The 68,196-nt window shown below is 37.4% G+C and overlaps 6 protein-coding genes across 10 annotated transcripts in view; 5 read left to right on the top strand and 1 right to left on the bottom strand.

Annotated features, from left to right (window-relative positions):
• Positions 1–1,542, top strand: part of tlr1 (toll-like receptor 1) — a 3,467-nt gene extending 1,925 nt beyond the window's left edge. The window contains exon 2 of the mRNA XM_046866061.1: positions 1–1,542. This exon is cut by the window's left edge and continues 1,101 nt beyond it. Coding sequence (XP_046722017.1) covers positions 1–1,329 — 1,329 coding nt within the window. The 3' untranslated portion in view covers positions 1,330–1,542.
• A 283-nt stretch (positions 1,543–1,825) lies between these two features.
• On the bottom strand, positions 1,826–10,399 carry ints10 (integrator complex subunit 10). 2 transcript variants are annotated; one of them, XM_046866062.1, is made up of 18 exons: positions 10,129–10,399; positions 9,550–9,617; positions 9,261–9,364; positions 9,037–9,176; positions 8,799–8,880; positions 7,976–8,116; positions 7,299–7,470; positions 6,969–7,138; positions 6,689–6,828; positions 6,393–6,540; positions 6,202–6,284; positions 5,745–5,897; positions 5,525–5,633; positions 4,708–4,787; positions 4,429–4,594; positions 4,141–4,234; positions 3,011–3,079; positions 1,826–2,476 (listed from the first exon to the last, which is right to left on the bottom strand). In XM_046866062.1, the coding sequence occupies exons 1-18, from the start codon at positions 10,255–10,257 to the stop codon at positions 2,320–2,322; spliced, it is 2,205 nt and encodes a 734-aa protein (XP_046722018.1). In that variant the 5' UTR covers positions 10,258–10,399; the 3' UTR covers positions 1,826–2,319. The 2 variants fall into 2 exon arrangements, with proteins under 2 accessions (XP_046722018.1, XP_046722019.1); XM_046866063.1 differs by lacking the exon at positions 3,011–3,079.
• Positions 10,400–10,589: 190 nt separating this feature from the next.
• On the top strand, positions 10,590–18,534 carry LOC124396774 (interferon-induced protein 44-like). Of its 3 annotated transcripts, none has more exons than XM_046866065.1 (10): positions 10,590–12,500; positions 13,252–13,332; positions 14,474–14,509; positions 15,298–15,318; positions 15,750–15,783; positions 16,035–16,230; positions 16,742–16,891; positions 17,563–17,734; positions 17,854–17,954; positions 18,113–18,534. In XM_046866065.1, exons 2-10 carry the CDS (start codon positions 13,314–13,316, stop codon positions 18,272–18,274), a joined length of 891 nt encoding a protein of 296 aa, XP_046722021.1. In that variant the 5' UTR covers positions 10,590–12,500; positions 13,252–13,313; the 3' UTR covers positions 18,275–18,534. The 3 variants fall into 3 exon arrangements, with proteins under 3 accessions (XP_046722021.1, XP_046722020.1, XP_046722022.1); XM_046866064.1 differs by having other exon boundaries at positions 13,278–13,332; XM_046866066.1 differs by lacking the exon at positions 10,590–12,500 and having other exon boundaries at positions 12,521–13,332.
• A 3,160-nt stretch (positions 18,535–21,694) lies between these two features.
• LOC124396423 (interferon-induced protein 44-like) lies at positions 21,695–34,241 on the top strand. Of its 2 annotated transcripts, none has more exons than XM_046865565.1 (11): positions 21,695–21,869; positions 21,976–22,011; positions 23,371–23,427; positions 26,655–26,690; positions 27,296–27,313; positions 27,796–27,829; positions 28,522–28,717; positions 30,238–30,387; positions 31,229–31,400; positions 33,111–33,211; positions 33,334–34,241. In XM_046865565.1, exons 3-11 carry the CDS (start codon positions 23,409–23,411, stop codon positions 33,493–33,495), a joined length of 888 nt encoding a protein of 295 aa, XP_046721521.1. In that variant the 5' UTR covers positions 21,695–21,869; positions 21,976–22,011; positions 23,371–23,408; the 3' UTR covers positions 33,496–34,241. The 2 variants fall into 2 exon arrangements, with proteins under 2 accessions (XP_046721521.1, XP_046721520.1); XM_046865564.1 differs by having other exon boundaries at positions 21,697–21,869; positions 27,293–27,313; positions 33,334–34,240.
• A 91-nt stretch (positions 34,242–34,332) lies between these two features.
• LOC124396424 (interferon-induced protein 44-like) lies at positions 34,333–41,344 on the top strand. The gene is made up of 9 exons (XM_046865566.1): positions 34,333–34,486; positions 36,232–36,292; positions 36,459–36,497; positions 36,634–36,667; positions 36,866–37,064; positions 37,600–37,746; positions 38,924–39,095; positions 39,403–39,503; positions 39,883–41,344. Exons 2-9 carry the CDS (start codon positions 36,274–36,276, stop codon positions 40,048–40,050), a joined length of 879 nt encoding a protein of 292 aa, XP_046721522.1. The 5' UTR covers positions 34,333–34,486; positions 36,232–36,273; the 3' UTR covers positions 40,051–41,344.
• Positions 41,345–42,130: 786 nt separating this feature from the next.
• Positions 42,131–57,752, top strand: f8 (coagulation factor VIII, procoagulant component). The gene is made up of 25 exons (XM_046866682.1): positions 42,131–42,381; positions 43,130–43,221; positions 43,732–43,854; positions 46,078–46,290; positions 46,426–46,599; positions 47,084–47,308; positions 47,403–47,655; positions 47,985–48,150; positions 48,266–48,347; positions 49,257–49,474; positions 49,714–49,864; positions 49,961–50,170; positions 50,295–51,387; positions 51,735–51,900; positions 52,018–52,254; positions 52,413–52,641; positions 52,857–53,039; positions 53,185–53,301; positions 53,434–53,505; positions 53,612–53,697; positions 53,882–54,043; positions 54,410–54,554; positions 54,889–55,037; positions 55,726–55,908; positions 56,534–57,752. The coding sequence occupies exons 1-25, from the start codon at positions 42,233–42,235 to the stop codon at positions 56,687–56,689; spliced, it is 5,034 nt and encodes a 1,677-aa protein (XP_046722638.1). The 5' UTR covers positions 42,131–42,232; the 3' UTR covers positions 56,690–57,752.
• The last annotated feature ends 10,444 nt before the right edge of the window (positions 57,753–68,196 follow it).

Raw genomic sequence — 68,196 nt, forward strand, 5'->3', positions numbered from 1 at the left:
AAAAGTCGCTTTGGGGAATGTAATACATTGATCAATCTAGAAATATTGGTCTTGAAAAGAAATAATCTTAGAAAGTTGATGCCACTGGCTTTAAGAATTAAAAAAATGAGTTCGTTAAGATGTGTGGACTTCAGCCAGAATTCGCTGACTTATGAGGAAACTCAAGGTGAATGCACTTGGCCCTCGAAAATCACCCATTTGGATTTATCTTTTAATGAGTTTGAACAGATTGTGTTTAAGTGCTTGCCAAACACACTTATTAATCTCAACCTCCAGAACAACCACATCAGTGCGATTCCAGCAAATATTTCTCGTTTGGACTCTCTCAAAGTTCTTGATCTCACAACGAATCGTCTGCTTGACCTCCCAGACTGCTTGGGGTATCCAAATTTGCAACAACTTGTACTACGTGGGAACTTCATCCACGCACCATCTACAGATTCTCTCAAAAACTGTTCACACTTAAACTTGATAGATATCAGTTTGAATCCCTACATCTGTACCTGTCCTTTGAGAGAATTCACTAAACTTATTGATGACAAGGGTACACTGGGTGGCTCAAGTTCTTGGAACAAACAAAGGATCGCAATGGCCCATTGGCCAGATGGATATCAATGTAGTTACCCAGAACACTGGAGAAAAGCAGTGCTTCAAAAGCTCCGCCTACCCGAGGTCACCTGCAATGCTAGACTACTGGCAGTAACCATTTTGGTCCCGGTCATAAGCTTGATCATTGCTCTAAAAATTGTAGTCAAAAAACTCGATGTTCTTTGGTATATGGGCATGATTTGGAAATGGACTCAGCACCGTGCCAGAAGATCCCAACAACAAGCAGAAGATCTTGAAGGAATACGCTTCCATGCTTTTATCTCCTATAGCCAAAGAAATGCCAACTGGGTTATAGAACAACTCGTGCCCAAACTTGAAGGTGAGGACCCTACGACCCAAAATAGATTGAGACTGTGTCTCCAAGACAGAGACACAACCCCAGGAACTTTTATCCATGAAAACATCCAACATTGCATAGAACAATGTAAATACTGCATCTTTGTGCTGTCCCCTCACTTTGTGAAGAACGTGTGGTGTAACTATGAGCTGTATTTAGCAAGCCACAAGCAGATAGAACAAGGTAAGGACAAGATCATCCTTATTCTGCTAGAGCCATTGCCAACATATCTTATCTCCTCAGATTATCCGAATTTAAAGAAACTAATGGCTAGACGCACTTACTTAGAGTGGCCCCAAGACAAAGCTAAGCAGAGACTGTTTTGGGCGAACCTGCGAGTGGCCCTTCAAGCTGATCTACCAGATTCTGCTGAAGGAGAATAGAAAGGAGAAATGGAACTGGATGGATAAACCGCTCATTTAGACCCAAAAGGACCCAAACAAAGTCAATAACTGTACTGTTCACTGGTTCAGTACAAAACAGGTTTTTGCCAAGATTTGTATTTAATTAAAAGTTCATGGTGTACAACAATTATATAAGAATAACAGTTCAAAAAGTTGTTCCTTGTTTCAAATTAAAGGCATTTATACAATACATCTGAATGCAAGATTATTTAAGTTGTACGTCATATAAAATGAACAAACCGATGCTGTGATTTCCATCGTAAATCAAATAACATTTTCTAGTCTATCAGATAACCAACGACTGAAATGACCAAGTGATGCAGTCACCTGCCAAGGTAAGTACGTAGACATGAAAACCTTAAGAGTTCTGAGGGGTTCTTCATAGGAAAGGATGCAACCAGTGCAACCAATTAGCCAGAGGTTTCGCAATAGAGCAAAGAGCTTTAACAGACAATCGGCAGGTTAAACGAACCTGTTAAAAGTAAAACACTCCTGTTTTAATGTGTGTGTACTTATCCAAAATAGGCAACTATAAACCTTTCAGGGAGGTAACAAATGAAGGTTACAAAAGTCAATATTACATTTCAGGAAGGTTACAAAAGTCAATATTAAACAATCGGCTTTTTTTTTTTCGCACAAACTTTGCAAATTCAAGGAAGTGCAGAAGTCAAAGGAATCCAATGTAGATGTAGTGGAGATGGCAAATGTTCCAGAGTGCAATCCCTCCGTTGAGCCGAGTGACGGCGGAGACTTTGCTTGGTTAGTTAGCGATCTACGTGGTGACGAGTGGACATTAAAGATGAAGCTGACAGTTTATCGATGAGGAGAACCGGACAGGTGAAAGCACTTTCGCTTCACTCTCTATAGGTAGAGATGGACAATCTAGAACTTTCCTCCAAAATACATCTCGTGTTAATTCTAAACATTGCTATGGAAGTTATTTAGGGGGATATTTTCCATTGTCCCGACTCAGGGTAAAGACTGAATGAGGATGATTTTCTCATTAATGCAAAACCGATGTAGAACGGCGAGAAGGTTTTCTCCGCAGCGTGACACCTGGCGCTCCATGGCCAGCCGGAAATCTTCTTTCACACCCTTGGTAATGCCGCGAGTCACAGTGTGATGTCTGGAGGGAAAAAAACAGACAAAAACAAAAAGTAGGCAAGGGTGGAGTTTGTACTTTGCCTGCAATCAGATGTTATAAACGTTTACAATGGAGAACTGTTTTTAAACCTTGACTGAGATCATGTGATTCATCAGGTCATGACCTGAAACAGCTCAAGTCACATGTAAAGGCACACCCATATCCTCTCTCTCTATCTCTCACACACACACACACACACACACACACACAATTGTGTAATCTTTAGTTATCAACACACACACACAGCAGATAATTTGTGACAGGCTCAACACATCAATTGTAAAATACACAGATGCATAAAACACACTGAATTCATTCAACACCACCACCAACAAAAATGAACAAACTGCAACAGAATGCCATGGATCGAAACAAAAAAAAATTGTGAAATGAAAATCCTGTGAATTAAAAAACAAACAAACAAAAATAAAAACGGGAAATACAGCGACGTGTTGCGGCGTATGAGCAGGCTGGGAGTTTGGGAATGGGCAAGGTTTAATGACGAGGGTGGGGTACCTGTCAGCCTTCTGAGCCCCAGGAAGCAGCAGGGTATTTAACTCCACCCCCAGGGCGGGGTTGGGGTTCCTATGGACATCAAACACCAATTCATCAACAGCCCAAAAACAGGGTTGCATTCAAGACCGGTGAATGTTACCCCTGATTATCTCTGACAAATATAAACTGTGGCTCCAAAGTGGCATGGTAACAAAACCGTTTGCTAGCTACCATGCTAACTAGCAGACATATTAGCGATCAAGCCGATGAGCTAGCAAATTTTTTTTTTCCATTGAAACAGTTGGAAAACTTTTGTAATAGCTATTATATTAATAATATTACTTTGTTAGCTAGCGTCACAACAATGCTATGAATATTTCAGATATAACTAGCTTTAGAAGAGGAGCTCACGACAGCTAGCTAAACATAAACAACTAGCCAGCTAACATCGACATAAAATAGTATGTAGGACCCCTGGAATGACAAACTAATGCCGCCTCCTATTACATATAACGATGAAAAACTCTGTATCTTTCATGATATTTCTTCTATACCCTGAACCGTGTTGTTCCTACATGGTTTTTGGTCTTGAATGCACGCCGTGTGTATAGGTCAAAGGTCATTTGAAGCAAAATCAGCCACCACACAGTGCATATTAGAGGTTGCTAGAAGCTAAGCCAGCTCGGTAAGGTAGGGTAAGGAAAAAAAAAAAAAGTGGGAAACAATGTCAGATTATTTATTCTCCCCATTAGATGCGTTAGATTCAAATCCAAAATTATTGGCACCCTTCACAAAGCTTACGCAAAATCGAATGTGCGCAACTGGATTGTTAGATCCCAAAAAAGAGAATGACTTTTTTTTTTATTATAGAAATTAATTATTTATATGGTGAAATTCGTACATAATTCAATTCTTAAAGATGCTTCTACATTCAAGAAACTATTCCAACATACATGTCAAATTGTTCACGATGAGAATACAAGACTTTTGTTATTCCGTATAATATAGAGATTTTTGCTCGTTTTCAGGCAGGGTGCCCGTAATTTAGGAGCCAACCAAAAGAGGCTTCGTCCAAACGAAATGAAAAACAACAGCTTCTTCATTAGTTGCTTGCTATTACGTTATATTTTAAAGAAGATGAATAAACTTACTTAATGAGCATCCCCTGATTGGGCAATAACTCCAGTTGGACCCGCCCACCCTCTGTCGTCCGGAGGTATGCGAATTCTTCCAACATGTCGATATCTGGGTTGGTAGTCAAGGGAGCCAACAAGAGAACCAGCACTAATCCAACACAGTTTAACATATTGTCAAGTTCTTCCAATGTCCTTACCAGGTCTAGCTACTAACAGCTAACTAGTCTAGCTTTCTAACTACATTCGATTTTTGCAATCAACATTTCTTGTTTTTTTATACAATAAGGTCACGGTGAAGGATACTGGTGACGTAGTTAAAGAAGTTCTCGTACTGAAAACTTCCCTGGTCGCAAATTTTGTCCACTGCCTTCAGAAACAGAGTCTCTCCCTGGGGCCAATCGTACTGCAACAGAACGATCACATGACCTAAAGACAGGTCATCTCTGCTGCTGTCGGCAAACGCTCGCAACTAAAAATGGACAGAGAGGAGATTTAACCGGTATTCATTCCTCCATCATTTCTAATCCTGTAAAGAAGTGGTAGGAAAATAGTGAGTGAATAATGGTGGATGTGAGGGTTTACTTTGAAGCAGGCCAGCATCAGTTGCAGGCAGAAGGGCAGAATGTCTTTGCTAGTGCAGGGGATGAGCCTCAAGTCGTTGCCTACAAACAGAAAACCATTCGAGTTGACTTAAGTACCCGTTGTGAGCATTTAATCCCGAAATGGCACATTTAGACCCTATACGTTTTTATATAGGATCAAAAGTTTTTGGACACCCCACCATAAGATTTACACATGTTTTATAGACATTCCATTTCACATTTAGTCTCTATTTGATGTTAATATAACATTCCACTAGATTGTGTGGAGATTTGTGTTAATAAAGTCAGGTACTGATCAAGGTGAGGTGAGGAGGCCTGGGGTGCAGTCAACGTTCCAATTAATTTGTTCAATGGGGTTGAGGTCAGATCTTTATAGCAGGAGATCTTCCACTCCAACCCATGTAAAGCAGATCTTCATGGAGCTGGCTTTGTGCACAGAGGTATTGTCATGCTGGAACAGGTTTGGTTCTTCTAGTTCAACTGAAGGCAAATTGTGAGGCTACCACATCCTATACAAATTGTGCACCTCCTATTTTGTGGTAACTTTTTGAGGAACAGTCAGGTGTCCCAACATTTTTTTGTCCATATACTGTAAACAATGCAAAATAAGAGGCAGTAGTCAACATTATGCATAAAGTGAATCTGAATATGCATAACTTTTCTTGCATCCATACTGCCAGGCCTATTTAAATATAACATAAAAATAAGTTTGAAAAAAAAAAAAATACATTAAGATTCCGGGTGCTGAACCCGTGAAAGATTAACTCTTTTTGTTCAGAACTCAGGAATGGACGCACTTTTCTTAACTTTGTTCCTTCCTCGGTTCTGCTCCTCGCTGGACTTGGTTGCCTCCTGGTTTTGAGGCATGAGACCACCTACAACCTCCAAGAGCTTCTCACAGGCCAGCTGGGGAATAGAACACAACCCACGCACACAAAATCAAGCCTGGAAATGACATATGACAATCATGATAAATGTGTGTGTGTGTGTGTGTGTGTGTGTGTGTGTGTGTATTACCCGGTACTCCCCGAGTGCATAGTGACAGGACGCTTGCTGGATCAAGGCTCTGTGTGTCTCCAGGCTTGAGGTTGATGTGTGTGTGCTCTGGTTCTGTTGGGGCTGAAGAGACGACAATTGCACCAGGCTTGACAGGGCTTTCCTGTAATGACCCTGAAACACACACACAATTAAATAAAAAAATACATATAACAAATATGGTATAATGACATCTTGTATTACTGTATAGTTGTAATATAGATGTAATGAAAAAAAGAGACATGGGAGTTTATGGTATTCCAAAAATAAATAAATAAATGAATATATTTGCCAGATTCTAGTTCAAATCCATAACACTATTCTTCTTCCTTCGTGTATAAGGTAGTGGGGTCAAAACTTAAATGCTTCCACCCCTTTAATGAAGTGCACTAGCTCAGCTTGGTACTCATCCAGCAATCCGATAACCCTTAGCTCCTACCTGATATATGATCATATCGGTGAGAAATATCCGGAACCAAAGCCAGCTTTCGGTCTTCCATGCTGCGCAGATTTTGTTGAAGTCTGCAAAAAATAAATAAATCAATTTCTTCTGATATACAGGAGTTCACCAGTAGAGGGCGTACACAAAAGGATCAATCGCATGCGTATGCGTAAAAACGCACGCTGTACCCGATTCCAAGGTCTCGTGCGAATGCAGGAGGTCCCAGCTCTCCCTGGCCGTTCTGAAATGCTCTAAAGTCTCGGCCCATGCCGGCATTTCGGTCTGATTCACCAAAACGTGTCTTCCTCGTCCCAGAATGTCCTCGTCATCAGAACTCTACACACAAGTATATACAAAAAGAACTTGCTCATCTTAGAGATCTAATAGTGATACCTGGATACATTTTCACGTTTCCCGTTATAATGGTAGCCCTCATGCCTCCATTTGTCTCATGGTCTCTCTTTCAAGTCTCCGTGATTCTCACCATGGTTTTCTCACGCCCGTCTGCAAGCTTGCGTTTTTTGTGCGCGTGTTTTCCGCTCGGCCTCTCTGGCTCGATGTTGTTAAACACGCTCGAGAGATCCTCCACCAGAACCCATGGAGACGAGCCCAGAGAATTATGACCTGACACACACACACACACAATACAATCTTATCTACAATCTAAAAAATTACATTTTATAGCCATTTCATACAACTCTTTGAATCATTGCTTTAACCTAACACACACACACACACACACACACACACACACACACACACACCTTGAAAGAGAGAGGGCTGCACTGTGGAGATGTAAAAGTGTGCACTACGGAAGAGCACTAGTGTGGAACAGGTGACGATTTGGGCGCAGCAGCGAGAGAAAGTCTCGCCCTCCAGACCGGGCAAATATCGGCACAACTCCCTCACCCGCTGCAGTAGCTCTGAGTATGTCCTGCACACACACACACACACACACACACACACACACACACACAAAGATTAGTCGATGGGGATGGATAGATGGTCTATTGATTTTTTTCTACAAGTTGCAACCACACACACACACACACACACACACACACACACACACACACACACACACACACACTTACCTGGTGACCTTCTCTCCCTGCCACTCACACCTCAGCCCCACCGACCCGACAATCTCCAGCAGCCTCTCCCACGGCTCCGCCACCAACGACGACTTCTCCGATAAGCCGTCAATCACCCCGCGCTGGCCCCGCCCCTTTCCAGGAGACTTTAGCCCGCCCCCTTCCTGAGGTCCTAATTAAAATTTGACAGTCCAAAGAAAATAGAAAAACCCAGTCATTGTTTAACAAAAAAAACCCCAACCAAATGAAAATAACGACTTTAGAATTGAATATAAAAATTGTAGAAAGCAGTGTGTGCATCTACACTATACGGACAAAAGTTTGTGGACACCCGACTGTGTGCTTTTTGAGCATCTTGTTCGATATTCGCTCTTAATAATCGCCACTCTTCTGGTAAGACGTTCCGGTAGAGTTTGCGGAGATTCATTCAGCCACAAAGGTGCCTGGGGTGGGGTCAGTGTTCCAATTCATCCCCAATGCAGACCTTAATGGACAGAGGATGGGGTTTCCTAATTCCGATCCAGAGGCATCCCGAACAATTTGCCTCCGACGTTGTGGTAATGGTATGGAAATGAAAAACATCTGGCGGGAAAACCTCAGGTGTCCCAATTCTTTTGTTCATATAGTTTAGAGTGCAGTCCTGTATATTATTCTGTAAGCGTGGAACTGTTACCAACCCTGTAGCTGCGAATCTGCGCCGGGACCCCGTGTCACATATCCGATGTAAAACTCGGCCGCTTTGTGCATGTACTTGTGCAGGAGACTGGCAGGAAGCCGCATCTCCACGTTATTGATGATCAGCGGCAGGACGTCGCATACTGCATGGGGAAACCGATATCGTTATCGATAAACTAATACAAAAATCGAAACGTAGAGACTTTATTGTCATTGTAGTGATGCGATGAAAATAGTTTGGCAGCCCTCAGAGACCAGCAGCAATAAGACAATGTAAGAATAAACAATAGGAATAAATTGCACTAAAATATAATAATATTTTACTATGTACAATGAAATTTATGTGCAGAGGACAAACACTGGAGTGCAAACAGGATTATTCGAAATAATGACATTTGGCACAAGTTGAACTAATGACTGCTAGGGAGATCCGGGACCCCCCCAAGATTATTTTGGTAAAAAATATATGAAATACACAACAACTGGTGACCCCCATAAGACTTGACTCAATTCGAGCACTGGTTAAGGCGTTGGACTTTGGATTCGAATGCCATGAAGGTCAAATCCCAGCCACCCCAACCTGCCACTCCTGTGCCCCTTAGTAAGCCCCTTAACCCCATAGCTGCCCAGTTGTATGGAGGGGATAAGTTTAAGTCGCACTGGAAAAGCGCGTTTGCCAAATGCCGTAAAAATGTAAAAAAGTCAAATAGTTGTACTGGAATTTGAACTCACAACCTTCTCCTCTAAAGTCAACATCTTAACCAATGCGCTCCCACGTCCCCAATCTAGAACACCGGTTCTTGTAGATGGAACGAAATGACGTACCAAACAGTTTCCTGTAACAGTTGACAGGCGTGTCCAAGTCCTGCATGTTCTCCGCCTCCAGCAGGGACTCTCCCAAACTCACCTAAAGCCAAGGAGAAGTTTGTGGATGCTTTCTGAACATTCCCAATCCGCATTTAGTCCCCATTCCACAGTGGGAATAAAAGCAATAAGAGCAGTTCTTCTAAGTAAACATTAAAACCGTATCACACTGACTGGAATGGATGTGTGTTTCGCTCACCCCGTGCTGTACCACAGACTCTGGGAATCTCTTCAGCAGCAGCAGGTGCATCTCGGCTTTCTCCAGCGTGTTGAAACACTGTTCCGTAGCCTTTAGAAGCATCTGACACTGCACAGGGCCTGGCAGGGTCTCAAACACACCTACACAGAGTGCACAAAATCTTTCGGTTAGCAGTGTCGGACATGGTCCACACCCCCCCTACACATGTATACACACTAACACACTTTTGAGAAACTGAGCATGCTTGTCTTGGGTGTCGTTCCTCAACGCTGCGGTGATTACGCTGATCTCGCGCCACACCACTGGCTGCTCGGGGAAATTGATGAATCTGGAAAAGGCAAAAATCAAACCGCTGGAGTCCAAACGAAGTGTGACGTTGAAATGTACGATTAGTGGAAGTTTAATATAGACACAATTGGTGTTAAGCATTGGCAGCTCAGCATTTTTATTATTAGGGTACCGGAGACATTACTGTTTTATTTATTTATTTTTTTTTATTTCTTCGACACTCACATGTCGTAGAGGAGTCTGCCGGCCGACGAGGTCCTCTCAGCATTGCGCTCGATCATATACATCTCATACTGCAAAAGACAGGAAGAAAAGAAAATAATGGAGTTTTGCAACGCAGCTTGAAAAAAATCTAATTGCATGCCACCCAGATGAGGACGGGGTTCCCTTTTGAGTCTCTCAATTGTTCTTCCTCGTGAAGTTTTTGGTTTGTTTATTAGGGAACTTAGAAGGAACAAACTCTAGGAATTACAATCAGCATTACTGTATGAGCTTCTGACCAATCAGATTAAACCAGTCAATGTATGGCGTTCAGACTAGGTGGCCAGTTTATTAGGTACATGGAGTGACATCATCATCATCATCAGTGATTTTGGACCATTCTCAGGGCAGCATGGACACTGACGTCCATGCACAAGGCTTATTGTGTGTGTGTGTGTCCCGGAAGTCATGCATGTTCTCAACAAAGCATGCTGGGTTATACCGATCTGCAGCAGGAAAGCCATTAATGAAGTGAAGATTCGATTAAGTGCACGTTTGAAATGCGTGTGTGTGTGTGTGTGTGTGTGTGTTTGCAGTCCGCACCTGTATGTTAAAGTCGGCCGGATAGAGCGTGCGCGCGGTGATGAGCCAGGCTTTGGCAGCCCACGGGTCGACGGGCACGAGCTCGCGCGCGCGTTTCACCAGGAAATCGCAGTCGCCCTGCGCGGACATGGTCCCTGCTTCAGCTCCAGGGCTGCGCGTGCAACCGAGGATACTCGAGACCCTTTATTTACAAACACCCAAAACACACCGTAGAATGGAGCAGACCGGATAGCGGCAGAGTCTACTGCGCATGCGCGTTAACGCTGGTTTCACTTCTGGGGCACGAGGATGTGATAGAATAAGAGTCGGTCTCAATGCAACTAAAGATTAACGCACGCCATCAGTACAATTTTAAATAAATGTAAAAAAAACAAAAAACAAAATGATCTGCTGATTTGTGCCTATGTCCAAAATAAAAATATTAAGTTTTACAACTAACCGGTGCTATTCTGACCAAGCGTGTTACCACGTCTGCAATTTCTTCAGACAGCAAGTTATAACAAAAGCAAACGTGAAAGTCTGTGTGAAACTGGGTAAATCTGGCACAGAGATGTTTGACAAGAGGAAGAACATCACCGGAAACGGCGAGAGATCAGGAAGAACTTCACTGAGCTCCACCCCCGAAAATGTCGAAACCTTTCAGCAACTTGCGTATAATGATTGTCGGCGACGATCCACGTGATCTCACTTCCTCACCCACCCTCCTCGCCAGATTTGGCTCCTATGGATGTCTTCCTCTTCCCGAAGATGAAGACAACTCGTATACTGAGATCCACTCTTCCAGGAAGGATTTCTACTAGATTTTGGAACATGGCCATGTGGATTTCTGATTATTCAGCCATAAGTATCAGGCATTGGTGTTGTATAAGGAGGTCTGGAGATTCCAGTTTATCCCAAAGGTGTTCAGTGGGGTCGAGGAGGTCAGGGCTCTGTGCTGGACACTCAAAGTCCGCCAGCCCAAGCCTAAGACAAGTGTTTATGTACCTCACTTATTTATTAGAGGTGCAACGGATCGCAATTGATTCATGATCCGTATGGACAATCGCAGAATCTTTCGATGTTGTTTTTTAAGTCATTTTGTAAATACACAGAGTATTCGTGTTCACGTGAATGGGACATGTTAATCGGTCAACAACAATGGCTAACGTAGGAGCAGAAGAACTTGAAAAGCATCATTCCAATGGCATGCATGGGAGCATTTCCTTGCTGTAACTGCCACAAAGTGGTGTGCTTTCTCCAGCATGCACCTCTAGACTTGGAGAGGATGCTCGATTTCTAAATAATGTCAATAAATCAAAATTCACCATATTTGCCCGCTTAAAGAAAAGATAGCATATGAACCTGTACTGCATTCTATAAGTTGAGCACAGCAGAGTTTTTTTTTCTAATTTCATAAATAAGACTTTTTTTTCTCCTAAACTGAAGTTCTTATATAATTTTGCACAATGTTTGAAGGTCCCCAAAGTTCATGAGTTTTGCAGTACATGCGGTGTACAAATTGGATGCGAACCCAATATCCAGTCTCTGGACTCATATCCCAAGAAAAAATACATTTTTCTACTTCTCTTTTAATTCACCAATTTGTTACCCATTTACATTTCCAAAATTCAGCAGACCATTTTAGGAATTAAATAAATCTGCTCTAAATCTGGTTTATTTGAACCTGGAAGAAAAACACCATTAGTTTAATGTTGAGAGAAAATATAGTTAAAAAAGGGCAATGTTTTTAAAGTACTTCAGAAAGAAGTAGGTCTTTAGATCTATAGATACTAGAACAGAGTAGAGTCTCAGAGTATTCCTTTCTTGATGCACCTTGCTGGCCAGTGGCATTTACATCAGATCGTTCCTGTAAATTTTAATAGGTGAGGCCTTACAGCAGAGCCAAAGAAATGTGCAATTATCCAGGCTTTCACTTGGGCAATGGAGCTGTTTGTGTTTTCATGAAAAGAGAGTGCTAGATACTGTCTAGATAAAAAAAAGTTTCTATGTGGGGGCCTGCATCTGCATTCTCATGATTTTTCTCTTTCTTTTGTTCTAAACACTAAAACTTTAGACAAAGACAAAGCATCATCTGTGAGCTTGTGATGATTCTCACCTGAGACTTGGTTTATTTTTGGGCGGTATCTATGCAAAATGTGTGTTGAGCAATGAAAAAACAAACCAAAACAACAACACAAAGCACTAAAAAAAGTTACCCATCCACCCGAGTCTTTATCATATTATTATCTGAGCTTTAACAAGTTTCATCAAGTTTTTTGTGACAAGAATAGTTTCACTTTTGTTTTTTTCACATACACATAACTGTGCATACAGGTGAATAGAATCTAAATCAAGAAGGACTCCAGCAGGCAAAGTGACATCTTTGTTTAAAGGTATGTTTTACGTGTTTTATATTTTAACTGTCCTCGAAAAAGCGTCGGAAACCAGAATAAAAGCCGGATTTCCCGTGGTACAGTATCTCATTAAATTGATATGAATCATGAACTGCAAATACAACCATTTTATTTGAACTTGTTTATTGAAGTATTTGGCGCTTTTTAGTTTTTTTTCTTTTTAAGCGTACATGCTTGTTATTGCTTTATAACATATATAGGTTTGGTTAGGATTAAAACCAAACGGCAACATAAAATAATCATAGAACAATCAAGTGTTTATTTGCACGGTCACACCCAGGAAAGTCACAAGACAGACTTAAGTTGGATAATGTGGTGATTTTAATTGCATTAGATATCAAAGTTTCTATTAAAAAAATCTTTAAAACTGGATTGCATTCATATTCTATTACATTAGATTTATATCCACCTGTGCTCTTATATATAAAGGTATTTAGTTCAGTGCTTAGGGGAATTGAACAAACATTCATGAGTTCTAACTTATATTGCTAGACCTTTGAACAAGGTCCTAAACCTTTACTGTCTCTGGTGTAGCCTCATTTCTTTAAGTCATCATCAAGAGCTCTCTCAACAATCATTATCTCTGTTTCAACCCTTAGTACAAAATGAATTGTTTGCATTTTTTGAAATGTAGCACAACTTATCCAAGTTGCCCCCTCAAAATTACCCCCTTACCCCCAAAAGTTATGCCGATTGTGTATCGTATCTCGTAACACCAATTTTTTTCCAGCTTTGGTAATTAGTGAAAAATTTTAGATTCTGCAGATTCAGAGACAGCCAACTGAAAGCAAGATGGCCTTCTGGAAATCCTGTGAGTTTTAATTATTTTTGTTATGGTCCAGTTTCCTGTTGAGTTAGTGGAATTTTCTAAGGTGGCTGAAAGTCTATGTCAGGATCATTCTTTTCATGTGTGAGAAAAGTTGTGTGTAGTGTTCTATCCTGATGTTTTTTGCCTCGAAACCTACATTTGTTATTGTTACATAGAGTATGCAGAAACAACGAGTCCTTATAAACTGGGTTATAATATGTTGACTATTGTTAAATCATCTTTTCACATTTAAATACAGAAAAGTTAGTATTCCCAAGAGTTGTTTTCATGATATAATTCACAATGAGTGGAGTAAAACCAAAAAAACAGTCAAAGGTTATACCCAAAAATCAGGAAAATCTCGATGTTTGACAAACTCCACACCTGGCCTACAGTCCATTCCATTTATATACTCTAAAATATATATACATATATAATGAAAATAAAAAAAATGTGGAAACACCTAGTCTTTTATGGTTTTTGAGGCAGCCATGCATGTTCCTTTTGTTTCTACAGAACAAACTAGGTAATGTAATGGTATGCAGATTTACTTTGACCCAGCAAATATAGAAATGTACAGATGTTTCACTTTATTTTAATTGTAAAATAGTCCATAGTGTAAATTTACACAATCTTAGCAACTGAATAGTTTCTCAAAACATCCAGCTGAAATTCTTTGCCATGCATCTTGTAAAACTTGCCAAATGTGTTGTTCTTTCTAAACTTGTGATCCAGTTCATCCCAGAGCAGTTTAATAGGATTTAGGTGTGGTGACTGGGCAGGTCATTCTATGATAATTAACACTTTTCAGAGCATGGACGTATGCTTCGGGTGTTTGTCTTGTTGTATGGTAAAGTTGGTCTCAATTAGTCGCAGTCCAGACAGAATTGCATGGTACATGGTATCCATAAAGATATAGAATGGTAGCCATGTTGGTTCCCTTCACCCTGAATAAGTCTCCAACCCATGTTTTTTTTCCTCTTACCTAGTTTATTTCATAGAAACAAAAGGAGCATGAAGTTGTCTCAAAACCCATTATGGACTAGATGATTACAAACTTTGAAAGACAATGTATATATTCAGTTACATGCTTCTTCAATGTACGGAAATTTTCTCAAACTGTAACATGGATTCTTTCTTTTAGTTCAGAAATTTCCACAGGACAAACCCAATTCTAAAGGTAAGAATTTCAGAAGACTTTAAGATAGAAAAATAGAAACGAGTTCATAAGAATCTTAATCCTAAAAATGAATTTTAGGGCTTTATTGCATATGTTTCTGGCCCAAATTTTCCCTAATTATTATAAGATTTTATGTACTAGTCTAATGTTATCTAAGTAAAACATACACTATGTGGACAAAAAGTATTGGGACATCTGCCATTTACAGCAATATGTAGCTCTTCCCCGAACTGTTAACGCAAAGTTGAAGACACAAACTTGTATTGGATGTCTTATTCTTAATTTATTTGAGGAGAAAGTCGGCCTTTCTGGTGCCCAAAAGTGGCAACTGAAACAGCTATATGTTAGCTAGATACATTTTTGATGGGTTAAGTTAGCATACATTTGAATTTCACATTAATAAATTCAATATATTTTACATTTGGCCGTCGGTACATCTTTCAAATAAAAAAAGACTTGGACTATGGAACTTGCTCACCCTTGCACTGAGGAAAACACCTCTTATTTATTAAATTCATTTTCAACTGAAAACCCATTTATTCTTTCAGATACTATATAATTTTTTTTCAGAATTTAATATAACTGCTACATGCAACTGCATTGGCTTTTGTTTTGGTCTGGGCTAATGTACATGTCTATATTGTCATTTTGATTGTTATGTATTGTTCTTGATTGTAGTTTCCTTGAGCTCAGGAAAGCTGCTATATAAATGAAACTTTATTATTAATAGTATTATCATTATTTATTAATGATTTAAATTTTTTCTTTCATTAATCAATTTTGTTTAGACGACCAAGCAGATGGTGTCAGTAAGTTTTCTCCTCTGTTCATTCCCACTTGACTCAAACATTAAATTCATAAATGTGGGGGGAGTCACTGTCCTATAAGTAGCGTATATATTAAAATGAAAGTGGATGTTGGGACATGTTACATTCAAAAGCATTAAAATTAGTTTTACATTTTGAAATATATTTAGTTAATCACAGATTCAGTTTGTAATTTGATTGAATTACAATCAATGTATGTAATTAAAACCGTAATGAATACATTAACATTCATTTATTTATATATATCAAATAATTTAAGTTCATTTATTTCATAAGAACTGTTTTATAGAGCTGGTGATTGTGTTAATCTTTACACATGATGTTTTTGCTTTTAAACTTGTTTCTGTTCACAAATAGGACTATTTTATTATATAATATCTACTCCATTACTCATTCATTTCTATTTTTCATAGTGTTTGACCAACCGTGGAGAAACATAAATTGGATGTAAGCATACATTCATGCATTCGATTGCAATTCAAATCAGGGGTTAAATACATACACATTTTTTGAAACAAAAATGATGTAGTTAAATATTACTGGATCAGGAAGTTAAATGTTGCATTGTGAGTGTAGTATTTTCTTGCTAATTGTGCTGGATAAATTTGGCACGACCCCGATTGTTATTGCTCTTATCATCAAGTCACAAGCCTATTTTATTTTCCATTTATTATCATGTAAATTTATTTCTACAACAGAAAAAGTGAGATAGTGGAAGAGCTAAAAGAGTTTGCACTCTGCAATCCCGAAGTCAAACAACTCAGATTTCTGATGGCCGGACCCATTGGGGGTGGAAAATCCAGCTTTGTGAATTCCGTGAATAGCGCATTTCAAAACAGAGTTACGAACATAGCAATCATGTCGACAACAACTAACACCAGCTGCACCACAGTAGTGAGTATCATCTATTATATTATCATTATATCATGTATATGCAGATTTGACTTGAAGTGCAAATTTTTAAGTCAAAAAAAAGAAAAACTAACAAAATGAAAAGAAATAAATGAATCACTAAGCACATGAAAAGTACAAAAAACCTTTACTTGAGCATGAATGTAAACTGACAACAACCAGAGAGTGCAGTAAATGGTGAGGTATATACAGTAGAACCTCCATACTCGTGACCTTGACACTTGCGACCTCTGCAGTTCGTGACTTTTCATTTGGAACCGGACCAAGTTATCTGATTGGCTCCAAAGTTCGGAGTAACATATTAAAACAGAGTTTGTACTAATAAATTTCATCAAAATGATTCAAATACTATTTTATTGTATTATTCACTTAAAGTAGTAAATAAAACATTTACTACACTATAAAACATGCATCTATAAGTTTTCCAGATTTGTAAATAGTAAAAAAAAACAACCTGATGATTTCTACATGTTTCATGTGTTTTTCACTGTAGTACAAAAATTACAAAATCAAAAATGGAACCGGTGGAACTTTATCATTTATATTCACTGACACTATGGGCCTGGAAGACGGCCAGGAACATGGAGCTCATCCGGGTGATTTGAATAACGCATTACATGGCAACTTGCCAGAATGCTATAAGGTAAAAACACAATATATATTTAAATATATTCAAATGTTCTAAAGTGATCATCAAGTAGGCTTTTGTTGTTATTCAATCCATATATAGTAAAACAAAACATTTTCCCATGACCAAGGTGCTACATAAAAGACTAAATTAAATATTAACACAAAACTGATTAACACACCACATAAAGTGCACAATGTGATGCAGATTTGATGCAAAACAACACATGGCAGTGAGATGGGAAACATAGTGAAGTTGCAGCATTGACCTGTACAGTACATGTGTAATAGTGCAAATGATTTGTCCATGTAATGATAAATACTATACATGTAAACCCTGGATGTTTAGCAGCTATTTTGTGTAAACAGCGATTTTGTGTAAAATCGCTCCTATTCTCTTTCTTAGTAAACTGCATAACAAAACTTTAGTTGTACAACATATATAGATAGTAAGGCAGTGTTATAGCGACTATGTCCAATTGGATCCATACCAAAAATACTGAATGTTAGATTTTAAGGATTTAACTGTATACACTAAAAAAAACTAGATTATATCTATATATAAATATACTCAATGAATTACAAAATATGTATATCTTATTATCTCTAAAACAGTACAGATATCACTGCATAATGCTAAAATTCATCAATAATGACCATAGTATTTAACTTATGCTCTGTTTACAGTTTAATCCTCTCAGATGTTTGACATCTCAGGATATAGGCTACATTAGCAAACCCTCATTGGAAGAGAAGACACACTGCCTGATCTGTGTTGTGTCAGGGAACAGCATTTCTCAAATGTCCAATGAGGTCATTAGCAAGCTAAAGCAAGTCTTTAAAGAAGCTACTGAGATTGGTAAGTAAATCTGTAAAGAAAACTGCACAATTGTCGTTTTATTGTCATCTGTCCATCAAACAAAGTTATTGGACAACAGATCTTATATAAAACTCTTAATAACTTTTTTTTTATTTCAGGAATCCCTCAGGTTGTTATCATGACCACAATTGATCAAGTTTGTCCTCTGGTCAAGAAGGATCTGCAAAACGTCTACAAAAGCAAGAAAATAAGGGAGAAGGTCAGTCATTCAGAATATTATTTCTGAAAGTGTACCACAAGGAACCAGAAGTAAATGAATGCATATAATGTGACTGTCACTTCTTTCTGTTAGCTGGTATTAAAATGATTAATGGGTGGTTAGGGCTGAATTTTTACCTTTTTTTTCTTTACGTGCAGATGGCGGTATGCAGTGACACCCTGTCAATTCCTATGACCTGCATCTTTCCTGTAAAGAACTACCATGAGGAGACAGAAACAAACGATGACATTGATGTCCTCCTCCTGTCTGCACTGAAACAAATCATACATTTTGCCAATGATTTCACCGAAGAGCTCTAAACTCTTCCTAATATAAAAAAAGTACTCCTTTAAAGTGTTGATTCTGATAAATCAGTCAAAAAAAATCTACTGTATAAGTAATAAATCAGAGAAGAGGCATTTAAAAGACATAAATATGTACTATTCGACCATGTAATAGTATAATATTGAACACCCTGCTATTTTGCAAGTTCTCCCACTTAGAAATCATGGAGGGGTCTGAAATTGTCATTGTAGGTGCATGTCCACTGTGAGAGACATAATCAAAAAAAAAAAAAAATCCAGAAATCACAATATATGATTTTTAAACTATTTATTTGTATGATACAGCTGCAAATAAGTATTTGAACACCTGTCTATCAGCTAGAATTCTGACCCTCAAAGACCTGTTAGTCTGCCTTTAAAATGTCCACCTCCACTACATTTATTATCCTAAATTAGATGCACCTGTTTGAGGTCGTTAGCTGCATAAAGACACCTGTCCACCCCATACAATCAGTAAGAATCCAACTACTAACATGGCCAAGACCAAAGAGCTGTCCAAAGACACTAGAGACAAAATTGTACACCTCCACAAGGCTGGAAAGGACTACGGGGAAATTGCCAAGCAGCTTGGTGAAAAAGGTCCACTGTTGGAGCAATCATTAGAAAATGGAAGAAGCTAAACATGACTGTCAATCTCCTCGGACTGGGGCTCCATGCAAGATCTCACCGTGGGGTCTCAATGATCCTAAGGAAGGTGAGAAATCAGCCCAGAACTACACGGGAGGAGCTGGTCAATGACCTGAAAAGAGCTGGGACCACTGTTTCCATGGTTACTGTTGGTAATACACTAAGACGTCATGGTTTGAAATCATGCATGGCACGGAAGGTTCCCCTGCTTAAACCAGCACATGTCCAGGCACGTCTTAAGTTTGCCAATGACCATTTGGATGATCCAGAGGAGTCATGGGAGAAAGTCATGTGGTCAGATGAGACCAAAATAGAACTTTTGGGTCATAATTCCACTAAAGGTGTTTGGAGGAAGAAGAATGATGAGTACCATCCCAAGAACACCATCCCTACTGCGAAGCATGGGGGTGGTAGCATCATGCTTTGGGGGTGTTTTTCTGCACATGGGACAGGGCGACTGCACTGTATTAAGGAGAGGATGACTGGGGCCATGTATTGCGAGATTTTGGGGAACAACCTCCTTCCCTCAGTTAGAGCATTGAAGATGGGTCGAGGCTGGGTCTTCCAACATGACAATGACCCGAAGCACACAGCCAGGATAACCAAGGAGTGGCTCTGTAAGAAGCATATCAAGGTTCTGGCATGGCGTGGCCTAACCAGTCTCCAGACCTAAACCCAATAGACAATCTTTGGAGGGAGCTCAAACTCTGTGTTTCGCAGTGACAGACCAGAAACCTGACTGATCTAGAGAAGATCTGTGTGGAGGAGTGGGCCAAAATCCCTCCTGCAGTGTGTGCAAACCTGGTGAAAAACTACAGGAAACATTTGACCTCTGTAATTGCAAACAAAGGCTACTGTACCAAATATTAACATTGACTTTCTCAAGTGTTCAAATACTTATTTGCAGCTGTATCATACAAATAAATAGTTTAAAAATCATACATTGTGATTTCTGGATTTTTTTTTTTAGATTATGTCTCTCACAGTGGACATGCACCTACAATGACAATTTCAGACCCCTCCATGATTTCTAAGTGGGAGAACTTGCAAAATAGCAGGGTGTTCAAATACTTATTTTTATTTATTTGATAATTATATGAATATTATAACATGGTCTCTCATTAGGAAGCCCAGCTATCTCTATGCTTTCTCATTCTTTTGTTAGATAATCTACAAGCTAATGTTCGTTGATTTGTTTGAATGTCTAATGATGTATTAAACATTCTGTTTACTCTTTTACCATATTTTTCTATTACTTATAGGTTGTTATATATGGACTAATTAGGAGGGAAAAGTGTATAAAATGAGTTAAACATAAAGCTCAGTTTGTAATTTTTTTATTGGCTTTTATTGGCATTTTATCCATATACAGTTGATACAGTACACAATGAAACAAAAAACCATGAACCAAGAACCATGATGCAACATAAAACAACAAAACTGAATAACCACAAAACTAACCAGAACATACAGACACACTGGACTAAATCAAGTACAAACAACCTTGGTACAAGCAAAACCAAAATGCTAAGCAGCAACAAAACAAGGACAAAAATAACATGAGAAAAAAGCCAAAAACAGAGAAAACCAATCAAATTCAATTGTGAGCAAAAGAATGCTGTGAAATGTGAGACTTAGATACAAGTGCTAATTAGCAGGCAATAATTCAGGTGTAAGAGATCAGAGATGTGTGACCAACAATGCAGCGGCTGATAGGAATTGTTGTCCGGGGTCATAAATTTCCCAACAAGTCCGTTCCAGAGGATCGTGGGCAGCCAAAGATGGTTCATGCTATCTGTAGTTCCGTTTTTATGCTTCAAAGCTTGCAAGGAGAACAACATTTTAGATGAAACTTGAGGTGGAAGCAATGTTCCATGTGTAGTACACGGGAGGCGCAATGTCCTTATTTGAGCAAGCAGGCAGAGCGGCATCCTTATTTGAGCAAGAAGGAGGATGAAAAAAATCTGCAGGACAGGCAGGGATGGAAACATCCTCAGCAGGACATAGAAGAAGAACAACATCCTCAGCTGGACATAGAGGTAGAGCATCATCTGCAGCAAGGCAAGCAGGAAAGCTGACATACTCAGCAGTGCAAAGAGGCAGAGCAACGTCCTCCACAGAATGTACACACCAATAGAGAACAAGCAAGAAATGAGCAATGTGATCTTTCAGTGATGCTCTAAACCAGAAACGGGCAACTTTCACTACACACTCAGCTTGAAGTTTGTACTTGAACTGACTTTGTCTTGGAATATTTTGTTGCAATAAACAGTGTGTTACGCGAGACACGACACTGGAGGCGAAAGCCGAAGTGAAAGCAAACGAGGAGTTTATTTGGGTCACAGGGCAAATCAGAACACAACAATAGTCGTGTGATGTGAGTAATCCGGTGGGGTGCAGCGGAAGCGCGGACCATGGTGAAAAGAGCAAACCAAAACACAAAGAAAGGTAGTCGGTGTAGAATCCAAGGTGCGCTTGGGTAGAAGCCCGTACTGAACAGTCCACGGGAAAACACGTGTGATGAGCAGCATAAACTTAGACAATAACTGACGACGTGAATGTGCAGGTGAGGGGTTTATATGGGTGTGATGATTAGTGCAAAACGAGTCTCAGGTGTGTGTGACTAGTATGCTGGCGAGGAGCTTCGAGCGGGCGTGGCACGCACAGGAGAAGGATCAGGGAGCTCCCTGACACAGCGCTTGAATAGAAAAAAATAAATAGATAAAATGAAAACAGCACAAAGCATTTTTACAAAGTTTTCTAGAGTTCTACAGAGGTCTTAAACAAGAGTAGTCTTATTATAGGATGCCAAAGGTTTTTCATAGTCATACAATAAAACAGTTCCTGTTTTACATATTCTACTAGTTTCACTTTTGCTTTTATCACATATATCTGTGGAAAGCACTACAGAAGTTAATACAGATGGTGACATCTTCATTTAAAGGTAGGATCAGGATAATTTGGTATTTTTCAGTGCTATTTTTTTTTTTTTCCAAAAGTGATATGTGGCAACATATCTCATTATTTTGCTTTAAATTCTATCTCTGCAGATCCATAAATTTTTTATTCCACCAATAGCAAAGCAGGTAAGAAAATTCATTTTACTCATTCTACATACATTTCATGTAAGTAGACACACACCTTAGTTAGATAGTATGACGAAAAATGGAAACATCAATTAGATAAAGGAACAAAAGAGGTCGGGGGAAAAAGTTTAGGAAAAATTCAGGATTTGGTAAAAAAAATTAAAATCCAAATATTCTGACCTTTAAATATCACATGGTGCACCAATTAAAAATACAATAAAAAAAAAGTGAACAGAGCACAACTATGATTTGCTCCCTAAAAAGATTGTCCAACAAAATTCATGCTGCAGGTAGAGGATGATATATTAATAATTTTTAGGGGCTCTAAATTCATATTATGCAGGTGGCCAGCTTTTTTTTAACTTTATAGATGGAAACTGCTTTTTTATAACAACATCTACACCAGCTTCCTTTAAAGTTCCCAATTATGTTTTTTCTTCTTTATTGCCAAATGTAATACAGTATCATAGAAGCAAGAGAATATAAATATATAATAAAATGTTAATGAAAAAACTGTAAGCTTTTAAATAAACAAAAAGTATGTAGTCCAGGATATTGTTAAAATTATAGTTATTTAATATAAGCAGCAATGTCACTATTTGTTTGTTTTTTTCTGGTTTTAACCACTAATTCAACAAATTAATCTATCAGTCCGTTTAAATATATTTTTTTTTATTTTTTATTTGGCCTTAAATGATATCCATATCAGATCAGAGGTAGAAAAATGATATTTACTCAGCAAAGACAGAAAGACACAACAATGAAATGTATAATGTATTAAAATGACTTGTTTTTCAAAATTGTTGTGCAAATGTATGCAAATTAGTTTTCATCTCATTAATACATTATTACTTTTATTGGAATTTTCCAAATTCAATTATTTAATCTTTTCATTAAAAGTGACTGAGACCAGGGAGTTAAATAATAGGAAGTTTAAAACAAACAAACAAACAAACAAACAAACAAACAAACAAACAAACAAATAAATAAAAATATAAATTAGAAGAAATTCCATCATTGCTAATAAATTATTTTTATTCCAAAAATTACTTCTGCTAACTCTGTCTCTAGTGCTGATTCACTTTCAACTCTCAGTCCAACACTCACTGTTAACATTTTTAGAAAGTAGCATAAATATGTAAAAAAATAAATAAATAAAAAAAAATAAAGCATAATGTTTATTTTCATGGATGGTGCTTTGTTATTTATTATAAATACAATATATAATAGCCTCCCCCAGTCATGTTGATTGTATGTTTCTAAATGATGTAACACCAATTTTCGCTAGAAGATCCATTGTTTTGGCATAATCAGATTCTTTTTTTTTAAATTTGGTAATTACTGAAAAATTCATTTTAGATTCTGCAGACTACTGGAGACAACTAACAGAAAGCAAGATGGCCTTCTGGAAATTCTGTAAGATTTATTTCTTTTGTTGCTTTATTTCTGAGCTAGAAGAATATTATTAGGTACCATACCAATAACGAATGTCAGCACCATTCTTTTCCTGTTCTGATCTTTTAAATGAGTCGAGTAACATCGTGATTGTCATTGAGTTGCTGTATGTACTGATCTAACTTTGTTTTTTGCTTATAAGCCTAAATCTCTTTGTTATATTTGCACAATCAAATGATAATCAAATCCGATACCCAAAATGTGTCATTGTAAATCCAGTATTTGGTGTATTGTTCTTCATTCAATGTTTGACTGTTGGACAGGAATGTTGTCTAATAGCAGCATGGACATTACGCAATAACGTTCACGATTTCTGAAGATTTTGAAGATAGGAATGTAGTGCAGGTGTACAGCACAGCAGCAGCAGCAGTAAATATGCTGTGCCTGGTGTTAACAGATTATTGAATGCATCCATTAGATGTATCACTCATTATGTCTGTGCTGACTAACTGATTAACTTAAAGTGTTGTCACCATTTCTTGTTTATTTTCCCACACTTTTTGTTTGCTGATTTGACTTCTGCTTTCTTTTCTTCATTTATGGTTTGAAGTTAAATGCCATTGTTTCTGATCGGCGTTGGTTCTCAAGAAAATTGGGAAGCATTGTGGTTCTAGAGAGTTCCAATAGTAATCATGTGATTGTAAAAAGGTCACAATAAATACATTTAAGGAATAGCTTAAGCCTTAGTAACACACAACCAGTACCAATCTACTGTAAAGTAAGTACCATTTTCCCCAAAGGTGACCATAATTAATTCAATTTCTTTTCCACAGATACAGTTAACCTGAGATGCATTTCAGTCTGCTTAACACTATAAAGATATTTTATCCTATAGAGACATACTAGTTGTGTGAATGACATGGGGTACATAGCAGGGAAGTTGTCACAGGTAGAACAAGCACTGTAATCAGCGGGACCTTGTTTAGACATGTTGAAATGATCGTTAAGAGTATCTGATTGTGCCTGATTTTGATCTAAGGGAAATCCCTGAAAGAAGATTCTTCTTTTTTCTTTACTTCAGTGTCTTAGACTGTAGACTACCACAGTAAACCGAATGATAGTAAGGACAATCCATTCATTTTAGCCACATGTACAGCCATTGGAGTCAGCAAAACATACCAGGGCCATCCCACTGAAATTGGTCCAAGGCAATGACTTTTGACAAGCATCTAATCTTTCAGTTAAATGGTATGCAACATGTGTAAGTGTGAAGGGGACAGAGCTACTTTTACCTGTGAATGAATAGACTGCATTCCAGCATTAACCTGCTGTAACTTTTTTCTTTTTCAATTTTTTCACCTAAAAAGAAGTAGTTGTCAGTCTCATAGGAAGACCTGTCAGCACTTTAGTTAGGCTTAATCCTGTCATGACCCCTAATACAGGTATACATTAATACTTAATAATTAAAAGGGAGAGCTTGCAACTTATTTAGGCCTGTACCAGCCATTACCTTCTCCATCTTTTGTTTTACTGTCCGATTTAGTCTTTTTACAGTCCTATGTGACCGAGTGTCATCAAAACAGTGCTGTAAACAGTCAGCGTAATTAAGGAATGATTTCATTTAACAAATGTATATCCACTGTGTGTAAATCTTGTCACCTGCATGGATAACTTGCTGGGCACAAGCAGTAATTTGATTCCCTTAACCTATAACAGGTGCATACCAATATTTATTATGTTTATCATGCTTCCTAATTTAGGAAAGGTTTTTCTTTGCCAATCGAAACATTGGTAATAGGATTTTTTCATCGTTTCACACGTTGCTGAATATGAAGGTCCTGTGCAGAAGTGAAAGAAAAATAAGCTGTAATTAAATTAATTTGTTAAGTCAGCAAAAAAGTATCCGGAAATATGAAATCAGAACTTTAAGTGTGAGCATGACACTTGCAAAAAATATATTATTGATGATAAAAGTTAAGCTTACGAAATTCTAACTGTAGTAGATTGGGGAAAATTGCCTTGTATGGCAATCTAGACAGAAAAGGAAGTGACCTGTCTGTATTTGTGTTTGAGGAAGTGAGTTTGAAATATCAGCTTGGCAAGCCAGGCAAGCAAAAACAACAGAAAAAAAAAATTGGAATTATGTTATGACACAATACATATTTGCAAAATGTGCAAGCATTTTGGGACCCCTCAAAAACAGTCAACTTTTCGTCTATTGGTCAGGCAGCCAGGCAGCTAATTTTCCCAGTCTAGACCATGATAGGAAAACAGGTGTAGTCCAAAAGCTTAAGTAATTCCCAATTTTGAATCTTTAAGAAATAATAAACACTTTCTGTCAGATTGGAAAAAACATGGTTTGACTAAAGCCGGATAAAGATTTGATTAACTAGACACGTGGACCACTTTTTGTTCACAGAACAACGATTAGATTTGAGTACACAATGTTGCAACACGTTCTAATGTTGTGCTTACTGGCTCACTGAAATTATTTATTACAAGAAGCTTTCATGGTGATAAAAGTATTCTATACTTAATAATAAGATAAATCTTTTAATTTTATTACTTAACAACTGCGTCTTGCGTCATTCGGCTTCAACTGTCCTCCGGTGTGCATGGCATATGTTCCATCCCACTCATGCAAATTAAACATATTTCTTTCTCTAACCATTTCATCTTGTTCAGCTGAATTCTCCTGGTCTCCTAGGACAAAGAAATAAATACAGCCTTAAAGTTAATATTTAGAAAGACTCATTAGCCTGTTGATTGCATGAATTTACTTTCTTCCAGTTTAAGAATGGTCTTTGCGGACTCATTGCATCAGACTTTATCATCCGTACCACTGTTGAGTGTTGGGTTCTCCTCTGTGTCATAGTTTTACATCTCTACATAAAAGGGTCACTGTCTGCTACAATGAAACTCATGTCCCAGACATCAGTACCTTTAGATTCTATATCTTAAGCTTAAAGTATATCTCAAGCACATAATTTTTGCTTGAGGACTAAGCTATCAAGGCCCACTCATGGAGGTCAAGAAATGTAATGGCCATCCATCTAAAAGCATCTGAAGAGACAGGACTCAATAATTTGCATTGCTTTACTATAAGATACCATTTAAATGAATAAAAAAGCAAATCTAGAGTACATTCAATTTGGTGACCAAACTGGTGATAAAGAACTGGTCAATTCAGTGATGTTTGGTAAGGATGTTTGGTAGGAGTTGTCAAACACTTTTCTTCTGATCTTTAGTTCAAAAAGAACCTCTGAACAGAACCGATTCTCAAGGTAAGACTTTCTGGACATTAAAACAGCATTTAAAAATGGATTGATTTATAATATTGGTTTTCTTTTATTTATTGCATATGAAGTCTCAACAACTTGCAAAAAAATCTTTTTTGTTTTAATGTACATTGACTTTCTGTAAAGACCAACAAAGCACTCAAGGGTTTGTGGTTGTGAAAGAAAACCCGTGTTCAATTTTTATTAAAATTAACGACAAGATTAATTTCTGGAAAGTTTATCACAACTATATGTGGCCGTTCGTCTGTTTTAGCCATGACATATAGTGTACATTCATACTTTTTATTTAACATTAATTATTTCAGAATATTTCACATTTTGGCAATCTTTCAAATAAAAAAAATCCTATGAAACATTACTGTGAATTACTGTGAGATAGTAGGACGAAACTAATTTTTCATTTCATTCATTTTATAAATTCATCTCTTACTGCTTTGGCCATCACAGTAACTAACTGTGAAGTGGATTTCAAACATCTAGTTGTTCATACAATTTTATTTACTGCCAGAAATGTCTGTTTAAAGTAAATACTTCACTCTTATAATGAAATGTTATTAATTTTGCTTTCATATTCCAATTTTGTCTAGAAGGCAAAGCAGATTTTGGTGGTAAGTTTTGTCCTCTGTTGTTCCTCTCTTGACTCAAACATCATGTTCATAAATATAAATAAAAATACATAAGTGAACATAGTGTACATTGAAAATAAAAGTGGACCTGTTCTATTCAAAGGTGCTTAAATGTATTGTACATTTGCAATGTATTCAATTAATTTAATAAATAAATGTAGTACAAATGATTTACAGTACGCAAGTACTGTAAGTAATTAAATTCATTAAAAAAGTTACTGTACATTCTGGCAGATGATTTGCTTGACGTGACGTGACAAGTGAACAATAATACACAATTCTAATTTCAGAACTTTTCAATGCAGAATCCAGTCCAGCCATAGAGCTACTTAATTTTTAAATGAAATTTCATTTATGTAGTTGTTGCTTTCAATCTTGGTTCTGTTCACAAATTTGACTTTTACTTTTACTACTTTTTTTAATATCTACTCCATGATAAATTAATTTCTACATTTTATTTCTAGTGTTTGACAGGCCATGGAGAAACATAAATTGGAAGTGAGTATAAATTCGATACATTTATTCAAGTCAATAATTTACAGGACTCAGGAGATGCAGGAGATTTATTACTGAAGTCCACATGGATACACATTTATACACACATTAGAATTGCAGGATTTATGAAATCCGGGGACAGAAACCAATTTTGAAATGTTTGTTTAATTATTCTTACATTAGAAATGAGTTTATTAGAGGGACAGCCCATGTAGGACGTTTTGGTGACAAGGTGAGGGAGGTGTGATTGAGATGTTTTGGACATATGCAGAGGAGGGATAAGTGTTATATTGGTAGAAGAATGCTGAGGATGGAGCCACCAGGAAGGAGGTAAAGAGGACCAAGGAGGAGGTTTATGGATGTGGTGAGAGAAGACATGCAGGTAGTTGGTGTAAAAGAGGCAGATGTAGAGGACAGGGTGGTATGGAGACGGATGATCCGCTGTGGCGACCCCTAATGGGAGAAGCCGAAAGAAGAAGAAGAAGATTAAATTATTCTTACACAACAAAATGTTTAGAAAGGTTCCTCTATGGTGAATAAAGTGATCCATCCATCTGCTCTTATGCTCAATCAGTCAGTAAAAGGTACACTGAGTGTATTGTCCTGAGTAGATTTTACATTCTTTTGTTCATCATTTCTTTGAACAGCAATAGATTTACAAAGACTTTTTGTCATCCTTCATTATTTTATAACAGCAAGAGCGAGTTAGAGGAGAAGTTGAGAGAGTTTACGGTCTGTAATCAACAAATCAAGCATTTCCGATTTCTGATGAAGGGACCCATCGGGGCTGGAAAATCCAGCTTTGTGAATTCCATTGATAGTGCATTTCAAAACAGAGTTACGAACAAAGCAATTGCATCATCATCATCAAATGTTAGTTGCACCAGAATTGTAAGTATCATTTGTATTATCATTACATCACCTCAGTAAAATTTTATTTCCTTATTTGTAGTTTCGACTGTACAGTTGTTTTTATAATGAATTAGTTGTCTGAAATTGAAGATTGTTTAAACTATAGAGCACAGAGGCTTTTTTTCACTATTTTATTTAAAAGGAAGCAAAAATATTTTAAAGCTTATTATTATTAAATTATAAATTAGAGGCAGCAGTATTTCTTTTTCTTTTTTACCTTCTTATAAATATGCATGTCTTTCTTTGTTGCATTGACAGACAGACTCATATACAAGCATTATTGCTTTCTGCAGAGAAATAGTTCATTAATAGATGGCAATTTTGTTGTGGAAACCATTGATAGTTTCCATATACAGTACTGAGCAAGATATTTCAAAAATATATTTGAATTGTTAGTTTTTATCAATTTACAATATTCAAAGTGAGTGAATGGAAGAAAAACCTAAATCAAACCAATAATTGGTGTGAATACCCTTTTTTTGCAGAATTAGAGTCAGGTGTAGAGTTATACAGTGGCAAGCTGCTTGCTAATGATCCCTATTTCATATGTAGTTTAATACATGGTTTCAGAAACAGCTGTTTAGGAGGTTTAAAACTGCACACATTGCACAGCAACAAGACACAAGGTAGTTATAATGCATCATCAAGGTCTTTTCCAGGCAAAGATTTCAAAGCAGACTGGCGTTTCAAGATGCGATGTTTAAGCTATTTCGCTATTTCCACAGGAAAGGGCAATGCTAAGTATTGTAGACACAGTGGTCAGCCAAGGTAACTTAATGTGAAGCTGTCCAGCAGTGTCAATCAGCAAAGAACTGGCAGAAACCAGAAGTCTGTCCAGAAATGTTCTTCATAGAAGAATTGTGGCCAAAAATGCCTTCTGATATGGAAACAAGGTTAAACTTGCTGTCACAGATCACAGATGTGCTAAGACCAAGGTCAGAATAGCATCAGTTAGCTCCATTAGTCTCGAAACCTTTTGATACCACCTAATACTCATCCATCATACAATACCATCAGGGAGGTGTTGGATTTAATCTGTAGCAGGACAATGACTCAAAACATACAGCCATTGTCATTGAACTATGTTCAGAATAAAGAAGAACAATGAATCATGGAAGTGGTTTGGCCCCCACTTAACCCTGAGCTCAACGTTATAAAGTTTGTCTGGGATTACATGAAAAGACATAGGAATTCAAGGCAGCCTACATCCACAGAAGATCTGTTGTTAGTTTTTTCAAACCCCTACCTGCCAAGTTCCTTCAGAAACTATTTTTGCAGGCAGATTTGGTTTTCTTACTGTTCACTGACTTTTTATTTCATTAAGTGATTAAAAAACTATTTCTAAAAGCATTCTTACTTTTCTGCATTTATACACACCTTCCTAAAACCTTTGCACAGTACTGTATGTAATCACATTATTGAGGTCCTCAATCGTGTGTATTATACTTGGGTAATGTATAACAGATAAAGTATAAGATTTGATGTTTTTTCCACTTTAGTACAGACCCTACAAAATCAAAGATGGAAATTCTGGAACCTTATCTTTTATGTTCTATGACACCATGGGTGTGGAAGATGGCAAAGAAGATGGGATTCATCTGGAGGATTTAAAGAGTGCTTTGCGTGGCAATTTGCCAGATGAATATAAGGTCAAATCAAAGGTTTTAAACCCTCCATAATGATCTTTGAATATATTTCTATTTTCTAAAATAGACAGTCACTTCTGTTTTCTTCCTATTAGTAAACAGCATAAAATTGTACATCATCAGTACTTGCGATTAACATATACTATTTTTCGAATTCCATTTTCTTGATTGTGTTTCTGTCATGGCCCTTGTTCAGTATATGTGTAATTTTACCTGATTTAAATAAGAGAACATAAATTCAAAGTAAAAAAAATAATCCATAGATTGTGAGGCAGTGTTACAGCTAATTATATTTAGCAAATTTTGTCAGGGCTAAATATACTGTATATTAGGTTTAAATATTTATCTGTGAAAATATGAATGTAATTTACATAAAAAAAATAGCCTTAAAAAGGATTAAATAGTATTGTCATAAATTGAATTTCAACATACACTATATGTTAAAAAGGTTTGTGGTGCCTAGCCATAAGATTTGTAAGATACTTAGTAAAGCATTAGTAAAGTCAGCTAATGATGTTGGTGAGGTGGCCAGCGTTCCAATTCATCCCAAAAGTGTTCAATAAGGTTTCAGCTCTATAGCAGTCCACCCAAGATCTTCTGCGCCAAACCATATCATTATGGAGCAGGCTTTGTGCACAGGGGCAATATAATGCTGGAACAGGTTTAGTGTATTTCTCTTAAAAACAGAACTAAAAATGGTTTCTTTCAAGTCTTTCCTTAATATTTAAAACCATACATGCTCAAACTAATTTAGCAGAATGTGATGATTATAAAACCATCCTGGCATTGATAAAACTGCTTCTAACTCTCATTGTTTACCTTACGATTTCTCTGCTGTTTACAGTTTAACCCTCGTGGTCACTTAACTCCTGAGGACCCCCACTTCAATAACAAACCCTCAATGGAAGAGAGAACACACTGCCTGATCTGTGTAGTGTCAGCAAACAGCATTTCTCAAATTTCTGATGAGATCTTTGAGAAGCTAAATCTAAACTTCAGACATGCCACTGATATTGGTAAATAAATCTGGAAAATAAAATCACTTTCACCCTTTTATAGTCATTTAAGACTATTTTGATTTATTCTTGCCATATATGATCCTACCTGCCCAGCTAACTAAATATATATAACCTACCTGTTATTATAACCTGGGAAGATGTTCCACTAGGTCAGGGGTCGGCAACCCAAAATGTTGAAAGAGCCATATTGACCAAAAAAAAAAAAAAAAAAAATCTGTCTGGAGCCGCAAAAAATTAAACGCCTTATATAAGCCTTATAATGAAGGTAATGTAAGCGTCTATATTACCCCCTTAGTATCAAAATGATAAGTAGGCTACAAATACATAGTGAGCATTCATGATTAAATGTTTATTTTCCCTGCAGTGCATCCTGGAGAGAATGACGCACCACGTGACTACTCTGTTTTTTCTGTTTTTGAAGTCTGAAAATAGGTGCTCTGAAATTTTAATGAATGAATCCTTCATGTAGTCACCATCTGTGAACGATTTCCCACGCTTTATTATCTCCCGGGTTGCAACATAACTAGCAGCAGTAGTGGAGTTTGGAGATGCAATCCACTTCTTAAATTTATCTTTGCGCTCCTCTAATTTTTCCAGAAGTAATGCAATCGCACTTTTTCTCTCACTCCCAACTGGGTACTTGGCTGCAAATGTAGCATGCTTTCCCTGGAAATGTCTTTCCACATTACTCTTTTTGTTATTTGACAACTTCTCATTACAAAGCAAACATGCAGGCAATCCTTCCGCATTGGCAATGAAAGCAAATGATTCGGTCCAAGAACTGTTGAATCCTCTGTTCTCCTCAGCTATCTTTCTCTTTTTCCCCTTGGGATCCATGGCCCATGACACACCCGCCGGTTTGTTTGTTTGTTTTTCAGCATCACGGCGATCTGACAGAAACGTGTTTCGCAGTTTTTTTTTGACGTAAATCTTCGTTGACAGAAATGTTGAAATTAAATATTTATTATACACATTTTTACAACGTTGAAAAACGTTAAGAATGTTTATTAATTTATATCGTACTGAAATAATATTATATTATTATTATTATTTTTTTTAAAAGCTCCAGGGAGCCACTAGGGCGGCGCTTAAGAGCCGCATGCGGCTCTAGAGCCGCGGGTTGCCGACCCCCGCACTAGGTTTTGTGTAGATTTGTGCTCATTCAGCCACAATGATGTGGAGACCTGTGGTGCAGCATTCCAATTCATCCCAAAGGTGTTCAGTAGGGTTAAGGACAGAGCTCTTAACCTTCAAACCATGTAAAGCATATCTTAATGGAGCTGGCTTTGTGCACTGGGAATTGTTTCGCTGGAACAGCGTATCCAATGACAATACAATACAATTATGTGCTTCCAACTGTGTCGTAACAGTTTGTGTGGAAAACCACATAAGGATGGAAAAGTCAAATGTCCTAATACTTTTATCCATATAGTGTAGATGTTACTGGTGTTTCATCAACAAATTTCACATTGATTTTCAGATTTGTTAACTGACCGTTCACAGAATTCCATAGGCATACAGTGAATTTGTTAGAATGGCTGCTGTTCTAGTAATACCACTAGGCAATGCAGTAGTGCTGCCAATCAGAAGTTTGAACCAATGTGACAGTACTAAATGATCATTTTATTCAATTTCAAACATCAAACTTCCTAGACAACAAATCTTCTATAAATCTCCACCAATAACATTTTTCCTCCAATATGGCAGGGATCCCTCAAGTTGTTATCATGACCATGATTGATCAAGTCTGTCCTCTGGTCAAGAAGGATCTGAGAAATGTCTACACAAGCAAGAAAATAAAGGAAAAGGTCAGTCCAAATATCATTGCACAATGTATAACACACAGGATCCAGAAGCTTATGAACAGTTCATGGTTGAACAACCTCTCTGTTCTATTAGTCCTGAACATCTGATCGTTTCTTACATGCAGATGATGGTTTGCAGTGACAGACTGTCCATCCCTATGACCTGCATCTTTCCTGTGAAGAACTACTACGAGGAGATAGAGACGAACAACGACATGGATGTCCTCCTCCTGTCTGCGCTGAAACAAATCTTACATTTTGCCAATGATTACACCGACAAGCTCTGAACACTTCATGATAAATACTGTACATGTTCTATTTGTGCATATTCAGTAGCTACCTAGCTAAAGACTAATATTCAGCTAATCTGAGCATTTTTTTATATATATAAAAAACAATTTGGTTTATTTTGTTCTAATATTTTTAACATGGCTTTATCCTTCTTGAGCTTGTAAATGTATATGCTAATGTGAACATTTGTATGTACAATTGCTAATTGTGTGTGTTTATTTTTCTTTTTTTCTCAAAACACCTCAATCTCATTGAAGCATCTCCGTCTGTCAAAGGTCTCCAGTTTTATGCAGAAGTTCACGTTTGCTCTTTGGTATAACTTGCCGCTCAGGATGAAATCTCATAGCGCACAGTTAGCAGCCTCAGTCTCGAAACCTTTTAATACCACCTCGTATTTGTGTCTCCCAGTATTACAGTAACAAACATTAAATGTCACACATTACCAGTGGAACCTTTGTTGAAGGGTCCAGACATAGACAAGAAACCTTGCGGCAACGTTCTGCACATAAGTGTATGTTCCTATACTTGTAATTTCTTGTTGGGTTTTATGTTTCTCAATCAGTAAAATAAATTTCACTTACAGTAATGAAAACACTTTCATTTATTAATTTTTATGTATTTAATGTAACATCATAAACATAATGGTAAAAAACCCTACTATTTAAAATATACCACAAATTAATACATGGTTGGGTGCAACATTTATTTAAAAAAAATTGTCTACAACCACATCCTCTTCTTTCTGAGGCATATTTCCGTCAGTATTCACATTCACTTACTATTTTTATTCATTTCTTCCCCTACAATGAAATATAGGGAATGAGTCAGCAATTTCAGATTCAGCATCTCTCTCTCTCTCTCTCTCTCTCTCTCTCTCTCTCAGACACATACAAACACACTTTGACTTTCTGTTTTGAAGATATTTAAGGTATCCGCAACAGGCAGAGCTTCATAAGAGATCAAATTTGCTGTTGTCTCCTTTTTGAGGTAAGTAACAAAATAAATGTAATAAAAACAAGGGTGGGGGGTTTATAAAGTAAGTAAACAACAAAGACGTCTCACTAGGGATTAACAGGGAGGAACATATGGTACACACATTATCTGCTCGAATCGAAAGTAAAACAGAACAAGCACAATGGATTTGCCTTGATAATGATTAGAAACCTTGAAGAATGTACATACAATCATTCAGTAAAATATTGTGGATGTAATTTTTTATTAAAATTGGATATCAACTTGTTTTGATCATTTTTATATAAAGTCTTTACATTTAAAACAGAAGGATACAGAAATCGAAACACAAAGACTGTTGTCAGGAAATATCCCCCCTCCTGAAGAGCCCAGCTAGCATAATGCAAACTTTGATTAGCCTCATTCTGAGGGAGGGGTAAATTTTCTGACCATTGTGAAGTGTTGGTCAGACTATAGCAGATTAGAAGTATGGATGCTCATGTTTTAAAAGAATGTTGAAGTACTGACTACACTTTTTCACTCAGGTTAAAGTAAAGAAGTTTGTGCTCTGACAGGCCCAAAATCTCATCCACGTTAACCCCAGACTTCTTGTTGCCTTCCGCCTGCTCATTATTATTATTATTATTGTAAACTAGCCTATGTACTGTATGTGGTGCGTGATTGGCAGGAAATTATACATTGAAAAAGCCACGCAAAGACAGGAAATTGGTGGATGGGCTGAGAACGGTGCACAATGAAAAGAAAAAATATTGATTGCCACCAAATAGATTAAAAACTAAAGTAACGAGTCTGGTTTAAAAATGTAATTAGTAGAAAATATAGAAATGTGTGTAAAAGATGTAATGAGTGGAAGTACAAATTTGTCAGAAAAATTAATTGTGAATTAAAGTACTGATACCAGAAAAATCTACTCAAGTTTTTGTACTTTATTACTTCCCACCTCTGGAGTATAGCCTCTATTTTTGCAATTGATCCATTCTTCAAGAGGTGGTTTATGATACATTGACCCTGTGGAGTGAACTAGTGACATTTATGTAATTTTTTGGGCTTTCCTTTACTTTTGCTTTACAATCTTTCTACAGGTGAAAACCAGGGTTTAAACCAAGAGCAGACATTCAAAACAATTTTCTGTCAAAACAACTAATCTAATGAGGTGCATTTGGGCACTTGTTAATCACATGATCCAATAGTTTACTAAAAATTGGGTAAATGCAAATAAAGAATATTTTAGCTTGGCCAAAAAATTGTTTGCTCTGCATTAAGCAATTGGAAGCAGAAATTCTGATCAACTGTCTCATAATTTGGTCTCAAATATTTTTGGTGTGAAGCAAAGCAAATACCTTGTTTGCCACATTTAGTGTAACCTTCTCTTACGCTTGAGTGACCTTGTTCTCATAAACCTAATTGCAATGGAACCATAACTTATGTCATTGCTAACACCTAAAATGACTGCTATAAAAAAAATCTATTGTACCAGGTTTGTGTAAGACATGCATTGAGCATCACGTCCCCGTTTAATAAGTTGGATTCACTGGACGCTTTCTAACAATTTCAATCACATAATTTCATTAAAAATGCCAAAGATCATAGAATTTGAGAGGACATGAAAAGCTAGAGTTCTTTTGCATAAGTAAGACCACTCAACAACAAAGCTGGTGGTGGCCTAAAACGAATGGACAGTACTGTATATTTAAATAGTGAGGGAAAAAAAGTCTATGTGAATATATTTCACTCATTAATCAGTAATGTTTCATTTTTAGGTTCTGCTACTGTAAACTTGCATACAGCCAGCTGAAATAAACATGTCTTCCTACTGGTTTCGTAAGTTTCTGCATTTTGTTTAAGTATAATAAATGCATTTTGTAAATTTTTCAATTATGCAAATGTATCCTTTCAGATCTTAAGATTAACATTAAGTGTACAGTTTTTCTTTACTTGTACATGAAAATTGTATAATTGACTAAAATCCTGGTTTATTTTACTACAGCGCTGAATGCAGTATACAAATGGTGGTATGGTTCTGAATGTATGTCTTTTTTTAATCTTGGTTTTTTTTTCTTTGAACACAAAAATTGCAGATATTTTCTATTTATTTACATGTATATTTGTGGCAGACTCAGAACTGAAGGAAAATTTAAACCAATTTGCTTTTCATTTTATAGTGTATTCTAAACCCTGGAGAAGCGTAAACTGGGAGTAAGTATTGATTCAGCTGTAGGAATAAGTTTCCTTTGCTGTTCACATAGACCATTGTTGACCAAATGTGTGGACACCAGAACATCACAGCCATATGAGCATATTGTTACAGTTTTAAAAAGAACCTTTGTTGTCTAATCAATTGTAAGTTTTAATTACCAAGTAATGTCAAGTATCATTTTGTAATTTTTTATACAGAAGTAAAAGTGAGATTGTAGCTGATATTAGAAACATAACCCCAAGTAATCCAAATATCAACCATCTTCGGATCCTGCTGCATGGACCTGTTGGAATGGGAAAGACGAGTTTTATAAATTCCCTCAACAGTGTCTTTCAAAACCGAATTATTACTAAAGAGAAAGCAGCACCATCATCATCAACAAGCTGCACAAAAAAAGTAAGTAAGTATTTTGTTGTATGTTAGATTATTGTCAGGACAACTTTCCATAACACACGTTGGCCTACAGACATGGTCGCCCCACTATGCTTCCCATCACTGCTAACATGTTTACAATCCCAGACTTTCTGATTAGGCTCACACTTTCCCAGGCACACTACATTTGCAGCAATCACAGTCCATTTCTTATAATTCAATCATTACATTTTTGAATATTGTAATAAGCTGTAATCTCTCCAGGAAAGTCAAAAGTCCAGAATCCCCCACCATAATGTTATTTGGTTAATATACTGAATGCATGATAGCAAAATCAAATGCAAGTGCAGAGTAACAGCATATTTAATAAGAGAATATGGAACAGTCAAAAGACTTAGCAAACAATGTGAAAAAGAATGTGAATGTGAACCCAAGACAATAAAACACTATTTTATTTCTAGAAAATCAACTACCCTAAACAGAGCAAATCACAGATATTTTTTTGTGTGTTCTGTGTGTGTGTGTGTGTGTTTGTGTGTGTGTGTGTTCCTGACTTTAGTACAAAGGCTGTGAAATCAAACATCCAGGCTCCGAAACTTTGAAACTCACCATGTTTGATTTTAAGGGTCTGGAGTTAGGTGCAAGAAATGTTCATGATGATGATTTGAGAAGTGCACTCCATGGACATTTACCAGATGGATATAAAGTAGGTAACATGATTTAAAATAATAACAAAAACAATAACACATCAATATCTTTCTTGGTTAGTGTCCTTTTAATCATACGCTTACTTCTTCTTCTTCTTCTTTCGGCTGCTCCCATTAGGGGTCGCCACAGCGGATAATCCGTCTCCGTACCCCCCTGTCCTCTACATCTGCCTCTTTTAAACTAACTACCTGCATGTCTTATCTCATCACATCCATAAACCTCCTCTTTGGTCTTCCTGTTTTCTTCTTACCTGGTGGCTCCATCCTCAGCATTCTTATACAGATATACCCAATGTCCAAACCATCTCAATTACTCTGTCCCCAAAACGTCCTACATGCGCTGTCCCTCTAATAAACTTGTTTCTAATCCTGTCCATCGTCGCCACTCCCAACAAAAACCTCAACATCTTCAGCTCGGCTACCTCCAGCTCCACCTCCTGTCTTTTACTCAATGCCACTGTCAATCCCAATTCTGTTTCGCCAACCTCTTTCTCCTTAAGCTTTCCTGCACTTCCTCATTCCACCACTCTTTGTCTCTTTGTCTTCCTTTCTATTTCCAGATGTCACACCAAGTACCTTTTTAGCTGTCTCCCTTATCACTTCTTCAGTAGTTGCCCCAACGTCCAGCACCTCTTCACCACCACCGAGCCCCTGTCGGACCTCTTCCCTGAATCTCACACTACATTCTTCCTCCTTCAGTTTCCACCATCGTATTTTTCTTTCAGTCCTCACTCTCCTCCTCTTCTTCTTCACCTCCAAAGCCACCTCCAGTCTCCAATCTCCTTCAGGTTGCATCTAATACATAGAACATGGTCCACCTGTGTGCACCTTCCTCCACTCTTATATATCACCCTGTGCTCCTCCTTCTTCTTAAAATAAGTGTTCACCACTGCCATTTCCATCCTTTTAGCAAAATCTACCACCATCTGCCCTTCCACATTCCTCTCCTTAAGACCATACCTACCCATCACCTCCTCATCACCTCTGTTCCCTTCACCTACATGCCCATTAAAGTCTGCACCAATCACCAATCTTTCATCAGAAACTCTCTTCACCTTCACAACACTCTTACTGTACTCTATCTTCAGGATTATTATATTACAATTATTATAGTAACAATTTAATGATATGTACTGCATGTTTAATTTTCTACAATAATCAATTCTTTATTTATAGTTTGATGATGCCAATCCCCTGACTTCGGATGATCCAAACTACATTCAAAATCCCACAACAGGACAAAAAACACATTGCGTGGTCTGTGTTGTGTCGGCAAACTCCATCTCTCGGATGCCAAATGAAACCATCGGCAAGATGAAAAGATTTTTGGAGGAAGCCAGTGACCATGGTAAAATAGAAGAAAATATACAATGAAGTAGCAAAAATGTATTCTTTTGTGTATTTGTGCAATACAACATGCCCCACCTGGTGTACATGAATATGTTATACATACAAACAGGCCAGTTTAGACATTTCTAACCAACAATATAATATAATGATCTTGAAGATCAATCTTAAAGAATTAACTTTATATGAAGATGTAATAGAACATTTTTATATACAGTGGCACACACACACACACACACACACACACACACACACACACACACTCCCAAATCTTTCTTCATGAATAATGTTTTCAATCTAAATTGCAGGAATCCCTCGAGCTGTTGTCATGACTATGGGTGATCTTCTCTGTCCAGCTGTTCGGAACAATATGAAATACATATACATAAGCAAGATCATAAAAAATAAGGTTAGTCATGATGTGGATGATGTACACTGTCACCCTTCCCAAATATAATCGAAGAAGCCTGTGGCCCTTTATTTTGGTTTGGAAAAGATTTAGTTAGCATCTTAGCAGAGAGTTAGCATAACTTTTTAGTCAGTACTTTATGTTTTTTGATAAAAATGCGTTGTGGCTTGCAATTGATATCTATGAGAGCATAGTAGAGGTTAAAAAAGGTTAAACAATTAGCATTTCCACAGCCTTCTTTTCTCAGACTTACTAAAGGGTGCCAATATTAGTGATTAGTGTAGGGCACTGAATGTGTAAAAGAAAAAGAATACAACTGTTGCATTTTTAAAAGTGTGTGTGTGTGTGTGTGTGTGTGTGTGTGTGTGTGTGTGTGCAGATGGAAGACTGTAGTAACAAACTGCAAATTCCAATGAACTGCATCTTCCCTGTGAATAACTACCACGAGGAGACAGAAACAAACGACGACATGGACATGCTCCTCCTGCTGGCACTGAAACAAATTGCACATTTTGCCAATGATCACGTTGCAGACCTCCAAGAGTAGAAAAAAAAAAATCTCTGAATACCTGCTGTTGAGAAAATGTCTTCTGGCATCATGACCATGTTACAGAAAATAGAATAGATTTTACTTTACTTTACCTAATTCAGTATATATGCACAGAAAACAAATCATTATTCATTTTATCAAATGCAACGCTTTTTAATCAGATAGCTAGGAGTATTATATTATCATATCATTATCTACTCAAATCAAATACACATTGTGTGAAAAATATATTCAGATTGTGAATAAGTTCATGTAGGAATGTATGCATGAGGTTTTTTTTTTAGGATTATGTTATTTCTACAGTAATCATTTTTATGTTTAAGTAAACAAATATTGTGTGAAGAATATAAAAGAATCTAATAAAGACAAATCTATTTAGGTGTAGATTATGGATTAATTGTTTAACAGCATAGAAAGCTTAAAACTTCGCCTATAAAATGTATTTTTAATAAAAAAATATATTTTTTTTTTTTACTTTTGATCACATAGTGAACAGTGGCTTTGGTCGAATATATATATAATTTTATATTAAAATTCAGACTAAATTAGTTAGTGTGTACATTAAAGTGGTATAGAAATAGATTAAAATATAAATAAATAAAATGTTTGTCCTATAAAATATTGTGTTTAAATGTAATAAAAATCAATAAATGGAACTTTCAAATTTAATCTATGAATGTAAGCTCACTGGATCTGGATCACCGCTTGCATTAGTACACTGTACATAATTAATTTCATGTTGTTTACTATTTACGAAGCCATAGTTTTTTAATAATAAATGCATTTTATGACAGAATACAAAACTTTTTGAAATGATTTATACATTTTGAGTCCTTCCTTTGCACTTGCAACTTTTGTCCACCAGAGGGCAGACATGTTATATAAATTCAATTAGACTCACAAAAGAAAAAAAACTGGAAGACATTTAATAGACACAAAGTGAAAATAATAGGAAGTAAAAAAAAGGAAAAGAAATATAAGGAATGAATGAAGACTTTTTTGTGAATTAATTTACATTTTGCTCATTTAAACTTAAATAAAATCATTTTACGTGGACACAGTGGAAAGTACTTTTCACAGTAGTTTATTGTCTGGCCTTATACAGTACATGAAGGACAAAACCTTTGTTAATAAGCTCCTGCAGTGAAAGTTGTCTTGTCTTGTTAGGACCTTGTGGACGTAATTTACAGCACTTGGCAGACTTGCCAGAGTGACCTTGTTGTTGAGGGTTGAGGGCCCAGGAGAAGCGGCTTGCCAGTACTGATGACTGAACTCATTACCTTTCAGTATAGGGGTCCAACTTCTTAATCACTGAGCTACCGGTGACGTTTCCAAGAGCAGAAGACACGAGTAGATACATAGTAACTACGGTTCAGTCACGCCTTGTTGCCTTGATTTTTATGTGATTAAATCGTGCTATTTATGTATTGCACATTGTAATAATCAGAAAATAAAGTATAATGATATATATAAACCTTGTTTTTGTGTGTATGCAGAGTGTTGTGTAAGAAATTTGCATAACACTAATAAACTCATCATTGCATTAGAAAAAAAAGTAATTCCAGAATATAATTTTTTCACTTATCCTGTTATTGACATGTGATTTGGTTATACCATGAATCAATATGCAATGAATCAATAGATGAATAAATAAGTGTGTTTTTTGTAATTATGGATGAAAGTACAGTAAAATCTGAAACCAAAGACACTTACGACTGAATAAACTTCTTCAAAAAATGTAAGAAACATTTCCCTTACATACCTATATGTGTGGAATTTTTCAAGAATTCAAGATCATGCATTGGTGTCTACACTTTATTAATGGTATCAAAACCATTCTTGTTCAGGCAAGAAAGCTTAAAAAAGCTGAGGTAAGGCAAGAAACTCAAAGGTGTCTCAATATATTTCACCTGAAAAGAAGTTCTAAAGAATCTGTGATGCATTCAGAAAATATTCCATATTGTCTTCATTTTTTCCTCCCTCCTTCAGATTCTCACTTCCCCTTTGTTGAGGTCACACCCCTTCTGATTCTCTTTTAAATCCCTCCACTTGGTCTTCTCGACTCATTAGGAACTTAACCTTAACAGGAGTGTGTGTGTGTGTGTATGTGAAGTATAGCTGAGTAAGTGAGTAAGTGCAAGACTTCAAGTGACTGCAAGTGTGTGTGCAAACTCTTGCAATGAAGCCTCTACTGTTCATCCTCTTCCTCATCAAATGGCTTCCGGATTCGCATGCTGTGGAAAAGATACAGGAGTTCTTCATTGCCGCAGTGGAGACGAGCTGGGACTACCTGAACACTGGGGCTACAGATCCAGCTGTAAATCAGAGGTACCTATCCACACACACACACACACACACACACACACACACACACACACACACACACACACACACACACGCACACCTAATACAATTGATTTCTTTAGCAATACAAACATTCAAGTTTAACATATAAATGAAAATCTGTGATATTGACAAAATGACTTTTTGCTTTAAACTTATTGCTTTAAATGTCAGCATTTTGTTGGTGTTTTGCAGGTGCATGATGGGATCTGTGGGGTTTTATTTTTTTATTATATTAACTTAAGAAATAAAAAATAAACACCCCAGGAAATGCTGTTATGGCAAATTAATAAACATTAAGTTGACATTAATTTGTGTCAAGCCATGTCGTTAGTTATTTTCTTAAAACAGCTTGCCTAGTCGTGATTTGTTTCTTACAAAACCCACACCTGTGTACCTGTATACAGCATCCCAGTATACAGCAACTTTAGCATAAGTTTAACTTTTATATCATAATGTGTATTGTGCTATAAAAAAACATAAGTTACCTATATTATATAACTCTACTAATATAGTAACTTATACTATCTGAGTTGGTAGGCAGGGTATGTATATATTTGGTATCCTAATCCAATTCAACTAGTTTTTATTTGTATAGAGTTTTTTAACAATGAACATTGTCTCATTTGAGAGACCAAGTTATCATTCAAATTATCCTAATACACAACAAAGAAAACGCCATATATTGCTTCGCTGACATGTAATTTTTTAATATGTTGTTCATTTTTAACAGGGGATCCAGCGGTCAGAAATTTGTCAAGGCCGTGTACACTGAATTTACAGACTCCACTTTCACCATCCCGAAAACAGAACCTCCATGGGCGGGTTAGTGCGATAAATTGATTATCTTATTTTCAGAACCATCAATTTATGTTAGATTTTCCTAGTGCATACAGTTTCTGTGGTTATTTTATAGAAATCAATTGGAAAAAGCACAACTGCCAGGTTGAAACACAACACTGGATCAATTCAAATCGAGTTTATTGTCATATGTACAGGAAACAATCTGTTACATCATACAATGAATTTTTTACTTTGTGAATCCCCCAAGCAGCTTATGACAATGACATAAGCAGAAAAAAATACAACAATGTTTAATGAGGAAAATCATTGGATATTATAGGTGGGATAAATGGTTCTTTGGATAGTTTGGATTTTTTTAAGCTCAGAGGTTATATTTAAAAACACATCAGATCTCCTCTTTCAAGATTTTCCCATGGCATTTAAATACAATAGCATGTCAATTCAATACAATGGTAATAAGTGTCTAAAATTGCTCCAAAATTCGAACCTGTCAAATTGTAATGTTTTTCATGTGTTTTTTTTCCCCTGCAGGAATTCAGGGTCCTACGATCCGAGTAGAGGTGAATGACAGAGTAGTGGTCCACTTCAAGAACTTTGCCTCGTATCCTTTCAGCATTTCTCCGATCGGCATTCCCTACTGGAAACAATCTGAAGGTGAATTTATTTTGTTAGTACTAAAAATTCCATCATGAATCATTATGTTCTTGGTGTCTCATTCTCTTATGAAAACCATGTGATAGTAGTGGCTGCGCAGTTTCTTTTATTTCTAAAATCCACCCTCAAATCTGGATTAGCAGAAGCACTGAGTAATAGAAAAGCCTATTATGGCTGGGATACTTACTGAGATGACTGGGTGCAATCGTTTTTTTTTGCAGAATTCTGGATAAAATTCTCTATGTAGTTATAAATTGTTGCTTTCATAGCAGATTCATACATATTTGTATGGCGAGTGTTCCACATAATAGAAGTATTAAAAATAATGACAGACTGTTGCTGTTCAACAGTAACATTATTTCACAAATAAAACACTGTGTTCTAGTGTACCAGATTCATTGTATGGAGTCTCTAATTTGAGCACTTTGTTAATCTTTTTTGAAGGCAAAGTTTTCTCGTCAGATTAAGTAACACAAAATGCTGATTTTTATATAATTACTTCAAAATAAGCAAACCTGGTGAAAGGATATCTCTTTCTAGCTATGATAATGTCACTAACTTACTTTTACCTTTATGGCATTTGGCATATGCCCTTATACCAAGCGGTATTTATAATACATGTATTTCAAATGTGTATTTCAAATGTAAAATAGGATTTTGTAAATTGTATTTGAGAGGGCTGATGAAAATGGCTTTACATTTTATATCAATATACTTTAGTGTTTTGTATTTTTGTAGTTTTAAAATACTCTAAGATAGATAGATTGTAAGAAGTCTGTAGTATGACATCATAAACATGCGGCCTCTGATTGGTTTGTTTTTAAAACAGAAAATGTATCTATATTGAAGAAGGTGCTACAGTTAAGAAACTAGGTGTACATTGCATGGTAAATAAATATTTGATTGCTGAATATTGTACCCTACTTGAAGTAGCTGATCATGATTTTGCACATGATTTCAACAAACATGATTAATTAGTTCGAAACTAGTTTCTATGACTTGTTTGTCATTAAGTCAGTGCTGCTGATGCAAAGTAGGTCTAGTATTTGATCTGTTAACTGGGTGCATATGTCAGATTTATTGTGTGATTCGGACAGAGAAAAGCTGCTGCTATCAAAAATTGTTTACTCAATCAACCGAGTCAATGTAATGTTGAAGGAACTGATCAAACAAGCAAATTGCTGAAGGGTTTGTGAAGGTATTTCATGAACCCTTGTGAAAGTATTTTAGAAATACTTTCTATTTTGAGAAAATAGTTTAAAGGCATTTTTTATTAAAGAAGTGCTCATTTAAGAAAATGTGGAAGGTGGTTTTTAGACATGATTTAAAGACTGCTAGAGACTCTGCTGTCCCAACATAAAGTGGAAGACTTTCCACTTCCACATTTTCCCATTGTGCCAGAACAGAGAAGAGTCTGGAAACAGGTCTTCCTTGTACCTGGAGAGTTGGTGGGACCAGTCGAGCTGTGGTTGAGAATTGTACGGAGTGTTTTGCAGTGCTGGGTGAGATGGTCCATTTTTGGCATTGTAGGCAAGCGTCAGTGTTTTAAATCTGGTGTGTGCAGCTACAGGAAGCTGATAGAGGGAGCGTAGCACTAGGGTGACCCAAGCACGGTTGAAATCAAGTCACGTGGACTCATTCTGGATCAATTTTAGGGGTTGAAAATCTTTCAGAGGCTGATCTGCCTACAAAGTTGTACATCTTTAAAATGTAAGTATAAATAGATTTAAACAAAGTTATGTATTTATTCGTGAAGAAGACATGGTCCTGGTCAATAAAATCAGTTAACACTTGATTCATAAATCCTAAATTTGGTAATGTTGGAAGTCTTTTTTTATGCAATGCTGGGATTTCTGTAATCAGTAAAAGAAGCAGACATTTTCATCAGTTAAGAAGCCTTTTGTTTTTTGTTTCACCTGTAATATAATACAAGTTTTAACCCTGGTGATAATTGAAAGCTGGGGATGATAAGAAAGCTGACCGACTAATAAAAATAATAACAATAACAATTCTTTATATAATTATTTGTTTATTCTTTATTTCCTGTAAGCCTAATTTTATATTAAATTATATAATGTATTCTATATTTATTAAAGTATGTTAGATTTTTTTTTTCCTATAAAAGTCCTGTTATGTTCTATTTAGTCAGATTTTATAGATTATACATTGTTACCACAATTTATTTATGATCTAGTTTTCACGGCTTTGTTGTATTATGTCCAGGTGCTGGTTACGAGGACTCCACATCACTCCAGGAGCAGGGGGATGATGCGGTCCAGCCTGGTGGATATTATAAATATGTGTGGGACATTCATCCGAACAGTGGACCCACCATCACAGACCCTGAGTGCCTCACATACTCGTACTCCTCACAGGTGGACATTGTGCGAGACTTAAATTCGGGACTCATTGGTGCTTTCCTCATCTGCAAATCAGGTCTGATGTTATTGGATTTTTCAGGGTCTTGGTAACAATCATGTTTTATTGCCCAATAAAAAACAACTTTGTCATACTAATGAACCAGTTGGTTGTACATGATTTTAACTACAATGACCATTGACCCATGTTCAGGTTCACTAACCGAGGACCGTCAACGGAAGATACCCGAGTTTGTGCTGCTATTTGCCGTATTTGATGAAAGTAAGAGTTGGTACAGGGACGTGGGCAGAGCAGCTAAACTGAGGAAATCATCTGATCGCCAACAGTTTCACACCATCAACGGATACGTCAATTCCACACTAAAAGGTTGGGTCAACATTAATTCATAATAATTAACCAATCTTGGTAGATTTTTCAGGGGTCATGAATTTTATCCTTGCAAATTTCCAGGCTTTATAATTACAGTCTATGCTAATAATATATCCGAAGTTTTTTTCAAGTTTGTACTCAGTAAAGGACATTGAATGTGCTACAATTCTGAAGATATAAAAAACAAAAGCTTCATCCTTCCTATTAAATGTTCAGTCAGTGTGTAGTGATTACAGTCTTCATTATCCAAAGGTGGAGGATTAGATAGATGGATAAATGGATGGATAAATTTGGTTAATAGATTAATAACCAGATAAACAGTTTTGTTAAATGCATCATTTGGTGGCTTGGATACTGTATGGACGGATGTTTTGCTAAAAGGCTGTGCTTGGGCGGATGGGTGGAATGACTGACCTTTTTTAATGGGGCAAAACCTCAAGATTATAGTTCTAACCAGTTTTTACTCCTTTTTTTTTAACAGCTCTGAAGTTTTGCCAGAAGATTCCAGAAGTTTCCTGGCACTTTATTGGTCTGGGCTCCACTCCAGACATCCACACCATTCAGTTCCAAGACCACACATTAAAAATAATGGACCATAGACGGGTTACACTGGAAATAGCTCCTATGACCCTCACTACCGCCCTGCTCAAGCCAAATGCTGTAGGAAAGTTTCTGATTTCCTGCAGGATCCACTCACATCGGCAAGGTCAGTGGAGTCTTTTTGAGGACTTGATACAAAGAACACAAATTTCTGCGTGCTCTTCTAACACGTGTTTGTTTGTTTGTATTTATATGCTTAGCTGGTATGAGTGCCTTCTTTACTGTGGAGAACTGCCCAGAATCCAACGAGCTGCCTGAAAAGCGAAATGTCCAGCAAACTTTCGATAAAGATGATAATGATGAAGACTACCCAATGGATAATCTTTTTTCAGTTTTGTTCCGACCTGGTGGACCCCCATCGGTTCTAAGGTCTGGTGGGAGACGCCCCAAAGTCTGGGTTCATTACATCAGTGCTGAGGAGGTCATATGGGACTATAACCCTCAGGGTGACCGGTACGAACACTTGCAAAATTTTTATTTACTCCTCTGTTTATTTGAGTTTGGTGTCATTGTGAACATGTTTGATGAGTTAATTCTTAGAGCCCAATTCAGTTTATCTGAGTAGCTTGAATGAGTTGATGTGGTACTAATATTTGTTATACCTGACTTGGCCATTTCTAAGTATCTTGAAAAATCATTTGGCTGAGTCATTTTGATGAGGTAACTTTGGTGATTCTGTGTTATCCAGACAAGTAGGAGTAACATAAACAAGTCTGGGAAGAGGTCTGTGTGAACCCTGAGGTTTTTGTGTGTTTGGAATTTATTTGTTAATTTTTTTCCAGACCTTTGAAGTCGGAGCCGTCCATTCAACCAACACAGCGCTTGGGTGAAGTCTATAAGAAGGTGGCTTATGTCGAGTACACAGATAGCACATTTACAAAGAAGAAAAGCCAAAACAATGCATTGATTGGGCCAGAGCTTAGGGGAGAAGTGAATGACCAGTTTCAGGTAACAAAAAATAATGTATAAGAAAAAATAACAAATAACCTCATTTTTTAAAATGTATATGCCAGTCTGAAAACTAAAGGAAAATACTCATACACCATTGACTAATACATTTCAGATTATTTTTAAAAATATGGCTAATCAACCATATAACATCTTTCCAAATGGACTTGTCAGCGTGCAGTCAGTGAAGAGGAGAGGTAAGAGTACACACTCAAATACACTCGATGTCCAAAAGAATGTCCACACCTATCACACCTATATGTCATGCTGAATATTGCATTCCAGACTTAGTCCTCATTTCTTGTTGTAATCATTTTTACTATTCTGAGAAGACTTTTCACTAGATTTTGGAGTGTGGCTATGGGGATCCTTCAGCAACAAGAGCATTAGTGAGTTTAGGTACAAGTGTCAGGTGACACAAAGTTCAGTCAGTGAAATCCCACAGGTGTTCAGTTATTTAAGTCCAGCCTTGGAAAACCGTGTCGTTGTGCTCCAAGATTTGAGCACAGCAGTATATTTATGCCGAAATATTCTAGTCTAAGGTTTGGGACCCTTCCAAAGTGATGGGAAAATTGTAACGTTACAACATACATAGAATGTCTATGTAGTAGAACTGTGAGTTTCCAACTTTGTGGCGGCATTTAGGAGAAAGCCGACATACTGTATGGGTGTGATGGATAGGTGTCCACAAACATTTGGTTAAATGTGATCAAGATCTTACTTGGTGCCAAATGCAGGATTTCCTGCTCTACAAATGTGATTTGAAAAGCAAAGCCGTTAAAAGCAAAGCCAAACGATTACAAATGTAACCTAAAATCTTATAACAGGATTACCCTTTCCCATGACCTTAGATTAATGCCTGCACCTGATTTGTTTCTCACAAAGGCTAAAAGCTCTTTTTCTGAAGGTCTCACCATGTTTAGGAAGTTTTTACAGCTGTTAAATGCTAATGGGCAGATTTGTGACTGATGTTTTTGGAATTTAGTGATGTTTCTGCCATCAGGATACTTTACAACGTTATTGCACATATGACTTTGATACATTGATGAAGTTACAACTGACTCTGAAAATAACCAGTGTATTTTGTGTCCTGGTGGGGCGTAAAGACAAGCAGGTGGACCTGCGCTCTCTGGCTGTCCCACCAGGTGAGATAATGATGTACCTGTGGAAAGTGACAGCAGAGGATGCGCCCATAGAGGCCGACCCCCGCTGTCTGACACGCCTCTACCACAGCACTGGGGATCCAGAACGAGACATGGCGTCTGGCCTGGTTGGGCCACTTATCATTTGCAAATCAGAGAGTTTGGACAAACGAGGAAAAGTGGTAAGTGTAACTCTCAGTTAAAGAATTCAATAGGAAATATTGATTGTTATACTGTATGTGGTTCATAATTGAGGTCTTTGTTTAAATGTTTGCTGGTTTTTTGGAGGATCCAAACCTCAGTTTGATGAATACAGGGATGGATGTTGTGTTATGCAACAGTGGGTGAAATGTATGGTGAATGGACTAATGGATAAATAGATAGACTTGGTAACATGACCAACATGTGTATATTCTTTTAGTTATCCTCAGACAGAGAAAAACACCTCATGTTCACCATTTTTGATGAAAACAAAAGCTGGTATGCCGATGAGAATTTCAAGAAGTTCAGCGAAACCCATTCCAATATCGATCGCAATGATCCCAGTTTCTACAACGCTAATGTCATGCACAGTAAGTGTCACCTATACCCTGTTTATGTTGTGTAGCAACAACTAGAAAAATAATATAGCGGATCTTTTTCCTCATTCAATCTCTTTTCTCTTGCAGGCGTTAATGGTTTCATGCATAACAGTCTACAGTTTAAGATGTGTGTTGGTGATGTTATGCTCTGGCACGTGGCCAATGTAGGTATGCAGAGTGATTTCCTGTCAGTGTATTTCACCGGAAACCCGTTTGAAAGAGACAGAACCTATGGTACAGTCCTTACACTTTTTCCATTGATCGGTGACACCGTCATCACTGAGATGGAGACTGAAGGTAAGAATACAAGCTTTCTGGCTGTACCATTGCCTTAATCTCATTCCGGTCACTGTATTTCATAATGTGTCTGTTGTAGTGTTTCTTTAATCCTTATTCCTTAATGTAAAAATAATTTATCCAGGTGAGTGGGAGATTGGTGCCTTCGATCCCACTCTAAAAGCAAAGGGAATGAGTGTACGGTACTCTGTGTTTAACTGTGAACGAGAGCTCCCCCTGGTGGACACAGGTGATTACGAGGACTTGGAGGATCAAATAGATAAGCACTTCCAAATCGCACGAGGTTTCAGGAGGAGGAATCGAACTGTAACTATCCAGGTTTGCCAAAAAGTGTCACGCAACACAAGCCAAACAAAGCAGGAAAACAACACCAAGATCCCCTTAGAGAAAAAAGGGGAGATGAACACCCTGGTATGCAAGAGAAAACTTGTCCCACTGGATGAAGGCGAGGACCTGGATGTTCTCTCTCAGGGAGGAATTCCACAGGATATTCTGGATCAACTCAATGATGTGGATATGAGTTCTTCTAAACGCCAGAAGAGACTTGCTATTGTAGACAATGACACAGAAGCAGAGAGTGATCATCCTCCGTTTCGTTCCAACAGAACTGATACAGAATCGATGAGTCAGAGTGAGTCGAAAGTGGATGCCGTGGTTAGGATGGAGGTCAAAAAAACAGTGAGATACCAGGATGTAGATAACTCTAAAACATCAACTCTAGATAACAGTCAATCTATTGACCTGATTAAGAAATTCCTTCAAAAATCAGGGATGAATACGACCTCCGATTTGGCTAATTTAACCGAGAGGACTCGAAGAGAGATATCGCAAACAAATATCAGTGAGGCCACAAAAAGAAACGATGCAATGAGTGACAATGATGTTCTAAAAGACCCAGTTCTACAGCAGGACAAACTGATAGAAAGTCTAAATCCTCCTAAATATATCCACAAAGATGTGCAACATCTGGATTTGAGCTCTCAGCTCTCAGAGCCCTCATCAAACTCATCACGGAACGACACTTACGTGAAAAACCTTCCAAACTTGGAGTATGACGATTACGAAGATGATGACAACAACACTACTCTGAGCTTACCCTCAAATGACGAGCTTGATATCAGGTCTGGTGAATCGAAATTCCGTAGCTATTACATCGCAGCAGAGGAGGTTATGTGGGATTACGGGATCGACAAACCTTCTCAATTAATCAGTGCCAGGTAGAGTATAAGTTTTCGTTGACTTTGCACCCTATTCAGAGACTTAAGTTCAGTTGTAATGTAAACTATCTACTGTGTGTAAATTGTTCTCTAAACCCACCAATCATTATGCAGATTGCCTGTTTGTGGTTTACACATCAAGGGTTGCCAGATTTTACATGATTAAAGATGTGAATATCAGATGGATATCAGTGTGACATCAGACTGTCAGACAGTGAACTTAACACTGCTTCCTCACTGCATTCCATTCTGAATATTGTGTGATATTACAACTAACTGATTATGTGCAAGCCAATTAGCGAGCTGTTCTGAATATTAATAATGCGAGGAAAAATGTGTCTACACAGAGAGATGAAGAGAGGAATGAAAAAGTATTTCCCAGCCTACAAAAAAGTTGTATACCGAGCATATCAGGATAGAGGCTTCAAGAACCCTGTGAAACGTGGCGAACTAGATGAGCACCTTGGAATTATGGGTCCTGTGATCAAGGTGGAGGTTAATGATGTCCTCACTGTAAGTGTGATCCTACTTTGAATTAGAAACATCTCAATCTTATATGGAAACAACATTTTAAAATATGTAACCATGGTTGATTTGTGGATACATTCTCCTGTTTGTCATCCGTTACAGGTCGTTTTTAAGAACACAGCCTCCAGACCGTACTCCCTGCACCTACATGGGGTGTACGATAGGACTATGGTGAGCTCTGCACCACAGGGGGCGGAACTAAGGGAGGATGAGGTACCTGGCGATCCAGTGCCTCCTGGGGAAGAAAGGATCTACAACTGGAGAATTACCAAAAGACAAGGACCGTCATCCAAAGACTTTGACTGCAAGGCCGGGGCCTATTACTCTACAGTTAATATGGTATGCAATATCACTCTTGAAACTTTTAAAGAATTTGCCCCATTGTGTTTTTTTTAAAGAGCTACATGAGATGAACCAAACACCCGTAATTTTGTATAAGCAGTATAATTAAATCAACTCGGACTGTCAGGATGACGTGCATGATTTGTGTATCTCAGGAGAAGGACATTAACTCTGGTCTGATTGGTCCGTTGCTGATCTGTCGTCCAGGGACCCTCAAGCCACGTGTCCTCCTGCAACCGGGAGTGCAGGATTTATTCCTTCTGTTCACCATTTTTGATGAAACCAAGAGCTGGTATCTGGATTACAACATCGCAAAGTTTTGTACATCACCTTGCAAGGCCAAATTAGATGATCCCTGGTTTGAGAGCAACAACAAATTTGCTGGTACAAGTCAAATTCTATGCTCGCTGTATATTATAGTATGATGTGTTTACTTAGTGCCTTTATTACATATAAGCTAATCAATAGAAATATAACCAATGACCTACAGACTGTTTGATAATCGAAAGGTTCGGTAATTTGTCCAATTTTTGCAGAATTTTAATGTATTGACATTTATGTTCCACTCTAATTGGTTTGCTCTTCTTGATGTGATGTAGCAATAAACGGATATGTCGCAGAAACTCTACCTGGCCTGGTGGTGGCGCAGCACCAGACATCTCGCTGGCACCTGCTTAACGTGGGCAGTGGTGGAGAGTTTCATGCTGTCCACTTCCATGGATTACCATTTAGCACTGGGAAACACGAAGAACATCGCCTGGGCATCTTCAACCTTTATCCAGGTAACCATATTTAAATAATACAATAAATGTGTATTTTTTTATGCATTAAAAGACAATGAGAAATAGCTAATGATACAGAAATAGCTGTTCTGATCCAAAGGTAACGCTCATGATCAGTCATTCTTTCCCTCATCCCTTGTTGCAGGTGCATTTGGAAGCATTGAAATGAGACCAGGAGTAGTGGGCACATGGCTGGTGGAGTGCACCATTGGAGATCACCAACTCTCTGGCATGAGAGCCAAACTTCTTGTTTATAACCCACGTAAGAATCAGCGATAACCCAATATGCATTTAACATACTCTGAAATGTAGAGAAGTACAAATGTAGAGATTTCTGTAGTCATTATTTTGTGTAAATGACCAATGATTACCTAACATGGATCTGGTCTTGCAGAATGTATTCAGCCACTGGGAATGCAGTCAGGATGGATCGATGATGACCAACTTACTGAATCCGATCATTGGGGTATAATAAACTATAGATCTATTGAGACTTCAGTTTTAAAATTCTGAATACCAAAATTATTTTTATAAGCTTGAAATTTCCTTGAATCATTTCCTTGTCTGGACAGATAAATGGGAGGCAAGATTAGCCCGACTGCACTTATCTGGATCAGTAAACGCTTGGATTGGCAACAGTGCAAAATCCTGGCTCCAGGTACGGTATCCTGCTTGTTCAAAGCCAAACCGAAACATTCCTCATGCCCCGAATGTCTCTTTTGTATAATATGTTGTTTCATGTCATATATGATGTATAAACAAAATGCTAAACAAATGGCCAAAAAAGCTTGTTTGTGTAGCTCCTGAATGAATATGAAATAAAATACTTTTGTTTGCATTAGGTGGATTTGCTACGGCCAATGGTGGTCCACGGGATCCAGACCCAGGGCGCAAAAACGTCATTTGGCCTGAAAGACATGTTCACTGTGATCTTTACTATCAGCTATAGTCTGGACCAGAAAACGTGGAAGACGTACAAAGGAAACAGCAGCGAATTAGGATATGTTAGTATCAGACCTAGTGCTAGCCTGAACGATTTATTAACCCTCAGAACAACACAACAAAACATAGGACCCCACATCTGTCCGTTACAATCATAATTGACTACGCAATGCATAAAAACAACACCTATATCAATGTGTTATCAGCATACTACCAGTCCCAGCCTGTATGTGTGACTTAGCAACATGTGCTAGCATCAACACAGTTTTAGGACTAGCCCTGAAATTTTAGCCTCAATACAACAACACGTAATACAACCTTAATCCCGCAAATGCCAATAGCTTATCCTGTCTTATCTAGTCTATCGTGTTTTAAATTGTCTTCATGGTTTCGATATTAATAAGCCAGACTTATTTTTTTTTAACTAGAAATTTAATGGAAACCTGGATGGCTCCAGGGTAAACGAGAACCTCTTTACTCCTCCAATTATCGGCCGCTACATTCGCATCCATCCAATCACATACGTCACCAGGCCCACTCTGAGGTTTGAACTGCTGGGCTGCGACCTCAACAGTGAGTACATACACAGTCAAATAAAACAAATACTGAAACAAATCTATATGTAACAGATGGGTCTAAAGGTCTGAAGAATTCTTTTCTAAAACCTAAGCAATAAACATTCAACTGAGACCACTAATATTTAGTGCTTGAATAATACATACAATTACAGGGAGTAGTCTGTAACTGCTTCTGTCTGTTATAAATAAAAAAGCCAAAATTTTTTTCAATATTGAACACCAGTATAAACAATTTTGCTATGAAATCTGAATACTGTCCAAGTCGATCAGTGCATTGAGAGTTTGGTAATGTTTTCAAGACCCAAAAAAAATTATGGTATCGGTTTTAGGTTGCTCGATGCCGTTAGGAATGCAAAGAAGACTGATTCCCAAGAACTCGGTTAGCGCTTCCACCTTCCGGGAAAGCTGGAGAAATTCGTGGTACCCAGACCTTGCCCGGCTCAACCAAGATGGCAGCGCCAATGCATGGAGACCCAAGGTACCTTGAGGAAAAACCGATTTCAAATTGCTATTCGTGTACTTGCATACTACAAATATTCCCTTGCAGAATCTATTAGCATTTATACCACAGTGTGGCCATTTTTGAAAAGTGAAATTTAAGTAATAATAAAATGCAAAAGAACACTTTAAGACATAATTCATTCATCGTTATTATAGTGATTTTTGGCGTATACCAAAAAAGCCTACTATTCATCAAAAATTTGGCGGTAATAACACCACTGCTACCAAAAAAATGTACTGATAAAAGGTTTATCAGTAATCTGGTGTCTCTTGGCAGCTGCACGTTTAAACACTATTGTTAAGCGCTTCCTATAGCCGTGTGTTTTGGAGCGAGACGTGCGAGCCACATTGTTTCGCTCCCCGAACATGACTCATCACTTTCACCACTTCCGTCTGAAAGCAGCCAAACACACACACACACACAATACGAAGATGGAGTGGTCAGCGGTACAGTAAATGTTACTTTCCCAGTGTTGATTAATTCCCACATGATCCACACGTACACCACACTTATTTCACTTATGCTGCAACTAGAGAGGATTTTTTTTTATCAAACAAATGACACATTACACATCTTTGTTTGTGGCATATTTGTGATTTGTGTAATTGTGTGTAGTTATTATACCGTTTGTAACATTTCTTTTACCCTTTCTTTTCTTTCCTAGTCTAGTAACCCATACGAGTGGCTGCAGGTGGACTTCCAGGTGGTGAAGAGAGTCACCGGCATTGTCACACAGGGGGCCAAATCTGTGTTCACAAGCATGATGGTAACCGAGTTCTCCATCTCGGTTAGTGATGACGGCCACAGCTGGGCCATGGTCACCGAGCCGGGAACACAACAAGAGAAGGTGTGTGAAGAGTCTCTTTTTCTAAATACCGACTAAAATTTGCATCAAAAAATTTTCAAATCAAATGACTAGAACACAGTGATGAATATGCGTGAGTAAACAAATCATAATTCCATTTACTCTATTTTTTTCCCTATATTACTGAATTAGAAAACAATCAGCTCCTGCTGTCCTGCACATTTTTTTCTTTTTTTCCTTGTATGTGGTTCCTATGGAACAGATTCCCAGTCCATACTGGTAGATGAGTCGTCACATGTCCTATAATACTGACCTGGAATTGAATTAAAATATGCAAATGGTTCAAGTTTTTAGATGGCAGATGAGTTCACAGAGTGACATTCGAAGACTATTTTCTGAAAACATTGTCTGAAGTACAGTATATATTCAAACAGATCTGAATTTCCCATATTTAGAGGCAACCAATAGGAGATGATATATTGATATAGTATTAGTATAAAGTACATTTTCTGAACCTGACTCTCTTTTTGAGTCTATAAATGAATCAATTTTTCTCTTCAATGAAAAATATTGATTCATTGAAATAATAAAAGTGAATAGTACAATGCTTTTGAAGCGTTATAAAGTGTACCGCCTTTTACTTATGAGTGCGTCCATTCATCTGCAGATCTTCGAAGGGAACAGCGAGCACGACGAGCAGAAGCTGAACGTGTTCGAGCCTCCACTGTTCACTCGATTCATTCGCATCCATCCAAAAGGATGGGTTAATGACATCGCTCTGAGGGTGGAGTTCCTGGGCTGTGATACACAACAAAGACTCTGAGAGACACCATGTGTTTGTGTATGTGTGTGTGAGAGAGAGAGAGAGAGAGAGAGAGAGAGAGAGAGAGAGAGAGAGAGAGAGAGAGAGAGAGAGTGAGTAAGATAGTAAAAGTGTGTGAGTGAAGAAGAAGGAATGTGAATAAAATGTAAGAGAAATATAATGTTAGGGAAAAAAAGGAGGTAATAGACACCGAATGTAAAATGTTTCTTTTATTTTGCTGTAAATGGATTTCTAAACAGTTGGGACCTACTGAGAGAACAATATTTATTACTATATATTTAAGAAAAAGTGTATAGACTAGGATGCCTTTTCATTATGTATACCTGTGTCACTTTAGGTATATGTACAGCTGCTAACAGTAGCCAGTTTGCTGTATGTGTGTGTGTGTGTGTGTGTGGTGTTGCTGTACACTACAACTTTGTTGGTTCAGCTTCTAGGTGTACAGTTAGAGAGCATAGTTTATCGTTTCCCATGCACAGTCTGCGTTAACCCTTTATCTTTGGCCGTTTATGACCACAGCGCTGCTGTTGTACCTGATAACACTCATGCAGAACACACACTGTTACCATGGCAGTGTCACTGCTAATCTAACAAGGGGGTTATTGAAAAATATCTGGCCTTCTGTGCTTCCTGTGGTCCTTTATATTGAATTACTAATACATTTTTCATGGTCCAGTTAGTGACCTGTTCATGTAGACCTGATGAAAAGGCAATTCAGTATATACAGGAAATCATATGTATTTATATTTATTCTTATTCTATGTGTTTATTCTGCCAGTCAGTATTATTTATGACCTACGCAACAGATCTCTATCAGACATGCTGCTCATTACACGTCTTTAAAAAGCGTTTTCGATCTGCTCACGTGACTACAAGAGGATCAAATATCAGTATACATTCATTTATCAGCCACGTTATCTTAGCCACATGTACTGTCCCATCTCGAGGACACTATTAACACTACTAATGTTTTATTTGGAATGTTGACGTTTGCACTGTGAAAGAATTTATATGACTTCATGTGATGTGATTTATAATGAAATAAAAGGATTAAAGCGTGAAACTGGTGTGTGCGCCCCGGCATTTCGACCCATTAAACCGGGTACTTCGGTTACTCAAACAGAAGCGATCCACAGAAAGAAAGAAAAAAAAATGATTCATTCATGCTTTTTGATTTCAATCATCCACAATGGTGTTAATGTAGTAAATGTATTTAATTACTGTACTTAAGTAGCAAAGCATTAAATAATGGAAAATCCTGACTCTAACTTTCCACAACACCCGTGGATATAGTTGCTATTTTCTTTTATTAGCTGAAAAGGTTTTGGTCTCATGATCATTTGAATAGATATCAGTGTTTAAGGAATTAATATCATTGTATTAATAGATTGGTTTGCTGAGAGTCTTTTTAGATAAACTGAGTCTTGTGACAGAATTGACATTATAGCCATAATAAATCATAGTACTTTGAAAACCAAATGCTTTTGCATGCTATTACTATTAACTCAAGTACATTGTTTGTGTACTTCGTCCATCACTGGGTGTAAAATCTGCTACTGGTTTAGGGTGAGGATGCCGGAATCTCAAAGAAAATTGGAAAAAACAATGTCTCGGCAAACATGACTAAGCTAAACCAATTCTGTTTAAAATGTAAATGGAATGACTAAAATGTTAGGATGCACCCAGAGTTCCAACTAATACTAATGAAGCATACAAGGACTTATGGAAATACACAGGAAATCCAACCACTGCGGTCTACACTTCATCATACACTTAAATGTGATAAAGTTTAAACCTTGAATGAAATCAAAACCTCTTTTTCTCAGAGTGATGTAAGAGCATATGATTACACTTTACAGGGAGTGCAGAATTATTAGGCAAGTTGTATTTTTGAGGATTAATTTTATTTGAGGATTTAATTTGAACAACCATGTTCTCAATGAACACAAAAAACTCATTAATATCAAAGCTGAATATTTTTGGAAGTAGTTTTTAGTTTTAGCTATTTTAGGGGGATATCTGTGTGTGCAGGTGACTATTACTGTGCATAATTATTAGGCAACTTAACAAAAAACAAATTTATACCCATTTCAATTATTTATTTTACCAGTGAAACCAATATAACATCTCAACATTCACAAATATACATTTCTGACATTCAAAACCAAACAAAACAAATCAGTGACCAATATAGCCACCTTTCTTTGCAAGGACACTCAAAAGCCTGCCATCCATGGATTCTGTCAGTGTTTTGATCTGTTCACCATCAACATTGCAGCAGCAACCACAGCCTCCCAGACACTGTTCAGAGAGGTGTACTGTTTTCCTCCTTGTAAATCGCACATTTGATGATGGACCACAGGTTCTCAATGGGGTTCAGATCAGGTGAACAAGGAGGCCATATCATTAGATTTTCTTCTTTATACCCTTTCTTGCCAGCCACGCTGTGGAGTACTTGGACGTGTGTGATGGAGCATTGTCCTGCATGAAAATCATGTTTTTCTTGAAGGATGCAGACTTCTTCCTGTACCACTGCTTGAAGAAGGTGTCTTCCAGAAACTGGCAGTAGGACTGGGAGTTCAGCTTGACTCCATCCTCAACCCGAAAAGGCCCCACAAGCTCATCTTTGATGATACCAGCCCAAACCAGTACTCCACCTCCACCTTGCTGGCGCCTGAGTCGGACTGGAGCTCTCTGCCCTTTACCAATCCAGCCACGGGCCCATCCATCTGGCCCATCAAGACTCACTCTCATTTCATCAGTCCATAAAACCTTAGAAAATCAGTCTTGAGATATTTCTTGGCCCAGTCTTGACGTTTCAGCTTGTGTGTCTTGTTCAGTGGTGGTCGACTTTCTGCCTTTCTTACCTTGGCCATGTCTCTGAGTATTGCACACCTTGTGCTTTTGGGCACCCAGTGATGTTGCAGCTCTGAAATATGGCCAAACTGGTGGCAAGTGGCATCTTGGCAGCTGCACGCTTGACTTTTCTCAGTTCACGGGCAGTTATTTTGCGCCTTGGTTTTTCCACACGCTTCTTGCGACCCTGTTGACTATTTTGAATGAAACGCTTGATTGTTCGATGATCACGCTCAGAAGCTTGGCTATTTTAAGACTGCTGCATCCTCTGCAATATATCTCACTATTTTTGAATTTTCTGAGCCTGTCAAGTCCTTCTTTTGACCCATTTTGCCAAAGGAAAGGAAGTTGCCTAATAATTATGCACACCTGATATAGGGTGTTGATGTCATTAGACCACACCCCTTCTCATTACAGAGATGCACATCACCTAATATGCTTAATTGGTAGTAGGCTTTCCAGCCTATACAGCTTGGAGTAAGACAACATGCATAACGAGGATGATGTGGTCAAAATACTCATTTGCCTAATAATTCTGCACTCCCTGTATAGTATACACTTGTGCAGAAGGTTTCAGATCCACAATCTGCTGTCACTCGGAAGAGGATGAAGTTATTGCTTCATGATGTTTCAGGGGTTTTTTCCTTGCCACAAACCTAGATTTCTGTAACACTGACCATTGTGACAATGCCCAAGGCACCTATTTTCGGAACAACACTATAAATCGACTTTTACTTATCCATGAACCACTCACTCGAAACGGTTAAACGTTTAAAACATAAATTGTTAATTTATTTAATTTTGTATTTGACTTTGCAGATTTCCATTATTTTGCTAATCACATGGTCAAGTAAAAAAAAAAATAAAAATGAACCACATATTACAGCATGATTACAAGAAAGTGTTTAAAACACCTGCACAACACACACTGTCTCAATCGTTCTGAATGCACCACATTGCCTTAATTCGTTACTGAAACTTTTTTCCTGAGTGACGCAACAGGATGTTGCTCTTACTTGCTTTCACATGCGTTGTGTGTTGCTATTTAAAAGTCTCTTAAGGCCCAAAAGCCTTTCGCATGCAATATAACCAATAAACCTCTCTAGTGCTTGGAAAATGAGTTTAAAAAGCAAATTAGACAAAGCTGTGATTTTTTTCGCTATGCCGAGTGGAACATTCAGTTCTCTCCGGCTCAGTTTAATAAATAAACAGATTTTATTTGCGGTGACATCACAGAGGAAATGTTTTAATGAGTGCTACTGATTTACAATATAATCGTTTTTGATACTTGGTTGGTTGGGCTTATAACAGACTACAATATTGTGTTCTTGATTATGCTATTTTACAGTGAAGAACCTCTAGAAAACTGAGGTGAGATTAAAGATAGTGTTCATCATTAATATTAATCAGTATAACCCAGGTCCCGAAAGCTAAATTTCTTTCATGCTACACCAATTAATTAGCTTTAGCTATTAGCATAGTTCATGTTTATAATCAACAACTTGTAAGAAAAAACTTCAGGTGCCCTTGTAAATAATTTTCCTTTTTACATCCAATTATTTTTATGTCATTTTTCACAACACAAAGGCTGAGACAGATCTCTCAAGAAAGAAAATCATGATAAACAAACGAAAGGCTTGGTGAAGCAATATAGATACTTCTGATCACCTGCTTTGTAAAAGCAGTATGAAAGATGGTCTCTTTTTAAAGGTTTGAGTGCTGCGGGTGGGATTGGCAGCAGGTGTGTGTGATTAGAACTCTGATTTGAGACTGGGACTGTTTCATGGATTGGGCACTGGGAATGAAATAAAAGTATATGAAAATTCGATGAAAGATTTTCAACATCATATAAGATATATAAGTAAAAAAAAAAATTAAATAAAAATCTTTAGATTTAACATTTTTTTTATTGTATTTATTTGTTATATTTATATTTTAAATATCTTTTTCTTTTGCTCACTGATATTATGGTCGTAATCAGATTTACATGCGTCATAGAATGCGTTATTTGCATCAATAATTAGCCTGAAAAAAGTTCTCACGAAGATATAACTGGGACTGTGTGTGTGTGTGTGTGTGGAAAATGAGGCCCTTAAAGAATAAAGAAAATATATCCACTCTGAGAGTGATAGAATTGAACACTACTATCAGTTCCTGTGTGACAGGAAGTGTTCTGGTTGTGTGTTATTAGTAAACTGTGCAAACGTCTGTGGGAAAAGATTTGAGTCCCCATGCATCACCTTGCTATCTGATCCAAAACAAAAACAACTTGTCCAAAAGCAGAAGAAAACCAGAAGTTACCCTTCGTGCAGCGACTGTTGGGATGTAACTCGGCGTGTTAATATTTATAGACTGCCTCATTGATTGTATCGGAGTGATGAAAAGTACTGTCTAATCTTTACGCCTTGTTCGAAACGGAAAAAAGAAAATAAAAGAGGGCGGTAAAAGTCCACAGATTACAATGAGAAGTCGTAATGTAATGTTTCCTCGGTACGCTTTTTTTTTTTGGGACAATTCCATATATACTTCCTTTTATTATTTCACCCTGACTCTGTTTTGAAGCAGTAAGATTTGTTAGGTTCAAATAAACGACTTTAAATCAGTTCCACCGCAGGGCTTGTGTAAAAAAAACGTGTTTTTAGATCAATAGATAGATAGATTTATCACTTTATTTACCAAAAATGGAAAGTCATACATTACCGCAGCACGAAAACACATGGACGCCTGTAAGATAAGATTGAATAAGACTGACTATAAGGTTGGCATGTGCTTTTGGAGTATCCCATTTCACATTAAGTCCCAATTTGCTGCTATAATAACTGCCACTCTTCTGGGACGATGTTCCACTAGATTTTCGTGGAGTTTTTTGTTCATTCATCCGCAAGGGTATTAATAAAATCAGGAATTTATGTGGGTGAGGGGAAGATGACTTGGGTGCAGTCGGTATCTATAGCAGGAGATTTTCCACTCTATCCCATGTAAATCCTATACAATTGTGTGCATCCAACTTTGTGGTAACAGTTTGGGGAAGAACACAAAAAATGGCTGAAAAGGTCAATCTAATGTTATATAGGATTTTGACTAAAACTGATTGAACACTTTATATAAATAAATGAAAACAAACAGTGGGAAGTGGTAGGACGTTGGACCGATTGTAAGTTGTGAGTTTAAAACCCAAGCATTGACAAGCTGTCACTGATGATCCCTTGACTCTTCCATAAATAAAAATGCCAACATGATCAAAATATATATACAATAGCATACAGACTCAAGTGGTAGTACTTAAGTTCAAATACCGTCTAACGAGAACATCGTGTCCCAACATGAACTCCTAGTAAATATTTTACAAAGCATTTGATAATTTATGTAACTTGAGTCCACGATTTTAACATGTTCTGGAAAGTTACAGTTCATTGCATAATTAATAATAAAATAAAAAAAAAACCAGACATTACACAGTACAAATAACTGCATCATTAATTATTATTTTAAACTATTAACTCTTTATGCCAAAGTAAATCCCTAGTAAAATATCCATGGCTGGATATCTGATTCAAAAGGCTGTATATATTGTGGTTCTTCACTTCTTCATTTCTTTGTAAATAAACTGAATTCTTCGAAAAGCAACTGCAGTTTCTACCTGTAAGACAGTATACATAATCTGTTTGCTTTGAGAACGTGTTTAAGGTGGCAGTAATTAAAGATAATACTATATCCATGTCATCATTCCCGTAACACCACTGTATCTTTACAAATTGTTCAAAAATTGAAGTGCAGCTTAATAGAGCGATATGGTGATTCCTGAGGTAAAATTTTTTAAATTGGAAAGAATTAGGAGTTGAAATTGCAGTTCGATAGACTTTTCATTGAGATATTCGATATAAAGATATCAAAAATCTTCATTAATAAGTGTAAATGCTGTTCTGAAGCTGCGAAAAAACAAGTCTCACTTCAGAGAGAAGGTGGATTTGAGTTGATGAGTTTTGACAAGAAAAGTGTCAAAAGAAAATACATGTTTTGCAGCTCCACAGGCAAAAAGTAACTGTAAACAATACAATATAAAGAATCGGATTGCTATATTAGGCAGATTACACACTTGAAAATGTGCTAGTATTGGAAGCTAATCACTTTAGGGTGCTAGCAATAGCAGAACACATTTAGCCAAATCACAGCAGGTTGTTGGCGATTACTTTCCATATACAGCACATTTCCAAGTGTTTTATTAAAAAAGTCTGATCTACTGCTTACGACTTCGTTGCTCGTTTGAGGGTCACCATTGCATCAACTTTTCTATCGCTAGTGGAAAGCGATGTCATTTCGAGAATTGTATAGTTTCTGAAAGGGTTCTTGGTAGTGCCCCCCAAGACTGCTTTACTTGGAACAGCACATGAATAGTTTCACGTTACAGATGATTCAGCATTATTTCTGGCACCCAACATGCATAGCTGAAGTACTACCTTTTCTATTTTATACCAGCAGATGGTATAGGCTTAGGTATTTATGACACATGTTGCATGGCTCATCGGTATGTAATGTGTGTGATTTTATCAAGATTTCCAGCTTGGTCATTTCTTTTATTGAGAGGATCTCGATGTCTGTGGGCAAAAGCAGTCAAAACATTCTCTGAGTAACATATGTACATAATTACCGACTGGAACTGGAACGGCTTCTGTACATGAAGTCATTTCATCTCTATCCCACATTTTCATAGACGGCACTTTTCCAAAAGACGGATTTAGCTACTGGATTTGAGTCACTGTTTTAGGGATTTGATGGCTTGTTTTGTCAAATAAAGTCCAAATGCAGGACAGGCTACATTTTATTGTGATCGGAGCGAAAGAAAAAGAGCGGATTCGAGGTTAAAACGGGAAATACTAGGCTCGAATTTACAGTGTAAAACGAAACGGGTCAATATGAAAAAAACATGTATAAAAAGCGTTCATTAGAAGTACAAAGACGATCTTAATAGTGTGTGTGTGTGTGTCCAATTGTGCACATCTAACAGAGAGTGGGACATGTGTTCGGCAGCCATGTTTACAGTCTGCAGTGTTTGCTGGGAAACCAATGAATGATCTATTTAGTCTGCTATCTCTCTAAATATCAGTTTCCCATAATTCACTTTAATATCTCTCTCACACTCTTACTCTCTCTTTTTTATTATTTCTTCTTTACACTGCTTTAATTTTTTTTCTTCATCTTGTCAGTCTTTTGAACTTCACTACAAGGCATCTTTCACTTTCTGGTTTATTAATGTATTAGGGAACAAAAAGCGATTGAGTCATACACATGAGTATGATTCACAGATTGACTCAGAGTGTGTAAGCAGGGGAGTTCATGTGGAATCATTTTCATGTGTTTTTACCTGATGCTGCTACCGGTTTGGGATTTTTCATGTCTGGGCTGGGACGGACTGAGATGAGGAGACTGTGTGTGTGTGAGTGGGAGTGTGTGTGTGTGTGTGTGTGTGTGTGAGAGAGTAAAACTCTTTGGTGAAGTCATTACACCACCTCAGAATTCTTTCACCGTGTGTGTGTACATGTGTGTGTAAGAGAGAGAGAGAGAAAGAGAGAGAGAGTATACACGTATACATTAAGCTGCACAGACACACAACCAGACATTTTATTTGTTGTTTAAATCATCAAAACGCACAGCTTGATACTCACCACTCATTAAAATAGTTATATTTTCCCATTAAATAATTTACATACATGACCTTTGTAAATATAAAATCACCTTGGATCTAACATGTAAAATAAATTGGTATGAAATACTATTTGACTACACATGAATTTATGAATATTTATGAATATATATTAAATCTATAAACAAACTACACTATTAGGACAAAGGTATTGGGACACCTGACTTTTCCAGCCATGTGATTTTTCGACAAACTGTTACCACAAAGTTGTAGAGGAGACGCACAATTGTATAGGATGTCATTGGATGGGTAGCATTACATTTTCACTTTACCTAATCTAGAAGACCCAAACCTGTTTCAACATGATAATGCATTTGTACACAAAGCCAGCTCCATGAAGATATGTGTCAAATTGGTTCGGAGTTGAAGATCTCCTGCTATAGAACTCCAGCCACGGTGAACACCTTTGGGATGAATGTGAATGCTGACTGCACCCCACAAAATCTCTATATTTTTTCAATCTATTTAACATCTTACAAGAAGAGTGGACTTTTTTTAGACTAAATGTGAAATGGGATGTTTAAAAAACACACCAATCTTATGATCAGGTGTCCACAAATGTTTGTCCATAGTGTATATCCAAGATGTCTTGGAGGTTGTATGCAGTGTAGTTCTTCGTTATGTTTAGAGAAAGTGAATTACGTGTTACTAAATGAAAAGAAAAGCATACCTAGAACTTATAATTCTTGGATGGAAATCGTGTGCAACAAAAGTTACTGCAATGTTTCCAGTGAAACAGGATGTTGCATTTAATTGATTTATTTTAAGTGTTCTGTTCTTCAAGAAACTATACATTTTGAATGCTGTATACACTCTTATTACTGCTGAGGTTCGTGTGAAGAGATTAAAGACTGCATTCCTTTCTATTCTTTGGAAAAAAGCGCCTAAGGTAATAATATAAAAGCAAAGAAAAGGAAAGAATGTAACAAACATTGTCTTTGCTGATGACGGAGGAATTACAGGCACTGGTTACCTTCAAGGCTATCGTTGGAAACATCTGCGGCAGAACAGATAGACCTCCAGTGACTTCAGTACAACAATTAAATACCCAGATTATTTTACAAATGATGGCTTGACTGTTTTTGGCCAGCTGGAATTGTTTCTCCGATTCTTCCTAGCAGATCCTTACAAACTCAATCTGTTTGGAAGTATTGGCTCATCTGTGAATTGCCATCTTGCAACCTGCCATATTCTATGATGTTTGAAAAGTCACAATAATGCTTGAATGTTGCATCTCAGAGCAACTAACGATACCACCGTCTTAATGAGATGCTACCACCACTGTGTTTCCCTGTAGGAATGTATTGGCCGAACACGTTCTCAATCCCAACTCTTCACATATGGACGCATTAGTCAGGATCCCCTGGTACCCCTTTGGTGTCATTTAACGTGTGGGGTTTCTCACACACTTTGACCCCTTTTGGGTTAATTTAACATGCAGGGATTCCCACAGACTTCTATAGAACTCTGAACTGGAGCTTGCGGCATGTTGGGTAAGCAGACTGTCACAAGGTCATGTTTATCTCACTCCCAACTAACCCTAACACTAACCCGTTTCCACAAACCCTAACCCTAACCCGTTCCAACAAACCCTTATCCTAACACGTTTCCACAAACCTAAACCTAACCCATTCCAACTAACCCTAACCTGTTCCCACTAACCTTAACCCTAACCCGTTCTCACTAACCCAAACCTGTTCCACTAACACGTTCCCACTAACCTTAACCCATTCCCACTAACCCTAACCTGTTCCCACTAACCCTAACCTGTTCCCACTAACCCTAACCTTTTCCCACTAACCCTAACCCATTTCAACTAAACCTAACCTGCTCACTAACCCTAACCCGCTCCCAATAACCTTAACCCTAACCTGCTCTCACTAACCCAAACCTGTTCCCACTAACCCTAACCTGCTCCGCTAACCCTAACATAACCAACTAACCCTAATTCAATTTCACTAACCCTAACCTGTTCCCACTAACCCTAACCTGTTCCCACTAACCCTAACCTTTTCCCACTAACCCTAACCCATTTCAACTAAACCTAACCCGTTCTCACTAACCCTAACCCGTTCCCAATAACCTTAACCCTAACCCGTTCTCACTAACCCAAACCTGTTCCCACTAACCCTAACCCGTTCCCGCTAACCCTAACGTAACCAACTAACCCTAATTCAATTTCACTAACCCTAACCCGTTCCCACTAACCCTAACCCGTTCCCACTAACCGTAACCTGTTTCCACTAACACTAACCGGTTCCCACTAACCTTAACCCTAACCCTGCATGTCAAAAAAGTGATGCCAAGGGATCCCGACGAATGCAGTGCTTAGGGTTCAGCCCAAAATATAACATTTTTCTGATCTGTCCAAAGAAATTTAGATTCATAAATTTGATAATCAGTGTTCCTTGGAAGAGTTTTTTGGACAGCATGGCTTGGCTTTTGGTCTGGTATGCAAACTTTTGTCCATAGTCTATATCTAGGATGTCTATAAGGTCTTCAATTTTGTCCAGGTTAAGTGGATTTAGTATTAATGAAATTTTCCAGGAAGCAACTACAGCTTTTTCTAAAAATGAAAGTAGACCCAACGATTCTATTTCTTGCATGCAGATCACGAGCAGCAAAAATTACTACGTTTCCTGTAAAACAGGACGTTGCATTTAATGGACTTTTTTGTTTGCAGTGTCCTGTTCCTCCAGAAACTAGCAATTTTTTTTATGTTGATATTCCATGGCATTTAGGTCAGAACTCTAAAGCTTTAATTGGATTATCAATGTTCTTTAGAAGAGTTTTCTGGACATCATGGCTTGGTTCTTGGTCTGACATGTGCTCTTAGTTGCTCTTAGAAATTCTTCCCACAAGCCATCAGGCTTCTCAACACACAGAACTGAAACAGAACTCTCTCACACACACACACTCACTCAAATGTGTGTAACGAACTGAAAACATT

Source organism: Silurus meridionalis, chromosome 14, assembly GCF_014805685.1.
Source record: "Silurus meridionalis isolate SWU-2019-XX chromosome 14, ASM1480568v1, whole genome shotgun sequence".
Lineage (NCBI taxonomy): Eukaryota > Metazoa > Chordata > Actinopteri > Siluriformes > Siluridae > Silurus > Silurus meridionalis.

Excerpts from the sequence above, each read along its gene's own strand:
- ints10 (XM_046866062.1), bottom strand. The coding sequence starts at position 10,257 with ATGTCCGCGCAGGGCGACTGCGATTTCCTGGTGAAACGCGCGCGCGAG. Across the intron at positions 8,881-9,036 it reads AGTCTGTGGTACAGCACGGG|GTGAGTTTGGGAGAGTCCCT; the intron begins GTGAGCGAAACA and ends CCTTGGCTTTAG. Across the intron at positions 2,477-3,010 it reads GGGGCTCAGAAGGCTGACAG|ACATCACACTGTGACTCGCG; the intron begins GTACCCCACCCT and ends TTTTCCCTCCAG.
- LOC124396774 (XM_046866065.1), top strand. Across the intron at positions 15,319-15,749 it reads CGACCAAGCAGATGGTGTCA|TGTTTGACCAACCGTGGAGA; the intron begins GTAAGTTTTCTC and ends TATTTTTCATAG. Across the intron at positions 15,784-16,034 it reads TGGAGAAACATAAATTGGAT|AAAAAGTGAGATAGTGGAAG; the intron begins GTAAGCATACAT and ends TTTCTACAACAG.
- LOC124396423 (XM_046865564.1), top strand. Across the intron at positions 26,691-27,292 it reads GAACAGAACCGATTCTCAAG|AAGGCAAAGCAGATTTTGGT; the intron begins GTAAGACTTTCT and ends AATTTTGTCTAG. Across the intron at positions 31,401-33,110 it reads CAGACATGCCACTGATATTG|GGATCCCTCAAGTTGTTATC; the intron begins GTAAATAAATCT and ends CCAATATGGCAG.
- LOC124396424 (XM_046865566.1), top strand. Across the intron at positions 36,668-36,865 it reads TGGAGAAGCGTAAACTGGGA|AAGTAAAAGTGAGATTGTAG; the intron begins GTAAGTATTGAT and ends TTTTTTATACAG. Across the intron at positions 39,504-39,882 it reads GCAAGATCATAAAAAATAAG|ATGGAAGACTGTAGTAACAA; the intron begins GTTAGTCATGAT and ends GTGTGTGTGCAG.
- f8 (XM_046866682.1), top strand. The coding sequence starts at position 42,233 with ATGAAGCCTCTACTGTTCATCCTCTTCCTCATCAAATGGCTTCCGGAT. Across the intron at positions 53,506-53,611 it reads TACTGAATCCGATCATTGGG|ATAAATGGGAGGCAAGATTA; the intron begins GTATAATAAACT and ends TTGTCTGGACAG. Across the intron at positions 54,555-54,888 it reads GCTGGGCTGCGACCTCAACA|GTTGCTCGATGCCGTTAGGA; the intron begins GTGAGTACATAC and ends TATCGGTTTTAG.